This window comes from Pseudophryne corroboree, chromosome 6 (genome assembly GCF_028390025.1).
Source record: "Pseudophryne corroboree isolate aPseCor3 chromosome 6, aPseCor3.hap2, whole genome shotgun sequence".
Classification (NCBI taxonomy): Eukaryota; Metazoa; Chordata; class Amphibia; order Anura; family Myobatrachidae; genus Pseudophryne; species Pseudophryne corroboree.
The window spans coordinates 617,416,233-617,488,321 of record NC_086449.1 but is presented as its reverse complement, the minus strand read 5'-3'; positions in this window follow the sequence as shown (position 1 = coordinate 617,488,321).

Below are 72,089 nucleotides of genomic sequence, written 5' to 3'. Positions count from 1 at the left end.
ACCCCTGACATATATTTTTCTCCTTTTGAAATGTTTTCAGGAAGTGGCAGTTATTATTGACTGCCAAAGGGTGGACTGTCAAAGTCAGAAAAATATCTCTATGCACACTACCATATTTGCACCTCACACAGGTCCGTGCTGCGCGTGCGTACGCTCTCCCGTACGTGCGCATACTCACAGTCGCGGGCACCCGCAGGCGCATGGTATGCGTATTTACGGTAGAGTTTATGCGATCATAGCGTGCGACTCAATCATTACATATTTTCACTAATAATGTATTTTGTAGATCATGGTCCCTTTGATAGATTCTGAAAGTTTGGTTAATATAGAATGTTTATGAACAGAGGAATCCCTCTTTGTTTGATACGAAGGGTCAGATAGGGGTAATACAGTAGTGTTTAGTACCCATCGGAAGAATATTTAATTAGAAATATTCCGGTGTTGGTTTGAAGCAGATCAATCGCTCGTGCGAATAGTTATGGACATAAGAAGTTTATGAACATTTACTTTATTTGCACTTTATTACCCATGCGGCGGGAAACCCAGTTTCCCTCCCACCTGAGCAGTTGGAAATAATCACAGCCCACCTGTATGAATCAACCTATGACCTTTTGTTATAATGCGAAGCCGAATTCCTGTGTCCAATGAACAATGAGATTGTAGGGACCATTGAATTGTATTGTGTGTGGGGCATAAATAGCAGGCCGACCATATCCAACTTCACTCTCTTCAACGGTTCTCATTGCTGATAATCGGGAGCTGGATATCGAGGCGCATGCGATCGTTCCCCTTGTGCGTAAGTTCTCTCCGTAATCATATTGTCTTACTGTGAGCCATTTCTCTCTCTCCCTCTCTTCTCTTTCTCTCGTATTTTTCCCTTGATTAGACTTAATTGCATTGTATTGTATTTCCTGTGTAGTTATCTGGTTAGTTGGTTTATGTTATATTGTAGTGTATGCTTTGTACTGTGATTCTTTTTGCAAGTATAATAGTCATAATACATATAATAGGTTTCGGACCCTAAGCCCAGGTATCTGTGTATTCTTTATAGTGTTAAGTATTCCCTGAGCATCGGTGACGCTCAAGCAGCTTTGTAGTTAATCAGGTTACACAAGGTTGCACTTACACTTTGTCTCTACATTAAGGTTTGCTGTGTATTTCATTGCCAAAGGTATAGATATAAAGGTTTAACGTTGTGAGCGTCTGCATCGCTGGTGATCTCCTCGTGGTCCCGAGCGCTGCTACGCTATAGCGAATCATTACGATAAGTCAACAGCCAATAGTCTGCCTGCCTGCGATCACTTGGCCGTGAGTGAACGTGACGCCTGAGCGTCTCGATCACGGCTAAGCGATCGATACGCAACTTGCGTACCCTTACGGTACTTCTTACGTAGATAGCGTACCGTGTTCTTAGACCTCATAAAGGGTTATATACACGATAAATATTTAGCTTTATCATTACTGTTTAGTACATCGCCCCCTTAATTAGTACCTCAGTCAATTTGATTTAACCATCTGTGCTCAATTATGCCTATCCTTAAAACCTGTACTGTTAGGGTGCTTTGAGGCCTGAATTTGGAAACCACTGTCTTTGGGCCTAATTCAGAGTTGATCGCAGCAGCAAATTTATTAGCAGTTGAGCAAAACCATGTGCACTGCAGGGGGGGTTGGCAGATATAACATGTGCAGAGAGAGTTAGATTTGGGTGGGTTATTTTGTTTCTGTGCAGGGTAAATACTGGCTGATTTATTTTTACACTGTAATTTAGATTTCAGTTTGAAAACACCCCACCCAAATCTAAGGTGAGATAAATCTGTGAGATTTTGACTAGAGATGAGCGGGTTCGGTTCCTCGGAAACCGAACCCGCCCGAACTTCATGTTTTTTTACACGGGTCCGAGCGACTCGGATCTTCCCGCCTTGCTCGGTTAACCCGAGCGCGCCCGAACGTCATCATCACGCTGTCGGATTCTCGCGAGGCTCGGATTCTATCGCGAGACTCGGATTCTATATAAGGAGCCGCGCTTCGCCGCCATTTTCACACGTGCATTGAGAGTCATAGGGAGAGGACGTGGCTGGCGTCCTCTCCGTTTAGAGAAGAGAGAGACACAGTATTTTGGGGAGCATTATTAGGAGGAGTACTACTATACTGTATACTACTATACTACTTGCTGAAGTGATATTTATAGATTAGATAGTGTGACTGTAAGTGTATTATCTGACTTGTGGGGGAGACACTGACAGTGGGGAGCAGTTAGAGTCTGAGAGCAGGACTCAGGAGTACATATAACGTACAGTGCACACTTTTGCTGCCAGAGTCAGTGCCACACTGCCATTGTTGTGACCACACTGACCACCAGTATAATAATATATTTTGTGATTGTCTGCTTAGGCCTCGGAGTACTAGTTGCAAGTTGCAACGTGACCTGAAGTGACCACCAGTTTAATAATCAATCACCACCAGTTTAATATATATATATATATATCTATAATTGTATATAATATATATATATATATAATATTGTATACCACCTACCCGTGGTTTTTTTTTTTTTCATTCTTCTTTATACATACTACTATAGTAGCTTACTGTAGCAGTCTGCGGTGCTGTGCTGACCTGACAGTGTCCAGCAGGTCCGTCATCAGTCATTACATAATAAATATATATAGTACCTGTCCGGCTGCAGTACTAGTGATATTATATTGATTTCATCTCATTATCAATAATTTATCATCCAGTCTAGACTCTATATTAGCAGCAGACACAGTACGTTAGTCCACGGCTGTAGCTACCTCTGTGTCGGCACTCGGCAGTCCATCCATAATTGTATACCACCTACCCGTGGTTTTTTTCTTTTCTTTCTTCTTTGTACATACTACTATAGAGTATAGTAGCTTACTGTAGCAGTCTGCGGTGCTGCTGAGCTGACAGTGTCCAGCAGGTCCGTCATCAGTCATCATTACCTAATAAATATATTATCTACCTGTCCGGCTGCAGTACTAGTGATATTATATATACATACATATATATATTGATTTCATCTCATTATCAATCATCCAGTCTATATTAGCAGCAGACACAGTACGTTAGTCCACGGCTGTAGCTACCTCTGTGTCGGCACTCGGCAGTCCATCCATAATTGTATACCACCTACCCGTGGTTTTTTTTTTTCTTTCTTCTTTGTACATACTACTATAGTATAGTAGCTTACTGTAGCAGTCTGCGGTGCTGCTGAGCTGACAGTGTCCAGCAGGTTCGTCATCAGTCATCATTACCTAATAAATATATTATCTACCTGTCCGGCTGCAGTACTAGTGATATTATATATACATACATATATATATTGATTTCATCTCATTATCAATCATCCAGTCTATATTAGCAGCAGACACAGTACATTAGTCCACGGCTGTAGCTACCTCTGTGTCGGCACTCGGCAGTCCATCCATAATTGTATACCACCTACCCGTGGTTTTTTTTTTCTTTCTTCTTTGTACATACTACTATAGTATAGTAGCTTACTGTAGCAGTCTGCGGTGCTGCTGAGCTGACAGTGTCCAGCAGGTCCGTCATCAGTCATCATTACCTAATAAATATATTATCTACCTGTCCGGCTGCAGTACTAGTGATATTATATATACATACATATATATATATTGATTTCATCTCATTATCAATCATCCAGTCTATATTAGCAGCAGACACAGTACGTTAGTCCACGGCTGTAGCTACCTCTGTGTCGGCACTCGGCAGTCCATCCATAATTGTATACCACCTACCCGTGTTTTTTTTTTTTCTTTCTTCTTTGTACATACTACTATAGTATAGTAGCTTACTGTAGCAGTCTGCGGTGCTTCTGAGCTGACAGTGTCCAGCAGGTCCGTCATCAGGCATCATTACCTAATAAATATATTATCTACCTGTCCGGCTGCAGTACTAGTGATATTATATATACATACATATATATATATATTGATTTCATCTCATTATCATCCAGTCTATATTAGCAGCAGACACAGTACGGTAGTCCACGGCTGTAGCTACCTCTGTGTCGGCACTCAGCAGTCCATCCCTAATTGTATACCACCTACCCGTGGTTTTTTTTTTTCTTTCTTCTTTGTACATACTACTATAGTATAGTAGCTTACTGTAGCAGTCTGCGGTGCTGCTGAGCTGACAGTGTCCAGCAGGTCCGTCATCAGTCATCATTACCTAATAAATATATTATCTACCTGTCCGGCTGCAGTACTAGTGATATTATATAAACATACATATATATATTGATTTCATCTCATTATCAATCATCCAGTCTATATTAGCAGCAGACACAGTACGTTAGTCCACGGCTGTAGCTACCTCTGTGTCGGCACTCGGCAGTCCATCCATAATTGTATACCACCTACCCGTGGTTTTTTTTTTTTTCTTCTTTGTACATACTACTATAGTATAGTAGCTTACTGTAGCAGTCTGCGGTGCTGCTGAGCTGACAGTGTCCAGCAGGTCCGTCATCAGTCATCATTACCTAATAAATATATTATCTACCTCTCCGGCTGCAGTACTAGTGATATTATATATACATACATATATATATATTGATTTCATCTCATTATCAATCATCCAGTCTATATTAGCAGCAGACACAGTACGGTAGTCCACGGCTGTAGCTACCTCTGTGTCGGCACTCGGCAGTCCATCCATAAGTATACTAGTATCCATCCATCTCCATTGTTTACCTGAGGTGCCTTTTAGTTGTGCCTATTAAAATATGGAGAACAAAAATGTTGAGGTTCCAAAATTAGGGAAAGATCAAGATCCACTTCCACCTCGTGCTGAAGCTGCTGCCACTAGTCATGGCCGAGACGATGAAATGCCAGCAACGTCGTCTGCCAAGGCCGATGCCCAATGTCATAGTACAGAGCATGTCAAATCCAAAACACCAAATATCAGTAAAAAAAGGACTCCAAAACCTAAAATAAAATTGTCGGAGGAGAAGCGTAAACTTGCCAATATGCCATTTACCACACGGAGTGGCAAGGAACGGCTGAGGCCCTGGCCTATGTTCATGGCTAGTGGTTCAGCTTCACATGAGGATGGAAGCACTCAGCCTCTCGCTAGAAAACTGAAAAGACTCAAGCTGGCAAAAGCACCGCAAAGAACTGTGCGTTCTTCGAAATCCCAAATCCACAAGGAGAGTCCAATTGTGTCGGTTGCGATGCCTGACCTTCCCAACACTGGACGTGAAGAGCATGCGCCTTCCACCATTTGCACGCCCCCTGCAAGTGCTGGAAGGCGCACCCGCAGTCCAGTTCCTGATAGTCAGATTGAAGATGTCAGTGTTGAAGTACACCAGGATAAGGAGGATATGGGTGTTGCTGGCGCTGGGGAGGAAATTGACCAGGAGGATTCTGATGGTGAGGTGGTTTGTTTAAGTCAGGCACCCGGGGAGACACCTGTTGTCCGTGGGAGGAATAGGGCCATTGACATGCCTGGTCAAAATACAAAAAAAATCAGCTCTTCGGTGTGGAAGTATTTCACCAGAAATGCGGACAACATTTGTCAAGCCGTGTGTTGCCTTTGTCAAGCTGTAATAAGTAGGGGTAAGGACGTTAACCACCTCGGAACATCCTCCCTTATACGTCACCTGCAGCGCATTCATAATAAGTCAGTGACAAGTTCAAAAACTTTGGGTGACAGCGGAAGCAGTCCACTGACCAGTAAATCCCTTCCTCTTGTAACCAAGCTCACGCAAACCACCCCACCAACTCCCTCAGTGTCAATTTCCTCCTTACCCAGGAATGCCAATAGTCCTGCAGGCCATGTCACTGGCAATTCTGACGAGTCCTCTCCTGCCTGGGATTCCTCCGATGCATCCTTGAGTGTAATGCCTACTGCTGCTGGCGCTGCTGTTGTTGCTGCTGGGAGTCGATCGTCATCCCAGAGGGGAAGTCGTAAGCCCACTTGTACTACTTCCAGTAAGCAATTGACTGTCCAACAGTCTTTTGCGAGGAAGATGAAATATCACAGCAGTCATCCTGCTGCAAAGCGGATAACTGAGGCCTTGACAACTATGTTGGTGTTAGACGTGCGTCCGGTATCCGCCGTTAGTTCACAGGGAACTAGACAATTTATTGAGGCAGTGTGCCCCCGTTACCAAATACCATCTAGGTTCCACTTCTCTAGGCAGGCGATACCGAGAATGTACACGGACGTCAGAAAAAGACTCACCAGTGTCCTAAAAAATGCAGTTGTACCCAATGTCCACTTAACCACGGACATGTGGACAAGTGGAGCAGGGCAGGGTCAGGACTATATGACTGTGACAGCCCACTGGGTAGATGTATGGACTCCCGCCGCAAGAACAGCAGCGGCGGCACCAGTAGCAGCATCTCGCAAACGCCAACTCTTTCCTAGGCAGGCTACGCTTTGTATCACCGCTTTCCAGAATACGCACACAGCTGAAAACCTCTTACGGCAACTGAGGAAGATCATCGCGGAATGGCTTACCCCAATTGGACTCTCCTGTGGATTTGTGGCATCGGACAACGCCAGCATTATTGTGTGTGCATTAAATATGGGCAAATTCCAGCACGTCCCATGTTTTGCACATACCTTGAATTTGGTGGTGCAGAATTTTTAAAAAAACGACAGGGGCGTGCAAGAGATGCTGTCGGTGGCCAGAAGAATTGCGGGACACTTTCGGCGTACAGGCACCACGTACAGAAGACTGGAGCACCACCAAAAACTACTGAACCTGCCCTGCCATCATCTGAAGCAAGAAGTGGTAACGAGGTGGAATTCAACCCTCTATATGCTTCAGAGGTTGGAGGAGCAGCAAAAGGCCATTCAAGCCTATACAATTGAGCACGATATAGGAGGTGGAATGCACCTGTCTCAAGCGCAGTGGAGAATGATTTCAACGTTGTGCAAGGTTCTGATGCCCTTTGAACTTGCCACACGTGAAGTCAGTTCAGACACTGCCAGCCTGAGTCAGGTCATTCCCCTCATCAGGCTTTTGCAGAAGAAGCTGGAGACATTGAAGGAGGAGCTAACACGGAGCGATTCCGCTAGGCATGTGGGACTTGTGGATGGAGCCCTTAATTCGCTTAACAAGGATTCACGGGTGGTCAATCTGTTGAAATCAGAGCACTACATTTTGGCCACCGTGCTCGATCCTAGATTTAAAGCCTACCTTGGATCTCTCTTTCCGGCAGACACAAGTCTGCTGGGGTTGAAAGACCTGCTGGTGAGAAAATTGTCAAGTCAAGCGGAACGCGACCTGTCAACATCTCCTCTTTCACATTCTCCCGCAACTGGGGGTGCGAGGAAAAGGCTCAGAATTCCTGGCGGTGATGCAGGGCAGTCTGGAGCGACTGCTGATGCTGACATCTGGTCCGGACTGAAGGACCTGACAACGATTACGGACATGTCGTCTACTGTCACTGCATATGATTCTCTCACCATTGAAAGAATGGTGGAGGATTATATGAGTGACCGCATCCAAGTAGGCACGTCACACAGTCCGTACTTATACTGGCAGGAAAAAGAGGCAATTTGGAGGCCCTTGCACAAACTGGCTTTATTCTACCTAAGTTGCCCTCCCACAAGTGTGTACTCCGAAAGAGTGTTTAGTGCCGCCGCTCACCTTGTCAGCAATAGGCGTACGAGGTTACATCCAGAAAATGTGGAGAAGATGATGTTCATTAAAATGATTTATAATCAATTCCTCCGTGGAGACATTGACCAGCAGCAATTGCCTCCACAAAGTACACAGGGAGCTGAGATGGTGGATTCCAGTGGGGACGAATTGATAATCTGTGAGGAGGGGGATGTACACGGTGATATATCGGAGGATGATGATAAGGTGGACATCTTGCCTCTGTAGAGCCAGTTTGTGCAAGGAGAGATTGATTGCTTCTTTTTTGGTGGGGGTCCAAACCAACCCGTCATTTCAGTCACAGTCGTGTGGCAGACCCTGTCACTGAAATGATGGGTTGGTTAAAGTGTGCATGTCCTGTTTATACAACATAAGGGTGGGTGGGAGGGCCCAAGGACAATTCCATCTTGCACCTCTTTTTTCTTTAATTTTTCTTTGCGTCATGTGCTGTTTGTGGAATGATTTTTGGAAGGGCCATCCTGCGTGACACTGCAGTGCCACTCCTAGATGGGCCCGGTGTTTGTGTCGGCCACTAGGGTCGCTTATCTTACTCACACAGCTACCTCATTGCGCCTCTTTTTTTCTTTGCGTCATGTGCTGTTTGGGGAGGGTTTTTTGGAAGGGCCATCCTGCGTGACACTGCAGTGCCACTCCTAGATGGGCCCGGTGTTTGTGTCGGCCACTAGGGTCGCTTATCTTACTCACACAGCTACCTCATTGCGTCTCTTTTTTTCTTTGCGTCATGTGCTGTTTGGGGAGGGTTTTTTGGAAGAGCCATCCTGCGTGACACTGCAGTGCCACTCCTAGATGGGCCCGGTGTTTGTGTCGGCCACTAGGGTCGCTTATCTTACTCACACAGCTACCTCATTGCGCCTCTTTTTTTCTTTGCGTCATGTGCTGTTTGGGGAGGGTTTTTTGGAAGGGCCATCCTGCGTGACACTGCAGTTCCACTCCTAGATGGGCCCGGTGTTTGTGTCGGCCACTAGGGTCGCTTATCTTACTCACACAGCTACCTCATTGCGCCTCTTTTTTTCTTTGCGTCATGTGCTGTTTGGGGAGGGTTTTTTGGAAGGGCCATCCTGCGTGACACTGCAGTGCCACTCCTAGATGGGCCCGGTGTTTGTGTCGGCCACTAGGGTCGCTTATCTTACTCACACAGCTACCTCATTGCGCCTCTTTTTTTCTTTGCGTCATGTGCTGTTTGGGGAGGGTTTTTTGGAAGGGCCATCCTGCGTGACACTGCAGTGCCACTCCTAGATGGGCCCGGTGTTTGTGTCGGCCACTAGGGTCGCTTATCTTACTCACACAGATACCTCATTGCGCCTCTTTTTTTCTTTGCGTCATGTGCTGTTTGGGGAGGGTTTTTTGGAAGGGCCATCCTGCGTGACACTGCAGTGCCACTCCTAGATGGGCACGGTGTTTGTGTCGGCCACTAGGGTCGCTTATCTTACTCACACAGCTACCTCATTACGCCTCTTTTTTTCTTTGCATCATGTGCTGTTTGGGGAGGGTTTTTTGGAAGGGCCATCCTGCGTGACACTGCAGTGCCACTCCTAGATGGGCCCGGTGTTTGTGTCGGCCACTAGGGTCGCTTATCTTACTCACACAGCTACCTCATTGCGCCTCTTTTTTTCTTTGCGTCATGTGCTGTTTGGGGAGGGTTTTTTGGAAGGGCCATCCTGCGTGACACTGCAGTGCCACTCCTAGATGGGCCCGGTGTTTGTGTCGGCCACTAGGGTCGCTTATCTTACTCACACAGCTACCTCATTGCGCCTCTTTTTTTCTTTGCGTCATGTGCTGTTTGGGGAGGGTTTTTTGGAAGGGCCATCCTGCGTGACACTGCAGTGCCACTCCTAGATGGGCACGGTGTTTGTGTTGGCCACTAGGGTCGCTTATCTTACTCACACAGCTACCTCATTGCGCCTCTTTTTTTCTTTGCGTCATGTGCTGTTTGGGGAGGGTTTTTTGGAAGGGCCATCCTGCGTGACACTGCAGTGCCACTCCTAGATGGGCCCGGTGTTTGTGTCGGCCACTAGGGTCGCTTATCTTACTCACACAGCTACCTCATTGCGCCTCTTTTTTTCTTTGCGTCATGTGCTGTTTGGGGAGGGTTTTTTGGAAGGGCCATCCTGCGTAACACTGCAGTGCCACTCCTAGATGGGCCCGGTGTTTGTGTCGGCCACTAGGGTCGCTTATCTTACTCAAACAGCTACCTCATTGCGCCTCTTTTTTTCTTTGCGTCATGTGCTGTTTGGGGAGGGTTTTTTGGAAGGGCCATCCTGCGTGACACTGCAGTGCCACTCCTAGATGGGCCCGGTGTTTGTGTCGGCCACTAGGGTCGCTTATCTTACTCACACAGCTACCTCATTGCGCCTCTTTTTTTCTTTGCGTCATGTGCTGTTTGGGGAGGGTTTTTTGGAAGGGCCATCCTGCGTGACACTGCAGTGCCACTCCTAGATGGGCACGGTGTTTGTGTCGGCCACTAGGGTCGCTTATCTTACTCACACAGCTACCTCATTGCGCCTCTTTTTTTCTTTGCGTCATGTGCTGTTTGGGGAGGGTTTTTTGGAAGGGCCATCCTGCGTGACACTGCAGTGCCACTCCTAGATGGGCCCGGTGTTTGTGTCGGCCACTAGGGTCGCTTATCTTACTCACACAGCTACCTCATTGCGCCTCTTTTTTTCTTTGCGTCATGTGCTGTTTGGGGAGGTTTTTTTTGGAAGGGCCATCCTGCGTGACACTGCAGTGCCACTCCTAGATGGGCACGGTGTTTGTGTCGGCCACTAGGGTCGCTTATCTTACTCACACAGCTACCTCATTGCGCCTCTTTTTTTCTTTGCGTCATGTGCTGTTTGGAGAGGGTTTTTTGGAAGGGCCATCCTGCGTGACACTGCAGTGCCACTCCTAGATGGGCCCGGTGTTTGTGTCGGCCACTAGGGTCGCTTATCTTACTCACACAGCTACCTCATTGCGCCTCTTTTTTTCTTTGCGTCATGTGCTGTTTGGGGAGGGTTTTTTGGAAGGGCCATCCTGCGTGACACTGCAGTGCCACTCCTAGATGGGCACGGTGTTTGGTTTGCCCACTTGGGTCGCTTATCTTACTCACACAGCTACCTCATTGCGCCTCTTTTTTTCTTTGCGTCATGTGCTGTTTGGGGAGGGTTTTTTGGAAGGGCCATCCTGCGTGACACTGCAGTGCCACTCCTAGATGGGCCCGGTGTTTGTGTCGGCCACTAGGGTCGCTTATCTTACTCACACAGATACCTCATTGCGCCTCTTTTTTTCTTTGCGTCATGTGCTGTTTGGGGAGGGTTTTTTGGAAGGGCCATCCTGCGTGACACTGCAGTGCCACTCCTAGATGGGCACGGTGTTTGTGTCGGCCACTAGGGTCGCTTATCTTACTCACACAGCTACCTCATTACGCCTCTTTTTTTCTTTGCATCATGTGCTGTTTGGGGAGGGTTTTTTGGAAGGGCCATCCTGCGTGACACTGCAGTGCCACTCCTAGATGGGCCCGGTGTTTGTGTCGGCCACTAGGGTCGCTTATCTTACTCACACAGCTACCTCATTGCGCCTCTTTTTTTCTTTGCGTCATGTGCTGTTTGGGGAGGGTTTTTTGGAAGGGCCATCCTGCGTGACACTGCAGTGCCACTCCTAGATGGGCCCGGTGTTTGTGTCGGCCACTAGGGTCGCTTATCTTACTCACACAGCTACCTCATTGCGCCTCTTTTTTTCTTTGCATCATGTGCTGTTTGGGGAGGGTTTTTTGGAAGGGCCATCCTGCGTGACACTGCAGTGCCACTCCTAGATGGGCACGGTGTTTGTGTTGGCCACTAGGGTCGCTTATCTTACTCACACAGCTACCTCATTGCGCCTCTTTTTTTCTTTGCGTCATGTGCTGTTTGGGGAGGGTTTTTTGGAAGGGCCATCCTGCGTGACACTGCAGTGCCACTCCTAGATGGGCCCGGTGTTTGTGTCGGCCACTAGGGTCGCTTATCTTACTCACACAGCTACCTCATTGCGCCTCTTTTTTTCTTTGCGTCATGTGCTGTTTGGGGAGGGTTTTTTGGAAGGGCCATCCTGCGTAACACTGCAGTGCCACTCCTAGATGGGCCCGGTGTTTGTGTCGGCCACTAGGGTCGCTTATCTTACTCACACAGCTACCTCATTGCGCCTCTTTTTTTCTTTGCGTCATGTGCTGTTTGGGGAGGGTTTTTTGGAAGGGCCATCCTGCGTGACACTGCAGTGCCACTCCTAGATGGGCCCGGTGTTTGTGTCGGCCACTAGGGTCGCTTATCTTACTCACACAGCTACCTCATTGCGCCTCTTTTTTTCTTTGCGTCATGTGCTGTTTGGGGAGGGTTTTTTGGAAGGGCCATCCTGCGTGACACTGCAGTGCCACTCCTAGATGGGCACGGTGTTTGTGTCGGCCACTAGGGTCGCTTAGCTTAGTCATCCAGCGACCTAGGTGCAAATTTTAGGACTAAAAATAATATTGTGAGGTGTGAGGTATTCAGAATAGACTGAAAATGAGTGGAAATTATGGTTTTTGGGGTTAATAATACTTTGGGATCAAAATGACCCCCAAATTCTATGATTTAAGCTGTTTTTTAGTGTTTTTAAAAAAAAACACCCGAATCCAAAACACACCCCGAATCCGACAAAAAAAATTCGGTGAGGTTTTGCCAAAACGCGGTCGAACCCAAAACACGGCCGCGGAACCGAACCCAAAACCAAAACACAAAACCCGAAAAATTTCAAGTGCACATCTCTAATTTTGACTATATAGTCAAAATCTTATGAAAAGTTAGTGCATATCTCATGGTGTTAGGCAGCTTGCGATACAGATTCGATCCCGATGCGCACTCCCGTGGGGTCAGTATCGTAAGGCTAGATAGACTGTGCAGGCAAGTCAATCTTGACTATCTAGTGTACAATCTAGTACAAAGTATAGTCAAAATTGGCACTTAGTCAAAATCGTACATAGACAAAATCTCAAGCACAGATAGTCAAAATCTGTACAATCTGTGCTATCTGGGCTCTAGGGGAGTTCAAGAGAAATCACATAGTCAAAATCGATCCTAGCAAAGATCTCACCGTGTGTACACACCCTAACTCTCTCTGCACAAGTTACATCTGCCCCCCCCCCCCCCCCCACACACACACACACCCTGCACTGCACATGGTTTTGCCCAACTGCTAACAAATTTGCTGCTGCAATCAACTCTGAATTACCCCCTAGGTCCTTAGTGGTAAGGTAGGAGTCCTCATGCAGGTTCATTTCTTTCTCCCAGCATGTACTGCGATCCAATGGGTAATCTGCCTTCTCCTGCTGCTTGCTCCAGCTTTCCTCTTACTCATGGGCATGTGCACGGCTCACAGCTCAAGGGTCCTGCGGTGTTGGATTGGTATACTAATGATTGAGAAGACTTTTCCGGTACACAGGTGCACAGTTTCACTGATGCATTTCTGCAATAACAGCATTTTTATGTAAGGTGATTTAAAGGACTATATGTGACATTTGGTCCATGTACCCTGAAGTAGCAGAACCCTGCTACCAGCAACTGATGGAGAACAAAGCCAAAGACTGCAGCAAGGGTATAGCAATCCCACACTGCAGAACCCTTCAGCCATGAGCCGTGCACATATCTGGTATTAAGAGGACTGCAGTCTGGAACCTAGAATCAATTAGCAAACATAAAGAGATATCACTAATTTTACTCCATTTTTTTTCAATTGTCAGTCTAAATATATTCTTTATATGGGTGTGACAATAACTGAATATACTGATGTTTTACACTAAAAATACATTTATTAGATCAGAACTTCTCATACTTATTCCTCAGTGCATGCTTTTAATATCTCATTGCTGGAGCACAGGTGTCTTTCTCATGCTTGATTCTCAGCTACGTCTAGGGAGTAGATTTTTATATATATATATATATATATATATATATATATATATTAGGGATGTGCACTGGGTATTTTTCAGGTTTTGTGTTTTGGTTTCGGATTCGGTTCCACGGTCGTGTTTTGGTTTCGGACGCGTTTTTTTCAAAAACCCCTCAAAAACAGCTTAAATCATAGAATTTGGGGGTAATTGTGATCCTATTGTATTATTAACCTCAATAGCCATAATTTCCATTCATTTCCAGTCTATTCTGAACACCTCACACCTCAGAATATTATTTTTAGTCCTAAAATTTGCACCGAGGTCGCTGGATGACTAAGCTAAGCGACCTAAGTGGGCGGTACAAACACCTGGCCCATCTAGGAGTGGCACTGCAGTGTCAGACAGGATGGCACTTAAAAAAATAGTCCCCAAACAGCACATGATGCAGAGATAAAAAAAAAAGAGATGCAAGATGGAATTGTCCTTGGGCCCTCCTACCCACCATTATGTTGTATAAACAGGACATGCACACTTTAACAAACCCATCATTTCAGCGACAGGGTCTGTCACACGACTGTGGCTGAAATGACTGGTTGGTTTGGGCCCCACCAAAAAAGAAGCAATCAATCTCTCCTTGCACAAACTGGCTCTACAGAGGCAAGATTTCCACCTCCTCCTCATCGTCAGATTCCTCACCCCTTTCACTGTGTACATCCCCCTCCTCACAGAGTATTAATTCGTCCCCACCGGAATCCACCATCACAGGTCCCTGTGTACTTTCTGGAGGCAATTGCTGGTAAATGTTTCCACGGAGGAATTGATTCTAATTCATTTTGATGAACATCATCTTCTCCACACTTTCTGGAAGTAACCTCCTACGCCGATCGCTGACAAGGTTACCGGCTGCACTAAACACTCTTTCGGAGTACACACTGGAGGGGGGGGGGGCAACTTAGGTAAAATAAAGCCAGTTTGTGCAAGGGCCTCCAAATTGCCTCTTTTTCCTGCCAGTATACGTACTGTCTGACATGCCTACAGTGATGCTGTCACTCACATAATCCTCCACCATTCTTTCAATGGTGACAGAGTCATATGCAGTGACAGTAGACGACATGTCAGTAATCGTTGGCAGGTCCTTCAGTCCGGGCCAGATGTCAGCTATCGCTCCTGACTGCCCTGCATCACTGCCACCGGGTGGTTTTGGAAATGTTATCCTTTTCCTGGCAACTCCAGTGGCGGTAGAAAATGAAGGAAGAGCTGTTGGCGGGTCACGTTTCACTTGACTTGACAATTGTCTCACCAGCAGGTCTTTGAACATCTGCAGACTTGTGTCTGCCGGAAACAGAGATACAACGTAGGATTTAAACCTAGGATCGAGCACGGTGGCCAAAATGTAGTGCTCTGATTTCAACAGATTGACCACCCGTGAATCCTGGTTAAGCGAATGAAGGGCTCCATCCACAAGTCCCACATGACTAGCGGAATCGCTCCATTTTAGCTCCTCCTTCAATCTCTCCAGCTGCTTCTGCAAAAGCCTGATGAGGGGAATGACCTGACTCAGGCTGGCAGTGTCTGAACTGACTTCACGTGTGGCAAGTTCAAAGGGTTGCAGAACCTTGCACAACGTTGAAATCATTCTCCACTGCACTTGATTCAGGTGCATTCCCCCTCCTTTGCCTATATCGTAGGCAGATGTATAGGCTTGAATGGCCTTTTGCTGCTCCTCCATCCTCTGAAGCATATAGAGGGTTGATTTCCACCTCGTTACCACCTCTTACTTCAGCTGATGGTAGGGCATGTTCAGAAGTGTTTGCTGGTGCTCCAGTCTTCGGCACGCTGTGGCTGAATGCCTAAAGTGGCCGGAAATTCTTTGGGCCACCGACAGCATCTCTTGCACGCCCCTGTCATTTTAAAAAAAATTCTGCACCACCAAATTCATTGTATGTGCAAAACATGGGACGTGCTGGAATTTGCCCACATGTAATGCACGCACATTATTGGTGGCGTTGTCCGATGTCACAAATCCCCAGGAGAGTCCTATTGGGGTAAGCCATTCTGCGATGATGTTCCTCAGTTTCCGTAAGAGGTTGTCAGCTGTGTGCCTCTTATGGAAAGCGGTGATACAAAGCGTCGCCTGCCTAGGAACGAGTTGGCGTCTGCAAGATGCTGCTACTGGTGCTGCTGCTGCTGTTCTTGCTGCGGGAGGCAATACATCTACCCAGTGGGCTGTCACAGTCATATAGTCCTTATTCTTCCCTGCTCCACTTTTCCACATGTCCGTGGTTAAGTGGACAGTGGGTACAACTGTATTTTTTAGGACACTGGTGACTCTTTTTCTGACGTCTGTATACATTCTCTGTATCGCCTGCCTAGAGAAATGGAACCTAGATGGTATTTGGTACCGGGAACACACTACCTCAAGCAATTCTCTAAGTCCCTGTGAACTAACGGCGGATACCGGACGCACGTCTAACACCAACATAGTTGTCAAGGCCTGAGTTATCCGCTTTGCAACAGGATGACTGCTGTGATATTTCATCTTCCTCGCAAAGGACTGTTGGACAGTCAACTGCTTACTGGAAGTAGTACAAGTGGTCTTCCGACTTCCCCTCTGGGATGACGATCGACTCCCAGCAGCAACAACAGCAGCGCCAGCAGCAGTAGGCGTTACACTCAAGGATCCATCGGAGGAATCCCAGTTAGGAGAGGACTCGTCAGACTTGCCAGTGACATGGCCTGCAGGCAGTAGCGGATCTTGCCACGGGCAAGCAGGACTTTTGCCCGGGGCGCCGCCTTCAGGAGGGCGCTGGTGCCATCCGGAGGGCGCCGCACCGTGGCAAGATCCGCCACTGCTGCCCGCTGTGTCCCCCGTCCGCCTCCGCTGCCCGCTGCCGTCCCCGTCCGCCTCCTGTGAAGGGAACTAGACGCTATGCGTCTAGTTTCCCTTCGTGGAGAGTAACTTTGCTGAACGGTGCGTGATGACGTCATCGCGCACCGCACAGCAAAGGTCCTCTCCACGAAGGGAACTAGACGCATAGCGTCTAGTTTCCCTTCGTGGAGAGGACCTTTTGCTGTGCGGTGCGCGATGACGTCATCGCGCACCGCTCAGCATTCAAGCGGCGCTAGCAATGTACAGGGGGCGTAACTGACCACGCCCCCTGTATTAGGTCACGCCCCTTTTCCTGCCCGGGGCGCAGAGCGCCCTTGAACAAGCCCTGCCTGCAGGACTATTGGCGTTCCTGTCTAAGGAGGAAATTGACATTGAGGGAGTTGGTGGTGTGGTTTGCAGGAGCTTGGGTACAAGAGGAAGAAGGGATTTAGTTGTCAGTGGACTGATTCTGCTGTCACCCAAAGTTTTTGAACTTGTCAATGACTTCTGATAAATGCGCTCCAGGTGACGTATAAGGGAGGATGTTCCTAGGTGGTTAACATCCTTATTCCTACTTATTACAGCTTGACAAAGGCAACACACGGCTTGACACCAGTTGTCCGCATTTCTGTTTAAATAATTCCACACCGAAGAGGTGATTTTTTTTGTATTTTAATCAGGCATGTCAATGGCCTTATTCATCCCACGGACAACAGGTGTCTCCCCGGGTGCCTGACTTAAACAAACCACCTCTCCATCAGAATCCTCCTTGTCAATTTCCTCCTCAGCGCCAGCAACACCCATATCCTCATCCTGGTGTACTTCAACAGTGACATCTTCAATTTGACTATCAGGAACTGGACTGTGGGCATGCAAATGGCGGAAGGAGCCACCTCTTCCCGTCCAGTGTTGGGAAGGTCATGCATCGCAACCGACACAATTGGACTCTCCTTGGGGATTTGTGATTTAGAAGAACGCACAGTTCTTTGCTGTGCTTTTGCCAGCTTAACTCTTTTCATTTTTCTAGCGGGAGTATGAGTGCTTCCATCCTCAGGTGAAACTGAACCACTAGCCATGAACGTAGGCCAGGGCCTCAGCCGTTCCTTGCCACTCCGTGTCGTAAACGGCATATTGGCAAGTTTACGCTTCTCTTCAAACGCTATTAATTTAGATTTTTAAGTCATTTTACTGAACTTTCGTTTTTTTTTATTTTACATGCTCTCTACTATGACATTGGGCATCGGCCTTGGCAGACGACGTTGATGGCATGGAATCATCTCTGTCATGACTAGTGGCAGCAGCTTCAGCAGGTGGAAGTGGATCTTGACCTTTCCCTATTTTACCCTCCACATTTTTGTTCTCCATTTTTTAATGTGTGGAATTATATGCCAGTAATATATCTGGAATTAGACGGCAGTAATGTCTGGAATTAGATACCACTAGATAGATGCTGTGACGATCCGGGTTCTGAGACATCATTTTCTACCGGTCAGATGTCTCCTGAGGCTGGCTCAGCGAGCCAGAGCCGGGCTTTAACTATGGTTATGGTTATGGTTACTGCCTACAGCGCTGGTATCAGCGGCCTCCTCAGTAACTGTACTTACAGTGGTGCGGCGCTCTCAGCCCCGTCGCGGCCGTCATTGCCGCGCCTGTCTTCCTCTGCTGGATGCGCATCATCGGTGTGCCCCAGCCGCCACTTCCATCCCTGTGGCCGCTGTGTGCGTCTAAGCGTGTGGAGTCCGGCTGCTGCGGCCTCCGCCGCCATTGTTGTTTGTATTCATGCTACACAGTACTTAGTTCCCCTTCTGGTTCTGTTAATGGGTGCAGCCATCTTGGACTTTGACACATGATACCCATTATCCTATCCTCAGTGCTGCTGGAGCCATGTCATAATTGACAGACCAATCCCTGCTATGCAGCAGGTATGAATATCCTGTCCCAGCTCCCAGAAGATTGTCAGTGCTTCCATTGTCTATCCTGTGAATACAGTGTGCAGTTCACTGTGGACTTCTCCTGCAGTTCAGCCTGACTCCCTGGTGTTGTTCCAGCTCTCCAGTGTTTAAGCCCTGTGGTGCAGCCTGTCATCTTTGCTCCTGCACCCAGTGCTAACAAAAGGGTTAAGCTCCGACTTTCCAGTAGCCACTCTCCAGTTACCCTCTGTGTTCCTGCGAACCCCAGCTTCTTCTACAGTTCTCCTGTGAACCCCAGCTTCTTCTTCAGTTCTCCTGTGAACCCCAGCTTCTTCTTCAGTTCTCCTGCGAACCCCAGCTTCGCCTACAGTTTATCTACGAACACTAGCTTCATTTATAATTTACCTGAGCACCCCAGTATTATTTACAGTTCACCTGCTATTCTCAGCTTCACGTTATACCTCACCTGGGTTCCCAAGTGTTGTACTGAACTTTCACGCTCATTCCGGATTACTGGTCCTAACCAGCTGTATTATACTCACCTGTGACTTTTATTTGTTTCATTGCACCTTATATGACTTTTTATTTAATAAACACCCTCAAAGATATCCCTAGTTGTCGTGGCCTTCGGGGATTTACTGCTACTGTCTAATGCATGTCTAGGAGTCTACTCACTCCTCCTAAATTCCGGTACCTATCAGCCCCTATAACTGAGGCTACCAGTTACCTTCACCAGCCCTGAGTTGTGACAGATACCAGATACCACTGACTGGAATGATGATGACCTATGCACAGTGACAGGACACTACCACAGCACCCTACAACAGCAAGATGCAGCACAAGACACTGGACTTTTAGTCACCACAATGCAGCACTGATACTGAGCACAGATATTGAGCACTGTTCAGGATAATAGAACTGACACGGAGCAGCGAGAACAGCACTGGACTACTGTACTGTACTACTATATACTGGTCACCACAATGCAGCAATGATAATAATGAGCACATATAGTGAGCACTGTTCAGGATAATAGAACTGACACTGGGCAGCGAGAACAGCACTGGATTACTGTACTGTACAACTATACACTGGTCACCACAATGCAGCATGATAATAATGAGCACAGATATTGAACACTGTTCAGGATAATAGAACTGACATAGAGCAGCAAAATACAGCAATGGACTACTGTACTGTACTACTATATACTGGTCACCACAATACAGCAATTATAATAATGAGCACAGATACTGAGCACTATTCAGGATAATAGAACTGACACGGGGCAGCAAAATACAGCAATGGACTACTGTACTATACTACTATATACTTGTCAGTGGTCACCACAATGCAGCAATGAAAATAATGAGCACAGATATTGAGCACTGTTCAGGATAATAGAACTGACACTGGGCAGCGAAAACAGCACTGGACTACTGTACTGTACTACTATAAACTGGACACCACAATGCAGCAATGATAATAATGAGCACAGATATTGAGCACTGTTCAGGATAATAGAACTGACACTGAGCAGCGAGAACAGCACTGGACTACTGTACTGTACTACTATATACTGGTCACCACAATGCAGCAATGATAATAATGAGCACAGATATTGAGCACTGTTCAGGATAATAGAACTGATATGGAGCAGCAAAATACAGCAATGGACTACTGTAATGTACTACTATATACTGGTCATCACAATGCAGCAATGATAATAATGAGCACAGATATTGAGCACTGTTCAGGATAATAGAACTGACATGAAGCAGCAAAATACAGCACTGGACTACTGTACTGTACTACTATATACTGGTCCCCACAATGCAGCAATGATAATAATGAGCATAGATATTGAGCACTGTTCAGGATAATAGAACTGACACTGGGCGAGAACAGCACTGGACTACTGTACTACTATATACTGGTCACCACAATGCAGCAATGGTAATAATGAGCACAGATATTGAGCACTGTTCAGGATAATAGAACTGACACTGGGCAGCCAGAACAGCACTGGACTACTGTACTGTACTACTATATACTGGTCACCACAATGCAGCAATGATAATAATGAGCATAGATATTGAGCACTGTTCAGGATAATAGAACTGACACGGAGCAGCAAAATACAGCAATGGACTACTGTACTGTACTACTATATACTGGTCACCACAATGCAGCAATGATAATAATGAGCACAGATATTGAGCACTGTTCAGGATAATAGAACTGACACTGGGCAGCGAGAACAGCACTGGATTACTGCACTGAAACAGCCCTGGTGTGTGTGTTAAATGATCTTCTGATGGCAAGAGACAGAGGTGACTGTTCAATATTAATCCTTCTGGATCTCTCGGCAGCATTTGATACCGTGGACCATGGGCTTCTGATTGAGCGACTGATACATTTCTGTGGTATGGATGGCACAGTCCTAGGCTGGTTCAAATAATTTCTCACAGGCAGGTCACAGAGAGTATTGTCTGGATTATACTCATCACCACCAGTGCCATTGCCATGTGGTGTCCCACAAGGTTCTATACTATCCCCCATGCTTTTTGCAGTATACATGCTCCCATTGGGCGAAATAATCAGGCGCCATGGCCTGGTCTACCACTGCTATGCAGATGATACACAACTGTACTTGTCCTTTGCTCCGGGCACTAATAACCCAATAGCAACCCTAAATGGCTGTCTAGCTGAGCTACAGGAATGGATGAGGGCCAGTTGGCTGCGACTGAACCCGGATAAAACAGAGGTCCTTATGATACGACCGCAACATCAAAGGACAAGACTGCAGCATAGCCAACCAACTGGACTTACACTCGGGGATTCAGAATTACAGACAAGTGATCATGTGCGGAATCTTGGCGTTGTCCTGGATGGTGGCTTGACACTTAAACATCAGATATCAGCCACAATCAAATCCTCATTCTTTCACCTGAAGAACATAGCCACAATCAAGCACTTAATTCCCTCAGATGATATGCCAAAAGTCATACATGCATTTGTATCATCTCCATTAGACTACTGTAATGCCCTCTACCTTGGTCTCACAGCAAAAGAATTGCAATGCTTACAGCTGGTGCAAAACACAGCTGCCAGGCTGTTAACCAATCAGCCCCATTCTAGCCACATAACACCCATACTTTACTCTCTTCACTGGCTGCCTGTAAGATGGCGAATCATCTTCAAGATTGGATTACTGATTTTCAAAGCATTACATGACCAGGGCCCAAGGTACCTGAAGCAGCTTCTGACCCCATACTGCCCCACTCGATCACTGCGATCTGTAGATGAAAGACTTTTAGCAGTACCTAGAATCTCCCGTAACTCATCTGGGGGTCGAGCTTTTAGTCATGCGGCTCCGACTCTATGGAACTCACTGCCCCGCACAGTGCGAGAGGCCCCAACTATAGAATCGTTCAAAAGTAGACTCAAGACTTTCCTGTTTACTCAAGCATTTCCATAATGTCCCTTTTAGTATCTTCATGCTTCTGTATTTTATGAAAATGTACTTCATTATTTTCTGTGCTATATTATGCTATGTACTGTATCTGTTAAGTGCCTTGAGTCCTATTGGAGAAAGAGCACTAAATAAATAAAATTATTATTATAATTATTATTACTACTGTACTACTATAAATTGGTCACCACAATGCAGCAATAATAATAATGAGCACAGATATTGAGCACTGTTCAGGATAATAGAACTGACACGGAGCAGCAAAATACAGCAATGGACTACTGTACTGTAATACTATATACTGGTCACCACAATGCAGCAATGATAATAATGAGCACAGATATTGAGCACTGTTCAGGATAATAGAACTGACACTGGGCAGCGAGAACAGCACTGGACTACTGTACTGTACTACTATATACTGGTCACCACAATGCAGCAATGATAATAATGAGCATAGATATTGAGCACTGTTCAGGATAATAGAACTGACACTGGGCAGCGAGAACAGCACTGGACTACTGTACTGTACCACTATATACTGGTCACCACAATGCAGCAATGATAATAATGAGCACAGATATTGAGCACTGTTCAGGATACTAGAACTGACACTGGGCAGCGAGAACAGCACTGGACTACTGCACTACTATATACTGGTCACCACAATGCAGCAATGATAATGAGCACAGATATTGAGCACTGTTCAGGATAATATAACTGACACTGGGCAGCGAAAACAGCACTGTACTGTACTACTATATACTGGTCACCACAATGCAGCAATGATAACAGTGAGCACAGATATTGAGCACTGTTCAGGATAATAGAACTGACACGGAGCAGCAAATTACAGCAATGGATTACTGTACTGTACTTCTATATAGTATATACTGGTCACCACAATGCAGCACTGATACTGAGCACAGATATTGAGCTGATATTTAGCTGATATTGGGCTATTCAGGCAGAGAATGTAGCCACGTCCTCTCCGCTCAGTCTACAATGCATGAGTGAAAATGGCGGCGACGCACGGCTCTTTATATGGAATCCGAATCTCGCGAGAATCCGACAGTGAGATGATGACGTTTTCCCATGTTCAGGTTTTGTGAGTAAGGCAGGAAGAACTGAGGCTGCCTCGGACCCGTGTAAACCACGTGAAGTTTGGGGGGGTTCGGATCTTGACGAACCAAACCCGTTCATCTCTAATATATATATATATATATATATATATACACCCCAAACGAAATGGCGGCACTCCCAGACTTTCTTTAGTAGAAAAATCATTCTTTTTATAAAAACACTGATTTTTCTACTAAAGAAAGTCTGGGAGTGCCGCCATTTCGTTTGGAGTATTGGAGACTATCTCATGGAGGGCACCCCAAGCAAGTAAAGCAGGCGTTTTTTAGCGAGTGCCGGGTGATTTGGAAGATATATATATATGTATATATTATATATATAAAAGAGCAATGTGTCCGGCACTCCTATAATGTGGGTTACCTTCACCCGGTGCCCTCGCAAATAACAGGATGCAGGCAGGCGACGGCGCGGCACTCAGGGCTTAAGGAAGAAAACAACAGGCGACAACCAAGTCTGCAACAACGTTTCAATCTTAATAGATTTTCATTGTAACCTGAGGAAAATCTATTAAGATTGAAACATTGTTGCAGACTTGGTTGTCGCCTGTTGTTTTCTGCCTCACCTGCCATAGACTTTTTACTCCAGAGTTTTGGATATAAAACTGATTAGAATAATGCAAAGAAGATATTTCAAACTAATTCTTTGTATTTTTCATATACTTTATACAGTAAAAACTCTGGCACAAACGTTAGTATGACAGGAAAGGCTCTGCCTCACCTGCCTCACCCCACCGCATGTCACTGATATATATATATATATATATATATATATATATATTAGAGATGAGCGGGTTCGGTTCGTCAAGATCCGAACCCCCCCCCGAACTTCACGTGGTTTACACAGGTCCGCGCCGTCGCCTGCCTATATATATATATATATATATATATGTATATATGTGTATATATATATATATATATATATATATAAATAGTTTTAGATGACAGAGAAGCATCTCTGCTATTAAGAATTATAAACAAACTTTCTTTCGTTTTACGTTCGTTTAGAAGAGTTACATTTTTCCATATTGTTTTGTGTGTGATTATGTAACACACGTTACCCATCTATGTTTTGGTTACAGTTGTGTCTCCATGTGCTTTTACAAACAGAAGTACATTTCAGTAACTATAAGACAATGTAAACATACAATACAGTAGGAGAATAACTTTTTCAAATCCTGTGTGATAACGTCAGCACAGTCCTTGCAAGTTTCCTCCAGTGATGGACAAAGTACAGCAGCTGAACTTTTACTCACAACTCAGACACTCCAACTGCATTAAGCTAAGAGAAAATGACTTACACCTGCTATTAAGTGATACACAAGAATGGCAAGTTGCTCAAATCTAAGCAAACAACACAATCAGGCAGACATGATGGCATTTGTTTGCCGTTCTCTGTGTAAGTGCTCTGGAAATAGATCTGCAATCAGTGGAACAAACACTGGAATTTTATCCACAAACTGAACAAGAGGCGGAACATGCAGACTCATTCCTGAAGGTACCAAGTCATTCACAGGCAGATTTTAATCTTTTTATATTGCAGTTTAATGTACATGTATAGCATATAACTGTTTGTATGTAGATTTTTACTTTTCTTTCTATCGTGCCTGAGATCCCAATAATAGACATGAGTACGCTATAGGTACTCTAAGTGGAAAAATATTTACTGTTTATTAATCTTCCTTTCCAAGGTAGAGAAGCTTAGAGGGGGCACTTTAACAGCGGACCGGCCATTTGGACTCTGAAGGAAGGTAAGACCTTGTCATATATATATTTTTTTGGAACCCCAAAGTTGGCCACTTATTGTTCCAAGACGGTTCTCACTTCCATCAGAGCCGGACTCTCACGCTGATATTAGCCTGTTTTTTATGCTATGTACTTTTGAATAAATTTTACTTTTTACTACTTCTGGATTGAGGTCGTTGAAAGAAACCGCTATATGAGGACACTAACCGCTTCACATGTGAGTGTTAGGTACGCCTCCCTTACCACTTAAAGTTTGGCTATCCACTACTGACTGATAGAGAACCCCATACTTCATGAAAGATACCTTTATGGGCGTCCAGACACCTGCCTCTATGTAAGTCATGTGTGTTTATAGGAATTCTACGGTTCCATTATCAACATAGAAGGACACCTTTAATTTTAAAATTTGGTACGCCTATAAATAGCGACAAATATACCATATGTTCTTTCTTTGAATACGACTATACTACACATTGTGTATTTCTGTTTCATTTTCCATATATGGTTGAATACTCCATCATTGGGTATATTACCACCATGGCAACCCCTTTGGAATGATGCCCTTGAAAGAAACCGTTATATGAGGATATCGGCTGTTCCCTACGTGAGTGTTAGGTACGCCCCTCCCTCACGATAGCAGATACCACTTAGATACTGGCCTTTCAACTAATAATTGATAAAGAGCACGTTACATCTTGAAAAGATACCTTTATGGGCATGTCAACACCTGTCTTTGTGTAAGTCAGGTGTGTTTATACGAGTACACTGTGTTCATATTTTAGTTCAGAAAGATCACCAATTCTCTGACCATTGATATTGCCTAGTGAAGCCTACTAGCTCATATTGGAAATCTACCTTAGATCACTCATTTCTTCATTTTGTTTTATACGACGTTACTACACATTGTATACTTCTGTTTCATTTCCCATTTTTTGAACACGGTTGAGCTTTCCATCCAAAATTGGATGCAGAACATCCTTGACTTTTCATCTGGAAACGGTAAAGCTAAGTATTTGTCCAGTACTCTCATATTCACCATCACTGCTTGAGCGATAGCGCCATCTAGTCCACACCTCCACAACTCTTTCTGTTCCATTTTTTGGACTACTTGGGATAAGTCCACCGTTGGACTAAGAAGGCAGCAATCGGTCTACTAGAAGCGCCAGTAAGTATTTCACCTCCCTTTTTTACACCAAGGGAGTGTCCAGGGCTGCTTTACCTGCAGTGTAAATATTATTAGTGATACCAGACAGGAACTTTTGTGCCATATCATTGTCAGTCATCTTAGAGGAATAGAGGTCACAGTAGTAGTCTCTGATGACTCTCATGACACCATCTTTCCACTGTCTGGGAACGCCAGTCCCATCTCACAGCTCAGTCAGGGGCATGTGGCCAAAGTGGAATTTCCTGAAAAAGAAAGTTAAGGGGGTACACACTGAGAGATCCGTGCTTAAATTCTAAGCAATCTGACTATATTGCTTAGGAGTTAAGCATAGATCTCTCTATCCCATAGATCTCTCTATCCCATAGATCTCTCTATCCCACACCGATAGCGATGCGTGGCCCCGCACATCGCTATCACCAATGTTAGACTGGCCTGCATGCAAGCACAATCTAGCAGGTCACTCATTTCACCACTGGGTGAAATGAGCGCCCCCCAGCCGCCCACCTTGCTCAGCACACATCGCGCTGTGTGATGAGCAGGGGAAAGATGTGTGATGAGCGGTGTGTGCTAGATCGCTTAACACACATCTCCCCCCATGTGTACGGGGCTTTACATTTCTCACCCTTCTCAAGCTTCTCTACCTTGGAAAGGAAGATTATGCATCTGGATTCCTCCTCAAAGTGCCTTTTCAGGCTCCCTTTGGCCTCCTCCAGATCATCTCTCATCTCTCGGCCATACCGTTGAAGGTCGTGCAGGGACTACAGTTGCCTTTTCAGCCTTCTGAAGTTCCTCTTTCAGTTGCATGCCTGTTGTCTACCTTTGACTTGAAAGAAACTGTGAATCTTAACATTTTTACACCAGTCACTCATACAATCAAAATAACATTGTCATTTTTCCAGGCACACTTCAGCTCAACAAACACATGTTCCCTTTCCAGCAAAGCACTATTTAACTTCCAGGAGCCTGAGCCTGGATGAAAACCATTACCCTGGACCCGTGGAAAGAAAATGGCCCCGTGGTCAGAGAAGAAGCAGGGTACCATGGCATGCCTATTCTGCTTTATTGCTTTAGAGGTAAACACGAAACCAATTTGGAAATGCATGGAGCCACTATATATCTGTAAGTGAATGAGTCTCTGAATCTGTATACAAAGTGCTACAATGTAGCCATCACAACTTTTTTTCCAATACAAGTTCTATTCTGTATACAAACTCAAGCTTGGTACACACTTATACAATCCAGCTTTTCATTCAAGTGTTCGATCGACCCTACTCACAATCAAATGTCCCCAAACTACAGCCAATATGAGCGTACACACCTATACAATTAAATTTGCGATGTTCTATCTCCTCCCGTCCAAACTATCACAAGAAAATAATTGTACCGCTGAACACACTGTCCCGATTCTGGCTACAGTCATGTCAGATGTAAACAGAATAACCATAGGATTAGGGCGTGATTACAGAGTCCTAAACAAAGAGAAGAATTGAATCACACAGTGATGTGGAGAGAACACGTTTGTTCGATTCGTTGCAATCCCCATCATGAGCTTGCGGAAAAGAAAGGATTGTGCTTGTATTGTTGCTGCTATTGTGACAACTAGAGATGAGTGGGTCCGGTTCTCGGAGAACTGGACCCACCCAAACATTGAGATCTGAGCTGGGATTCGAGTCCGGCGTGAGACTGCCCGCCTTACTTGGATCCCAAAGCGAGGCTGAACGTCATCTTCCCGCTGTCGGATTCTCACGGGTTTTGGATTCTATATAAGTCCCTGGTGATCGGCGCCATCTTCACTCCGGCTGTGGAGAGTGAACTGGACAGACGTGACCATCTCAGTACTGAGTTGTCTGTCGTGGAGCGTGTGTGCTCTCTCTGTCTGCTTTATCTGAAAGGGGTGCTCTATCTGAAAGGGGTGATCTGTCCGTCCATCCAGGGGCTCCATCCCAGTGTAATTTTAAAATAAGAAATGCTAAAAACACAAAGTCTAAAATTATAAAAAATATTTTTTTTTGTTTGTGCTGTACCCCAGTGTACTATACATTTTTTATTTTATTTTCATAAGTGCTGTCATACTGCTGGTGAGACCGCAGTATATTATTTCCTACTCATACATGTATTGTGCGACACTCTAGGTGAAGCTAAACCGCAGTGTGTAATAATATATATTTTTGACTAATTTGTGCAACACTGTAACCGCCGATGTGTGATATAAAAAATAATACATATTTTTTACTCATTTTTGCGACACTGTAACAGCAGTGTGTGATTTAAAAAAATAATATATATATTTTGATTTAAATTAATATTTTGTGCTGTGTCATCCCAGTATACATCCAGGGACTGTAGCTGCTCCATCCATAAAGGGGTGTTCTGTCAGTCCACCCAAAATAAAATACTTTTTTTATATATAATTTGTGCTGTATCCTCCCAGTATACATCCAGGAGTGCTCCGTCCATTCAGGGGTACTGTGTCCATATATCCTATTCTTATGTTATAACTTTATTGTCCTTTTTTCAAAATTCTTCCTATTACCACATTGTGATAATTCAAATTAATATTATTAATAATAATTATAACTTAACTAAATTTAAAATTAAAATAATATAACTAACCTTCTGCATGACAAAGATAACTTTGAGGTACAGAATAAATAATTTTAACAGATGATTACATCATTTAAAAATATATTGTTAACTGGCACTTGTTTGCTGCCCTCCAGCTACTGTACCTCGGTGCAACCCTTTGGACTAAACTGGATAAAAACAATAGTGTGAGCTGTGAGGTGTTCAGAATAGACTGGAAATTAATGTTATTGAGGTTAATAATACTGTAGAATCAAAAACACCCCCAAAGTCTGTTATTTTAACTGTTTTTATTAGAGATGTGTGGTGGACACTTTTTGGGTTTTGGGTTTTGGATCTGTATCCCCACTAGTGTTTTGGATCTGGATTGGTTTTGCCAAAACCGCCCTTGCGGGTTTTGGTTTTGGATCTGGATGATTTTTGAAAGAACATAAAAACAGCTAAAATCACAGAATTTGAGGATAATTTTGATTCTATGGTATTATTAACCTCAATACCATTCATTTCCACTAATTTCTAGTCTATTCTGAACACCTCACACCTCACAATATTGTTTTTAGGAAAAAAGGTTGCACCGAGGTAGCTGTATGACTAAGCTAAGCAACACAAGTGGCGGCACAAATACCTGGCCCATCTAGGAGTGGCACTGAAGTGACAGACAGGATGGCAGTTTTAAAAAATAGGCCCCAAAGAGCACATAATGCGAAGGAAAAAAAAGAGGTGCACCAAAGTCGCTAGATGACTAAGCTAAGCAACACAAGTGGGCAGCACAAATACCTGACCCATCTAGGAGTGGCACTGCAGTGGCAGACAGGATGGCAGTTTTAAAAAATAGGCCCTAAAGAGCACGTAATGCAAAGGAAAAAAAGAGGTGCAAAATGGAATTGTCTTGGGCCCTAATGTTGTTTAAACAGGACATGCACAGTTCAATAAACCCATCATTTCAGTGACAGGTGGTCCCCCTTAGAAAAAACATGCCAAGTTCTCAGAATCATAGCTAGCTATAAATATACCACCTCCATATTTGATAACTTTTCACATTATGAGAAGAGGCAAGAGGAAGAGGACAGTGTCAAGAAGATGATTAAAAATTAGAGAGGCACATGCAATCAGGAACAACACAGAGGCTTTCATCTCTACTCCTATATTGGTGTGGAACAGAAAGGACTTCAATCAAGCAAATATTTAATTATTAATTACCACATTACTGGACAAACTGAAAAACTAGGGGTCAAAGCCTCCAAAATTGTACCCCCTTCTCCATTTTCAGGGATTAAGATAATCTCGGATTTATTGCTGGGATGCAAATAAACTGGTGTATACCACATGATCAAGATTGGATATTTTCCCCTCCACGGAGTCTGGAGACTTATTTTGTGAAAATCTTGTGGGTTTCTTTTTTTCCATTTTTTTAATTGCATTTTTATTTACATATTTTATGGCAGATGTCTTATTTTTGTTTTTCACAGCTCCCAGTTACACGCATGTGAGCATACCTGTGTGTCTTGTTTATTTTATTCATATTTTATTTTTAAATAAAGTAGCCCCTTAGATGTTTTAGCAGCCCCTCCTGAGCCCCCATAGCAGCCCCCGGATGGGGAAAGTTAAGTTCGGGTGGGTTTGGTAAAGTACTAAGCACGACTGTGCAGTAAATATATTTTGTTATTGAGCCCCTGCCCTAGTGGAGCTTACCACTCTACAGTCCAAAATCATTTCATACTATAAGTAGGACTGTGGAAGTAATCAATGCTAACCTCCGTGTCCACAGCATGCATCAGCCTGGTAAGCCAGACATCTTCCTGGCTGTAAGCCACCATGAGACTCCATACAGGGCCTTATTCAGTAACTCTTTGTGCCTCACAGGAGCTCCTGGCCCGTCTAGTGCTGCAGTGCAATGGAAAACTGATGCAATGCAAGATCACTGAAACTCTGTTCTTCTAACACCGTGAGGTCTTGTGATAACCTTATGCAGCCCTCAGGAAGAGAATATCCCTGTACAACAAATGCGCATCTACTAAATAAATAATCCCAAAATGTAGAACATCAATAATAAATCAAAATTAAGGTTGACTAATTGGAGCCATTTATTTTAGTGAATCTAACATGAAATAATTGAGAAGAAACTCTCTGTAATGCTCTGGCAGAAAGCATCACGTTTACCTCTCCGGCATTTGTGCTGGATTATGATTCAGTCTCTTCTGAGTCACACTGAATTTGGCCCCAAATGTGGTCTCTCCCCACTTTATTTAAAAACACTTTACATTTCTATTTCCACCTTTGCAGCTAGTGGGCCTAATTCTGAGTTGATCGCAGCATTAAGTTTGTTAGCAATTGGGCAAAACCATGTGCACTGCAGGGGGGGCAGATATAACATTTGCAGAGAGAGTTAGATTTGGGTGCGTTATTTTGTTTCTGTGCAGGGTAAATACTGGCTGCTTTATTTTTACACAGCAATTTAGATTTCAGTTTGAATACACCCCACCCAAATCTAACTCTATCTGCATGTTTTATATTTGTCCCCCCTGCAGTGCACATGGTTTTGCCCAATTGCTAACAAACTTGCTGCTGCGATCAACTCAGAATTAGGCCCAGTTTTCACAAATCTTTTTGTGATGTTAAAACTTGTTTCATATCTGCTCTAGGCTTTCATTTAAACCTAGGATCAAGTACAGCAGCACCCCTGGACTTATACAGTATAGGCAGCACCCCTGGAGAATTACACAGCACAGCAGACAGGCAACAGCAACCCTGGACTTAAACAGCAGTGAGGCAGCATCCCTGGATTGATAGGGCAGAGGTGCATTCCCCTATATAGTGCAGCATCCCTGAAATGATGTGGCAGACAAAGAAAAGACGTGCAAGATGGAATTGTCCTTGGGCCCTCGCACCCACCCTTATGTTGTATAAACAGGACCTGCACACTTTAACAAACCAATAATTTCAGCGACAGGGTCTGCCTGAAATGATTGGTTTGTTTGGGCCCCAACCAAAAAAGCTATTAATCTCTCCTTGCACAAACTGGCTCTACAGTGGCAAGATGTCGTCCTCATCCTCAGATCCCCCCCCCCCCTTCCTTCAGTGTTTACATCCTCATCCTCACAAATAAATAATATCCAAACAGACAAAACCATATCATTTAGGTGTCCGTGGACTGCTTACGCTATTACCCAAAGTTTCTGAACTTGACAATGGCCCTCATTCCGAGTTGTTCGCTCGCAAGCTGCTTTTAGCAGCTTTGCACACGCTAAGCCGCCGCCTACTGGGAGTGAATCTTAGCTTATCAAAATTGCGAACGAAAGATTAGCAAAATTGCGAATAGACTCTTCTTAGCAGTTTCTGAGTAGCTCCACACTTACTCGGCAATTGCGATCAGTTCAGTCAGTTTCGTTCCTGGTTTGACGTCACAAACACACCCAGCGTTCGCCCAGACACTCCTCCGTTTTTCCAGCCACTCCCGCGTTTTTCCCAGAAACTGTAGCGTTTTTTCGCACACACCCATAAAACTGCCAGTTTCCACCCAGAAACACCCACTTCCTGTCAATCACATTACGATCACCAGAACGGAGAAAAAACCTCGTAATGCCGTGAGTAAAATACCTAACTGTATAGCAAATTTACTTGGCGCAGTCGCACTGCGGACATGCGCATGCGCATTAGCGACTAATCGCTCCATTGCGAGAAAAATATAACGAGCGAACAACTCGGAATGACCCCAATGACTTATGATGAATGCGCTGCAGGTAACGTAAAAGGGAGGATGTTTCATGGTGGTTAATGTCCTTACGCATACTTATTATGGATTGACAAAGGCAACAGATGACTTGACACCTGTTGTCCGGATGTGGTGTTTTGGGCACATATTTGATTGGGAGAATACACACATGCTGTAAAGTGCAGAATGAATGGGCCAGGCCCCACTATTATTCACCTACAGCGTGTGTGTTTTCTCTGCCAAAAATCTGCCCTCATAACACCATATAGCCTTTACCGCACCATATTTATTGGGAATTATAAGATGCCTCCAAATTTTCAAACTGGGGCATGTCCTCCTCTGCCTCCAGCATAGCAGAGTATATGGTAGAGGACCGGATGGGAGGGGGAGTAAGCTGTGGTTGGGTGGGCGGAATAGGCTGGGGTTGGGTGGGTGGAATAGGATGGGGTTTGTTGGGAGGAGCAGTGATAGGACAGCGGTCAAACAGTACAACATTATTATGGAGATTTGCGATTTTCGGGCCTTGTTCAGCATCTTTAAATTTAGACGCTGAATCTGCGCCGCTTGACCCGGGGGCAGGTTGCGCATGGTAGAGGCCAAGAATTCCCCAAATTTTGTGTAGTGGTTGGGGGGCTGGGCAAGTCTTGCCTTGATCTTTTCAAAAATAAGGTCTTCGCTCTCCTGGCAAGTGTGTTTTTTTTTTTTTGTCTTCTCTTCCAGGGGCACGGCGTAGGAGCTGGTGCTGCAGAGTAATCGGGGGTAGCTGGTGCTTCAGAAGTCGGATCTTGGGTCTGTGATTCCACTGTATCCAGGAGACTGAGGTCTGGGGTGGTGGGAATCTCCACACTTCCACTCTGTAGTAGAAAAAAAATACACTGTTTAAATACATGTTTTAATTTTTTATTTCTATTTTCTTATAGCTCCCTGCAAGTACATCTGAATTGCAAGCCGTGGCAGAGGAGTTTGCCACCACCTGGCAATTCCCTATTGGTGGGAGCGATAGATGGCAAACATGTCCGCATCAACCCTCCTGCAAACAGCGGATCCCTTTATTTTAATTATAAAGGGTATTTCAGCATCGTGCTGATGGCAGTAGTGAATGCCAACTATGAATTCATCTTCATTGACATTGGCAAAAACGGACGTGCATCATACGGTGGGTCGCTGAAGAATACCACCTTCTACGAGCGGCTCACCACAAAGATCCTGAACTTGTCACTTAGGGAGCAAACCAAGCACGGCCTCAATTTTGTTTTTGTGGCTGATGAGGCATTCACACTCCACAAGAACAGTATGAAGCCGTACCCCCAAAGGCACCTGACAAGGGAGAATCTACAATAATAGGCTATCCCGGGCACGACGAATTGTAGAGAACATTTTTGGCATCCTGTCTAGCCGCTTCCGCATATTCCTAATGACTATCAATTTGCAGGTGGAGAAGATAGATTGGGTGGTGACTGCGTGCTGTGTCCTGCATAACTATTTGCGCAGCAAAACAACCCACTGCCCAAAGCAGCGCCAGGAGAACCAGACCCAGAACACCCAGAGGAGACTTCATCATTTCCCTCTGTGGATCCACCTCCACTCCATTCTAGGGCGAGTCTATGAGCAAAACAGGTCAGAAACGAGTACCTGGCCTATTTTAATGGGGTGGGTGCAGTCGATTGGCAGGAGTACCACATTTAATTATACTGTGTTAGACTGATTATGGAGCTTGCAAAAACTTAAAAACATATAAAAAAAAAATACTTACAGATACAGACAAAGATAGTTCACCCTCTTTAGGCTCTGGTGTGTCAGTCTGAGGGAGGGAGGTGAAACCCGTCCGGGTAGCCTTCTGGTCCAGGACAAACTCCAGCATGGGGTAGTACCAGAGCGAGGTCTTGTAAACCTGGGAGGAACCTGCTCCAGATCTTTTGGACGGTTCCATTTGTTTTGTGTTCTTTGAGGAACACCGTACGCAGGTTCTGTATCTTTTTCTTTACCCAGTCCTTGTCAGCACCACACAAAGGGCCTACTGTACTCCACTAGCTCCTCCAAGGCCACATTTATCCGAATGCCCCTTGGCTTTGATCTTCCACAGACATTTATGGCCACGGTACATTTCGAGTAGGCTGGTGATGAAGTCTATATCTTGATCCAGAGGCCTCCCTCTTCACCTGGTCGGCAATTTGGGCACAATACACCTCGGAGATACAGCTTGCCTTAGTTCCGCCACGATCCTTCGCCGCCTTCAATACGGATCACTTCACTACACTTGCACTGAATTTCAAATGGCAGGAGGATTGGTACCCTATGTCCGCACCCGTGCAGCGCACCCAAAATGGCTACAACACAGATCCATACCGCCGCATACGCTGAGGTGCTTTTGAAAGCAAGCTCTTAGCGGCGGGAACTATCCATACACTCATTTACATTGAGCTGCATACCATCGGATAACAACTGTCGGGACATCAGGAGCCTTCACCCCGTGAGTACAAAACACCTGAGGATGCTCAGACCCTGGGCTAAGATCATCCTGCTCAAAGTACATTAACTTGAATGCAATAGATACATATTAACTGTGGGCAATTAAACTGGCAACAAAACTCCCAGTGGCGTGAAACATTGTATCCGGTAAATTATGTCTATCAATTCATAACCCATTCAAATAACCTCACTACACAGACTAAAAATGGAACTCTAATCAGTTCATCAACTCCACCAAGTTTTACTTACCGAATAATGCCGGCCTTATTAGTGATTTAAAAGGATTAATCACATAGATTCAGTTTTTAATTTCCTTTTTTCTGTATTTGTTGTTTTATTGATATTAATATATGCACTATTGTATGCCTTATCTACATATTTCTCTTTTTTTAATTAAATGATTAATTATTTTAAATCATCGGCTTTTGGATATATTTTTTGTGAGATTTGACCCCATGAGCGCCACTATTTTTTAACCTTTGTTCGAATTTAATTTAATTACGGATAAAAACAGTCCCTTTATAGAGGCGAACGTGCGCTCACAATCTATAAATGAAGGTTTGATTTTTTTATCAACTTAAGGTATAGATTGAAAAAGCAGGCGCTTCAAAAGTTGTTTTGTTGCTGTCTTAAGATATGAGGGTGGCAAATAAGTAAGATAACATGCTTCTCACGTGTGTAATGTTCTCTATTTCATTCTGATTTCCCACCAGGCCAGAGCAGGCAGTCCACTGCTTCCCCTCAGAGCCATTAGACTGAAATGGGTTTGGTGCACTGCGATCTGGCCAGCCAAGCACATCCAACGCAGACAGTGCAACAAACCTAAAGCTGTTTCTGTGACATGACCGCATCACCGTGACATGAACGTATCACCATACACCCATACAGAGGCATCACTAGGGTTGGTGTCACCCGGTGGGGAAACTCATGGCGTCACTCCCCCCCCCCCCCCATTGAGCTCCTCCCGTATCACACCATGCCCAATCTATGATAATCTTTTACTAAATATAATTGCTTCTGATCATTATTTGAACTAAAAAATTGGGGTGATTCTCCAGAAAGTGAACATAGAGTTACACGCTTTAAAAAAAGATACTTGCTTAAGGGAAGAAGTAGTGAAGGAGAGATTGCGCAAAATAAAGATTAATAAATCACCTGAACCGGACGGAATTCATCCGAGGGTTCTTATGGAGCTTAGGTCACAATTAGCAAGATCCCTGTGCTTGATTTTTAATAGTTCAATTAGATCTGGCATGGTACCGAAGGATTGATGTATAGCAGATGTAGTGCCATTATGTAAAAAGGGATCCAAAAATCATCTGGGTAACTACAGGCCTATTAGTTTGACATCTATAGTGGGAAAAATATTGAAAGGAATTCTAAGGGACAGTATACAGGAGTATCTGCAGACCACTAAGATTATTAGCAAGAACCAGCATGGGTTTGTGAGGGACAAATCATGTCAAACTAACTTAGTTAACGTCTACGAGGAAGTGAGCGACAATCTTGACCAAGGAAAAGCAGTGGATGTGGTCTACTTAGATTTTGCAAAAGCCTTCGATACAGTGCCTCACAGGAGACTGATCATCAAATTAAAAGAGCTTGGCCTAGGAAAAACTATTTGTACATGGATAAGCAACTGGCTGGAAAACAGGGTACAGTGAGTAGTGGTCAAGGGGAAGTCCTCAAGCTGGACACCGGTTTTCAGCGGAATACCACAGGGGTCCGTGCTCAGGCCACTACTGTCCAATATATTTATCAATGACCTAGAAATAGGCCTGGAAAGCACAGTGTCAATCTTTGCAGATGATACTAAACTGTGTAGGGTAATTAATTCAGAAAAAGATGTGGAGTCTCTGCAGAATGACTTATATAAACTTGAAATATAGGCATCCCCAAAACGTAGGATGTAATAAAGGACGATTTTATTTTCATGAAAAAGTCTGGTGAGTGCCGCATATATATATATATATATATATATATATATATAAAACATAACAGATTCGGCGGCACTACCGGTTTGAAAAGTGAAAAATCTTTAGTGATTCATCGACGTTTCGGGGGTCTCACCCTATCATCACCCCGTCATCAGGTGAGACCCCCTGAAACGTTGATGAATCACTAAAGATTTTTCACTTTTCAAACTGGTAGTGCTGCCTCATCTGTTATGTCATGCATATGGGATTTGTATATCTCTAGGATGGCACACCAGTAAGTTATACCCGTGGGACTGCGCTTCCCTCAGTGAGTGCCGGGTTTGGATACTGTTATATATATATATATATATATATATATATCCAATAGAAAAAGGCACTCTGGAGACTTATGCAAGCAAACAATCTGTATTAGACCAGTTACATCATCTAACGTTTTCGGGGTCACAGCCTGTAGATTAAACAAACAAGATACTCACCTGCAGCCATGCAGACAATCAGGAACCCTCATCTCTACTGTACACATAGCAGCACTTCCAGTTTTGCTGTTCTGATTGCCATGGGAACAGCAGCACTTGCGTTACACTGGCTGAGCTTCCGCGTTCCACAGTATTGTCAGGTGTACATACATCGGAGGAGGTCCATATTGCCTGCAGGGCAGCTGGAGTATGTAAACGGTAAACCACAGATTAAAGTATAAACATTAATGTAAAAAAAGAAACACATAAAAGTATTATTAGAAACCCAAATAGCAAAATACAAACATTTAAGCAAATCAAATACATCACAGTAATATGTCAAAAACAGGACAATTAAAGCATGTTCCATTGAGACCATTTGAAAAGATAGTTCAAAGTCTCAATCCATTTTGACTCTTTTTATTAGTAGAGCTTTAGTTCTACCACCCCCGCTGATAGAATGTGGGACGTGATCAATAATAAAGTGTCTCAGTTATGACAAAGAATGACCCAATTCCTTAAAATGTTTTGCTACAGGTTGATTGATTTTGTGACCCAATAATGTTAAAAGTATAGCAGAGCTATGGGCCGTCATCCTCTCACTAAATTTGCAAGTGGTTTGACCCACGTAATAGAGGCCACAGGGGCATATCACAAGGTAAACTACAAAAGATGAAGTACACAAGAGGACATAGCGAATATCATATGTTTTGTTTACATGGGGGCGTTTAAAGGATTTGCACGCAATTATGTGATTACAAGTCGTACATCGGTTACATTTATAGCAGCCAGGCGGTTTGATGTACACATTTCCGGGAGGGGAATTATCCCAACCTGTGATATCTGTGTGTACCAATCTGTCACTAAGATTGTGACCTCTCCTGATTGGTACTACTGGTCTTAATTCTTTAAAGCATGGAAGATCTGGGTCCGATTAAAGAATGGGTCATAGTGCCTGTTTGGCATGTCTAATAATAGGAGTAGCAATTGTAAAGTCTAATGCCCATGGAATAATTTTCTCATTCTGTCTAATGGACAGTCATAATAATTCCCCTCTGAATTTAAGAAGAATTCCCTGCTTCTATTTCAGAAGAGTTTTCAAGCCATAACCCCTGGACACAAATTTTCAATCAGAGCATCAAGTTGCTCTCACACTTCATTATGATCACCGGTGATGCAGGGACACCGCATCATCTGTGATCTAGTTAGACCTTTCTATAAGGCCACTGGGTGATGACTAGATGCTGTAAGAAATGTATTTCTATCTGTTAATTTATGATGCACTACTGTGTCAAAGCAACCATCTTTAAGATACATTTTTACAGCCAAATAAACAGCTTCAACAGTACTATGTACATATGTGAATTTTATGGGAGAATCCAAGTTATTGATTTTCTCCATAAGGTCCACAAACCTCTCAACACCTTGAGACCATAGCATAAAAATGTCATCTATATATCTGGTGTACAAGAGTAAATAGTGGTTGACATTTGGATTATTAAGGAACATCCTATACTCCTGTGCAAACATAAAAATATTGGCATATGAAGGGGCCACGGATGAACTTATGGCATACCCTCATAGCTCAAGATAGAATTGTCAGTCAAAGAGGTAATAATTCCTACTTAACGTCAATTCTAATAGCTGGAGGAACAGGTCATGACTGAATACAGAACAAGGTAAAAAGTTTTCAAGGTATAGATGTGTATAGACTGGACACATCTAGACAACACATGAGTGTATTGGGAGGAACCTCTTTGAATTTCAACAATTTATTAAGAAAAGAGGTAGTGAAATAGTAAATTATGGGCTGAAATAATAGGGAGGCCTAGGCGCCTAGTGTTGTTTTTATGTAATTTTGAGACTGTGTATAAAATGGGGACTACCGGATACTGGGGATGCGGTCAAGATCCCGTTGGACGGAATCCCGGCGGTCAAAATACCGACACCGAGATCCTGACTGGCACAATCCCGACATATTCTCCCTCTGTAGGTGTCCACGACACCCATAAAGGGAGAATAAATGAGTGTGCCCGCAGCATGGCGAGCATAGCGAGCCCACAAGGGGCTGCATTGCGCTCGCCCCCCTGTCGGGATTGTATCAGTTGGTATCCCAGTGTCAGTATTCTGACCGCCTGGATCCCGTCTGGCGGGATTGCGTACTGATCCCGGATACTGTACCATAAGGGCTTCACAATTTTTTTTTTGAGATCATATTTTTTTCCATTGCTGATTATAGATCTCGATTAAGTTCTAGTTGATAATCAACAGTAGGGGCCCTAGTTAGTGTCATATATACATCAGGATCCACCAATTGTGAAATAATCGCTGCACTATAAATTTCTGTATTTTGGATGACAATCGCCCAGTCCTTATCTGCAGGGTGAATGACAATGTTTTTATATGACGATAAGTCATCGTACTCTACTATTGTGCACTGAAGCCTGTTATTTTGCAAAACAGAGTGCCGACTGCTTCTGGAATATATATATATATATATATATATATATATATATATATATATATATATACACGTTTCTGGTCCCGACGGAATTCACCCAAGGGTTCTCATGGAGCTACAATCCAAATTAGCAAGACCCATATATCTGATTTGCATTGACTCACTTACTTCAGGCATGGATCCCAAAGACTGGCGTATAGCGGAATTAGTGCCAATATTTATAAAGGGAAGTAATTCTGAATCTGGTAATTATAGACCTTTAAGTCTTACATCTATAGTGGGGAAAGTACTGGAGGGTATTCTAAGGGATAGAATACAGGAGTTCCTTGAAACCAATAAGGTTATTAATAGGAACCAACATGGATTTGTGAAGGATAGATCACGTCAAACTAACTTAATAGGCTTTTATGAAACAGTTAGTGCGAACCTAGATCAGGGTACGGAGGTTGATGTAATCTTTTTAGACTTTGCTAAAGCTTTCAATACAGTACCGCACATGAGACTTATCTATAAATTAAGAGAACTTGGGCTAGGGAGCACAATATACACTTGGGTTAGAAATTGGTTGGATAAAAGGGAGCAGCGAGTGGTGGTAAATGGAACTTTTTCAAAATGGACTGAAGAACTAAGTGGTGTGCCACAGGGGTCTGTACTTGGACCACTACTGTTCAACATCTTCATAAATGATCTAGAGGTGGGACTAGAGAGCAAGGTGTCCATTTTTGCAGACAATACCAAACTGTGTAAGGTTATAAACTCACAGCGGGATGCTGAGTCTCTTCAGAGCAATTTATTTAAACTGGAAGCATGGGCAGCAAAGTGGAGAATGAGGTTAAGTATAGACAAATGTAAGTTAATGCACTTTGGAAGCAAGCACAAACATACCACTTACACACTAAATGGGGAAAAACTAGGGGATTCTATATTGGAAAAAGATCTAGGTGTTCACATAGATAACAAACTTAACAGTAATACCCAAAGTAGGATTGCAGCAAAAAAAAAGCAAACAAGGTATTATCATTCATAAAACGGGGAATTGATGCAAGGGACGAGAGTGTTATACTCCCATTATATAAATCACTAGTGAGACCACATCTCAAATACTGTGCACAATTATGGGAACCATACTATAAAAAGGATATCCTGGAACTAGAAAAGGTTCAGAGACGGGCAAACAAATTGATTAAAGAGATGGAGACGCTAAAATACGAGGAAAGGCTAGTTAGGCTAGGCATGTTTACACTGGAAAAACGTACCTTTAGAGGGGACATGATTAACATTTACAAATATATAAGGGGACAATACACAGATATAGCAAGGGATTTGTTTTTGGTAAGATCAACACAAAGGACACACGGACACCCGCTTAGGTTAGAGGAGAGAAGATTTTGCAGCCTGAGACGGAAAGGTTTCTTCACAGTAAGGACAACATGTATTTGGAATTCCCTGTCTGAGAGTGTAGTAATGGCAGACTTGATCGTTACTTTTAAGTAACATGGGTACTTGAAATAAGGGCTCGCAGGCAGATATTACGGTTACAACACAGCACCTTTACTGGTAGCAGATGCTGTGCAGAGTATATTCAGCCTTGGGCCTGGTCACACAGGTACAAACAGAAAAATAAAAACAAACATAAAAAGTCCTAGCACTTCTTGTGCTCCATCATCAGTCCTCTGTAGTGGCTTGCAGCCACACATATGTCATGCTCTCTGGCACGGCCAATGCCATAGTCTATGGCACTGCAAACTGATCCCTGCTCATTGGCCTCTAATAGGCACTGTGGGTGTTTGGGAGTTTTAATTCTTCCCCTGCATCTGACTTCCTGCTGTCTCTTGATGAGCTGGAAAACCCGGACCTCTGTGTCTCCAGTTGCAGCTGTGCAGAATGTGCAGGTGTTGCTTTCTTCTCCCTAAGAGGGAGCTGATCCCACCAGAATGTGTGGGCAATTGTAGTGAGACGTGAGACACAATCCCTCTCACTACAATATAAATATACGCATCACCGCACTATACTATGTGATATCAGCATGCATCATGTAGCCTTGCTGTGTAATGTAGGTGCACTGGCGTCTCTATAATGGGTGAAGTGTGCGCGGTGCACACGGGCCCCTGAGTCCAGAGGGAGCCCCCGCCGCACACGCTGCACCCATTTTCTAAATACTCATCCCTCCGGAGTCCCGCAGCGACGTCCACGGCGATATTAAAAGTGTATAGCTCTGCTGTGTAATGTAGCTGTGATGTTGGTGTGTAGCCCTACTGTGTAATGTAGCTGTGATGTCAGTGTACAGCTCTGCTGTGTAATGTAGCTGTGATGTCAGTGTATAGCTCTTCTGTGTAATGTAGCTGTGATGTCAGTGTATAGCTCTGCTGTGTAATGTTGCTGTGATGTCAGTGTATAGCTCTGCTGTGTAATGTAGCTGTGATGTCAGTGTATAGCTCTGCTGTGTAATGTAGCTGTGATGTTGGTGTGCAGCCCTACTGTGTAATGTAGCTGTGTTGTTGGTGTGCAGCCCTACTGTGTAATGTAGCTGTGATGTTGGTGTGCAGCCCTACTGTGTAATGTAGCTGTGATGTCAGTGTATAGCTCTGCTGTGTAATGTAGCTGTGATGTTGGTGTGCAGCCCTACTGTGTAATGTAGCTGTGTTGTTGGTGTGCAGCCCTACTGTGTAATGTAGCTGTGATGTTGGTGTGCAGCCCTACTGTGTAATGTAGCTGTGATGTCAGTGTATAGCTCTGCTGTGTAATGTAGCTGTGTTGTTGGTGTGCAGCCCTACTGTGTAATGTAGCTGTGATGTCAGTGTATAGCTCTGCTGTGTAATGTAGCTGTGATGTTGGTGTGCAGCCCTACTGTGTAATGTAGCTGTGATGTCAGTGTCTAGCTCCGCTGTGTAATGTAGCTGTGATGTTGGTGTGCAGCCCTACTGTGTAATGTAGCTGTGATGTCAGTGTATAGCTCTGCTGTGTAATGTAGCTGTGATGTTGGTGTGCAGCCCTACTGTGTAATGTAGCTGTGATGTCAGTGTACAGCTCTGCTGTGTAATGTAGCTGTGATGTCAGTGTATAGCTCTTCTGTGTAATGTAGCTGTGATGTCAGTGTATAGCTCTGCTGTGTAATGTTGCTGTGATGTCAGTGTATAGCTCTGCTGTGTAATGTAGCTGTGATGTCAGTGTATAGCTCTGCTGTGTAATGTAGCTGTGATGTTGGTGTGCAGCCCTACTGTGTAATGTAGCTGTGTTGTTGGTGTGCAGCCCTACTGTGTAATGTAGCTGTGATGTTGGTGTGCAGCCCTACTGTGTAATGTAGCTGTGTTGTTGGTGTGCAGCCCTACTGTGTAATGTAGCTGTGATGTTGGTGTGCAGCCCTACTGTGTAATGTAGCTGTGATGTCAGTGTATAGCTCTGCTGTGTAATGTAGCTGTGATGTTGGTGTGCAGCCCTACTGTGTAATGTAGCTGTGTTGTTGGTGTGCAGCCCTACTGTGTAATGTAGCTGTGATGTTGGTGTGCAGCCCTACTGTGTAATGTAGCTGTGATGTCAGTGTATAGCTCTGCTGTGTAATGTAGCTGTGTTGTTGGTGTGCAGCCCTACTGTGTAATGTAGCTGTGATGTCAGTGTATAGCTCTGCTGTGTAATGTAGCTGTGATGTTGGTGTGCAGCCCTACTGTGTAATGTAGCTGTGATGTCAGTGTATAGCTCCGCTGTGTAATGTAGCTGTGATGTTGGTGTGCAGCCCTACTGTGTAATGTAGCTGTGATGTTGGTGTGCAGCCCTACTGTGTAATGTAGCTGTGATGTCAGTGTATAGCTCTGCTGTGTAATGTAGCTGTGATGTTGGTGTGCAGCCCTACTGTGTAATGTAGCTGTGATGTCAGTGTACAGCTCTGCTGTGTAATGTAGCTGTGATGTCAGTGTATAGCTCCGCTGTGTAATGTAGCTGTGTTGTTGGTGTGCAGCCCTACTGTGTAATGTAGCTGTGATGTCAGTGTATAGCTCCGCTGTGTAATGTAGCTGTGATGTTGGTGTGCAGCCCTACTGTGTAATGTAGCTGTGATGTTGGTGTGCAGCCCTACTGTGTAATGTAGCTGTTGTTATGATTCCCGTACTCCAGACCAGAGGAGATCTTATGGCAGAGGTTTGAGTACTGGAAAGATATACTGGTTGTGGGAGCAGGAGAGCCTAGTAACCCCTGGCGCCCTAACTCCGTTGTCTCGCCCGTGTTATCAGAAATCCCCTGCGAGACTATGGTTGCTTGAGCCCATGGCAGCCGCGTTCGAAGGGCGGATTATGTCTGCCCAACCCCGATGCCCCCTCAGGTCTTAATGGGAGACAAAGGGAAATCCGAGACAGGGTGATAACAAGGGGCCCTCTGACTAAGCAACCAGGCCAGGGGTTACAAGCTAACTAACTAAACCAAAAAGTATGTGCGGACTAGCCGCCAGGGAAAAGGACAACCAAAGATCCACTGATCCGTAACTCCTATCCAGCACCGCTGGATACCAGAGTGGATCAGGGGGAGCGGAATCCTCCGCAAAAGCTCCAGAACACAAAGATACAAAATAATAAACAGTAAGCGGTCAAGCCGCAACACACGGCGACGCCGCGACTCACGAACACCACAGGATGTTAAAGGTGCTCGGTCAGACTCCAGGAACAGATGACAATTTCCGAGTACAGGATCACTGAGGACAGGAACAACCGGATAGAGCAGGACTGGAAACTCTCTGTAACCAACACAGGCAAACAGGAAGCTATCACCGGCGTCTGTGAGAAGTCCAAAGGGTGCTTATAACTGTGAGCTCCCCAATCAGGAGCCAGACTGGGTAATCACAAGTAATGCCGTGCAGCTTGCATGCTGCACGGCCAGCACACCATTATACAATTAGAAAAGACCCAGCAACGGGGAACGCGGCCCGAACGTGGCGTCCCCGTTGCTAGGGTCTGAGCGGCTCCGTGCGCCCGGCGTCTAGCGTTGCCAGGGAGCCGGCGGCTGTACGCGCACGGCGTCCCTGGTTGCTAGGCGCCGGGCCGCACCGACGAGCGGACCCCGGCGCCTAACAGTACCCCCCCCTTGAGGAGGGGTCAAGGAACCCCTAAAGCCCGGTTTCCGAGGAAATTCTCAAAAAAATGCCCTCTTGAGCCTCGGGGCATGGAGATCCTTATCCAGGACCCAAGACCTTTCTTCTGGACCATAACCTCTCCAATGCACCAAAAAATAAAGCCGACCCCGGGACAACTTGGAATCGAGAACCTTCTCCACCAAGAACTCCTGCTGACCCTGTACAACTATTGGTGATCTCCCCTGAGATATCTTACGAGGAAATCTACTGGACGAAACATATGGTTTCAGCAATGAGCAATGGAAAGTATTTCCGATCCGTAAAGTTTTTGGTAAACGTAACCGGAAGGCAACTGGATTGACTTTTTTGATAATGTGAAATGGTCCAATAAATTTAGGACCCAATCTGGCTGAGGTTTGTCGAAGTTTAATGTTGCGAGTCGACAACCACACCCTATCTCCTACTTTAAAAGTGCACGGCCGCCGGAGCCTGTCAGAAAATCTCTTTTCCTGAAATGCCGCTTTTCTGAGAGCCAGGTGCACTTTTCTCCAAATGAGCCTAAGATGAGAGGTCAAGGTCAGTGAGGAGACAGAGGAATGTTGAAAAAAGGAATTAGCTCTGGGGTGAAAACCAAAAACTGCAAAAAATGGAGACACATTGGTGGAGGAATGACAGGCATTATTGTAAGCGAACTCCGCCAATGGAAGAAACTCAGACCAGTCATTTTGGAGTTTGGCCGAGTACAACCGCAAATATTGTTTTAGTGATTGATTAACTCGCTCAGTCTGCCCGTTGGATTGGGGATGGTAGTCTGACGTTAAAGATAATTTCATCTTCAATGAGACACAAAAAGATTTCCAAAACTGTGCAATGAATTGTGGACCCCGATCGGAAACAATATCAGTGGGTAACCCATGGAGTCTGAAAACATGGCGGAGGAACAAGACTGCCAATCCCTGGGCAGATGGCAATCGGGGAAGAGCAATGAAATGGGCCATTTTACTAAAACGGTCCACTACCACCCATATGACTCGGCATCCGGCTGACAGAGGGAGGTCCACCACAAAATCCATGGAGATATGAGACCATGGCCTAAGAGGAACATTCAAGGGCATAAGCTGACTGATAGGCAAAGAACGGGGAATTTTATGCTGTGCACAGACCTGACACGAAAAAACAAACTCCTTAATGTCTTTGGAAAGACCAGGCCACCATACTGAGCGGGAGACTAATTCCAAAGTCTTAGCGATTCCCGGATGCCCGGCAACTTTGCTATCATGAAACTCCGTCAAAACAGTTGCTCTCAAAAACTCAGGGACAAAAAGACGACCAGCAGGAGTATTTCCAGGAGCCTGATGTTGAAGCAGCTTTAACTGGGTAAATAAATCCTGTGTGAGGCCTGCCCGAATGACTGAAGACGGAAGTATGGGAGTAACAGGACTGTTGTCTTGAACTGGAAGAAAACTGCGTGACAGGGCATCTGCCTTGGTATTCTTGGAACCTGGCCTGAAGGTGATAATGAATTTGAAACGAGTAAAAAATAAAGCCCAACGAGCCTGCCGGGCATTCAGTCGTTTAGCTGATTCAATGTATTGAAGATTTTTGTGATCAGTCAAAACTGAAATGATATGAGTCGCTCCCTCAAGCCAATGCCTCCACTCCTCGAAAGCCCATTTAATAGCCAGCAATTCCCGGTTACCAACATCGTAGTTGGATTCAGCAGAAGAGAATTTTCTGGACATAAAGGCACAAGGGTGTAATTCAAGGGAATCCGGATCCTTCTGAGATAGGATAGCCCCTACTCCAACCTCTGAGGCATCAACCTCAACAATGAAAGGCAATTCTGGGTTGGGGTGTCTGAGGACAGGGGCTGAGACAAAGGCTTGTTTCAAGGCCTGAAAAGATAGCTCGGCTTCACGTGACCAATTGGTAGGATCCGCTCCCTTCTTAGTCAGTGCCACAATGGGAGCAACTAGGTCAGAGAAAGAGTGAATAAATCTTCTATAGTAGTTCGCAAACCCTAAAAAGCGCTGAATTGCTTTTAAGTTGGTGGGTTGCGCCCAACTAAGGATGGCTTGGAGCTTCTTTGGTTCCATACGGAATCCCCGAGGGGAAATAATGTATCCTAAAAAGGATACCTCCGTGACATGAAATTCACACTTCTCCAGCTTGGCATATAGGTGATTTTCACGTAATTTTTTTAGAACCTGACGCACCTGGGTAACATGTTGTTCTACAGAGTCAGAATAAATCAAAATATCGTCTAAGTAGACTACAACGAATTTTCCAAGAAATTCACGGAGCACATCGTTAATGAGATCCTGGAAAACTGCCGGAGCGTTAGACAGGCCGAATGGCATAACCAGATACTCATAGTGGCCTGACTGAGTACTGAATGCCGTTTTCCACTCATCCCCTGACTTGATTCTGATGAGGTTATATGCTCCTCTCAGGTCAATCTTAGAAAAAATCACAGCCGAACGTAGCTGATCAAAGAGGACAGAGATCAGTGGCAGAGGGTAAGTATTTTTTACTGAGATTTTATTCAAGGCTCTAAAGTCAATGCAGGGTCTGAGTGAACCATCCTTCTTCTCTACGAAGAAGAAGCCTGCACTTAAAGGGGATTTAGATGGCCTGATAAATCCTTTCCCTAGGCTTTCTTTAACATACTCATTCATGGCCACAGTTTCAGGTCCGGACAATGCATATAACCTTCCCTTAGGCAAAGTGGCACCAGGAATTAGCTCAATAGCACAATCATAAGGCCTATGGGGAGGCAGAATATCCGCATTGCCCTTGGAAAAAACATCAACAAAATCCTGGTATTCCACAGGAATGGGTGCGGGAATGGCAGCAGCTATTCTGATGGGAAGCGTAATACATTCCTTATTACAGATGGTACCCCATTGTGAGATCTCCCCCGACTGCCAATCAATGATGGGATTATGAAAGGCCAGCCAAGGGTGACCCAGAACCACTGGAACTGCTGGGCAATGGGTGAGGAAAAACTCAATTTTTTCAGAATGCAGAGCTCCTACCGAGAGTAGAACAGGAGGTGTACAGAGAGAAATAACCCCATTGGACAAGGGACTCCCATCTAAACCATGCATGGTGATACACCTACCCAAGGCTAACTGAGGAATACCTAAGGTCTTGGCCCATGTCAAATCCATAAAGTTCCCTGCAGCTCCACTGTCCACAAAAACAGAGACCGAGGAACAGAGGCTGCCAAAGGAAACTTTAGCTGGGACTAACAGTGAATTATTTGAGGAGATAAGCTGCAGAACAAAGTGAACCCCCTCACAATTCACTTGGTCGAGACGTTTCCCGACTTGTTCGGACAACTACGGGCAAAATGTCCCTTACCTCCACAGTATAAACAAAGACCAGAACTTTGCCTTCTGGTTCTTTCTTCAGGAGACAGTTTGGAGAGACCTATCTGCATAGGCTCCTCTATGTCCACAGGGATGGAAAAAACACAAGGAGTTGACCCGACAGATGCTCCTTTTTCAGCCCTCCGCTCTCTGAGCCGACGATCAATCTTAATAGAGAGCTCCATGAGTTTATCGAGAGTCTCAGGAGCGGGATACTGAAGGAGACTGTCTTTTATAGACTCAGATAAGCCGAGGCGAAACTGACTGCGCAGGGCTGGGTCATTCCATCCACAGTCGTTCGACCAACGGCGAAACTCCGTACAATAAATCTCTGCGGGATTCCTACCCTGTCTGAGAGCACGCAACTGACTCTCGGCGGATGCCTCTCTATCAGGGTCGTCATACAATAGCCCTAAAGACTTTAGAAAGGCGTCTACAGAAAATAAAGCCGGATCGTCTGTCTTTAAACCAAAAGCCCAGGTCTGAGGATCCCCCTGAAGCAGAGAAATAATAATTCCAACCCGCTGAGCCTCCGTACCTGAGGAGACTGGTCTCAAACGAAAATAAAGTTTACAAGACTCTTTAAAATTAAAAAACTGTTTTCTATCCCCAGAAAAACGGTCAGGCAGATGCATTTTTGGTTCAGGAATGACCCTCGGGGAAGTCCGTAACAGATCTTCCTGTGACCTCACCCGAAGGGACAGATCCTGAACCATCTGAGTAAGCTCTTGAATCTGGCTAACTAGAAGCTGGCCAGGATTTGGCCCGACACCGGTGGGATTCATGAGGCCGACAAATCTCCCAACTGAACAAGGGAAAAAATTAACTCCTGTTTAATTTTAAATTTAGTCTGGCCGGTGATAATGTTATGATTCCCGTACTCCAGACCAGAGGAGATCTTATGGCAGAGGTTTGAGTACTGGAAAGATATACTGGTTGTGGGAGCAGGAGAGCCTAGTAACCCCTGGCGCCCTAACTCCGTTGTCTCGCCCGTGTTATCAGAAATCCCCTGCGAGACTATGGTTGCTTGAGCCCATGGCAGCCGCGTTCGAAGGGCGGATTATGTCTGCCCAACCCCGATGCCCCCTCAGGTCTTAATGGGAGACAAAGGGAAATCCAAGACAGGGTGATAACAAGGGGCCCTCTGACTAAGCAACCAGGCCAGGGGTTACAAGCTAACTAACTAAACCAAAAAGTATGTGCGGACTAGCCGCCAGGGAAAAGGACAACCAAAGATCCACTGATCCGTAACTCCTATCCAGCACCGCTGGATACCAGAGTGGATCAGGGGGAGCGGAATCCTCCGCAAAAGCTCCAGAACACAAAGATACAAAATAATAAACAGTAAGCGGTCAAGCCGCAACACACGGCTACGCCGCGACTCACGAACACCACAGGATGTTAAAGGTGCTCGGTCAGACTCCAGGAACAGATGACAATTTCCGAGTACAGGATCACTGAGGACAGGAACAACCGGATAGAGCAGGACTGGAAACTCTCTGTAACCAACACAGGCAAACAGGAAGCTATCACCGGCGTCTGTGAGAAGTCCAAAGGGTGCTTATAACTGTGAGCTCCCCAATCAGGAGCCAGACTGGGTAATCACAAGTAATGCCGTGCAGCTTGCATGCTGCACGGCCAGCACACCATTATACAATTAGAAAAGACCCAGCAACGGGGAACGCGGCCCGAACGTGGCGTCCCCGTTGCTAGGGTCTGAGCGGCTCCGTGCGCCCGGCGTCTAGCGTTGCCAGGGAGCCGGCGGCTGTACGCGCACGGCGTCCCTGGTTGCTAGGCGCCGGGCCGCACCGACGAGCGGACCCCGGCGCCTAACAGCTGTGATGTCAGTGTATAGCTCTGCTGTGTAATGTAGCTGTGTTGTTGGTGTGCAGCCCTACTGTGGAATGTAGCTGTGATGTTGGTGTGCAGCCCTACTGTGTAATGTAGCTGTGATGTCAGTGTATAGCTCTGCTGTGTAATGTAGCTGTGATGTTGGTGTGCAGCCCTACTGTGTAATGTAGCTGTGTTGTTGGTGTGCAGCCCTACTGTGTAATGTAGCTGTGATGTCAGTGTATAGCTCTGCTGTGTAATGTAGCTGTGTTGTTGGTGTGCAGCCCTACTGTGTAATGTAGCTGTGATGTCAGTGTATAGCTCTGCTGTGTAATGTAGCTGTGATGTTGGTGTGCAGCCCTACTGTGTAATGTAGCTGTGATGTCAGTGTATAGCTCCGCTGTGTAATGTAGCTGTGATGTTGGTGTGCAGCCCTACTGTGTAATGTAGCTGTGATGTTGGTGTGCAGCCCTACTGTGTAATGTAGCTGTGATGTCAGTGTATAGCTCTGCTGTGTAATGTAGCTGTGTTGTTGGTGTGCAGCCCTACTGTGTAATGTAGCTGTGATGTCAGTGTATAGCTCTGCTGTGTAATGTAGCTGTGATGTCAGTGTATAGCTCTGCTGTGTAATGTAGCTGTGATGTTGGTGTGCAGACCTACTGTGTAATGTAGCTGTGATGTCAGTGTATAGCTCTGCTGTGTAATGTAGCTGTGTTGTTGGTGTGCAGCCCTACTGTGTAATGTAGCTGTGATGTCAGTGTATAGCTCTGCTGTGTAATGTAGCTGTGATGTTGGTGTGCAGCCCTACTGTGTAATGTAGCTGTGATGTCAGTGTATAGCTCTGCTGTGTAATGTAGCTGTGTTGTTGGTGTGCAGCCCTACTGTGTAATGTAGCTGTGATGTTGGTGTGCAGCCCTACTGTGTAATGTAGCTGTGATGTCAGTGTATAGCTCTGCTGTGTAATGTAGCTGTGTTGTTGGTGTGCAGCCCTACTGTGTAATGTAGCTGTGATGTCAGTGTATAGCTCTGCTGTGTAATGTAGCTGTGATGTTGGTGTGCAGCCCTACTGTGTAATGTAGCTGTGATGTCAGTGTATAGCTCTGCTGTGTAATGTAGCTGTGATGTTGGTGTGCAGCCCTACTGTGTAATGTAGCTGTGATGTCAGTGTATAGCTCTGCTGTGTAATGTAGCTGTGATGTTGGTGTGCAGCCCTACTGTGTAATGTAGCTGTGATGTCAGTGTATAGCTCTGCTGTGTAATGTAGCTGTGATGTTGGTGTGCAGCCCTACTGTGTAATGTAGCTGTGATGTCAGTGTATAGCTCTGCTGTGTAATGTAGCTGTGATGTTGGTGTGCAGCCCTACTGTGTAATGTAGCTGTGATGTCAGTGTATAGCTCTGCTGTGTAATGTAGCTGTGATGTTGGTGTGCAGCCCTACTGTGTAATGTAGCTGTGATGTCAGTGTATAGCTCTGCTGTGTAATGTAGCTGTGATGTTGGTGTGCAGCCCTACTGTGTAATGTAGCTGTGATGTCAGTGTATAGCTCTGCTGTGTAATGTAGCTGTGATGTTGGTGTGCAGCCCTACTGTGTAATGTAGCTGTGATGTCAGTGTATAGCTCTGCTGTGTAATGTAGCTGTGATGTTGGTGTGCAGCCCTACTGTGTAATGTAGCTGTGATGTCAGTGTATAGCTCTGCTGTGTAATGTAGCTGTGATGTTGGTGTGCAGCCCTACTGTGTAATGTAGCTGTGATGTCAGTGTATAGCTCTGCTGTGTAATGTAGCTGTGATGTCAGTGGTGTATAGCTCTGCTGTGTAATGTGGCTGTGATGTCAGTATATATCACTGCGGACCGGCACTCTCCCTCCATGTTGATATTGCTCCAATGCCCTCTGGAAGCCTCTCGATAAACAACCAGTATGACACAAACAGTGGCACGCGGAATCTTAAGTCAATTAAAGTATATTCACTACATTTCTTGGAAGCAGGAAAAATGGGCAAATGTAAGGATCTGAACGACTTTGACAATGGCCAAATTGTGTGATTGCTATCTGACGTGTGGGGAGCGAAGGCTAGCCAGTCTGTGGTTATGCCATTTCACCACAATCACCGCATCCTCTGTCCAGCCTCCATTCTCTGACTTACCTCTCTCCTACCTCATTCCCAGAGATATGACACTCTACTCTTAAATTGTTATGTTTGTGTGTATAAATATATCTATATTTTATATAGAAAGATAAATATTAGAATTACACGTAACCAGGACGCATCCAGTTAGTGTGGAAGACTTTAGGCCCCCCTGTCTTAAGTGAAACTAGCTCCCCAAAGCCTTAATACAGCTCTGACGGAGTATACATCTGATATAATTGTATGCTGATCGAGATGATGCAGCTATTCTCAAGCTTGCAATGTGGCTGTAGACGAAGAAGCTTTGCATGTAACCCTGAATCAGTCCAACTATCTGAAAAGACCTAATATTTTTCGTACTAGTTTTTAATTAATTTTTACATAAACAAAGGCCCTTTAATAATTTTTTAAACAACATCAATATTTTTTTAAACTCCAATCTTACGGCAACATCTGCTTTAGTCAGCAGTTAATGCTTGCAGCACACTATTCTTGATAATGACAGAATGAGGAACAAATGCTTTGGAAAAAGCATTATGACTCTTATCTGTTTTCCAGTTGCCTTTCACTGCACATCACCATCAAACAGCTCGATAAGAGGGGACTGGTACAGTATCTGCAACACTTTATGGCACGAGAACTCTCATGAAATCTATCACTTTCTGAATCTCACACCCTATTACATAATCCCTCCCATAGTGTAGACAACATAAAAATATGCATAAAACAATTGCAAGGTTAAAGTAGAGAATCCAGAACAAATGATGACTTGGGAGTTTTAATTTATTTCGGAGGAGGGAAGATTAAAAGGCAAAGAAGAAAGACTGGGGAGTGAGGAAAGAAACGTGTGGCGTAGTGGGAGGGCGGAATGGAGAACAGGTGGAGAAGGAAAATCTATGGAATTGCAGTGAATCAAATAACAGGGGAAGTTTTTAAGAGGAATAAGACAGGAAACATCATGCTGAGCTGCCATGGTCCCCTGACTTAAAGAACGACTTTGCTGAATTATTACTAGTTGCATCATATATTCCCTATTTACCATAATCGATGGACCACAGCTGTAATAAAGAGGGAATAGGGAGATTTTCAGTTGGCCTCCCTGTCATTCTCCCTTGTCATTATTGATTACAATAATATAAAGAAGATACTTATGACACATAGGGGTAAATTTACTAAGATTCGTAATTTCCGAAAAAAGGTCAAAGTTCAATCACGAATGACATCGACAGTGTAAAACTGCAACTTTTTGAATTGATTACGATGGATTTACTAAGCTGTCGTATTCGGGTTTTTCTTTTCTTCCGATGTCGATGTCATTCGTGGTTTTTTACCTATTTTTACGGCAGTGATTAGCAAAACACTGCCGACTTTTTTTACAATCAATCTCGGCCGGATCTGTGTGATCCGTGCTGGGGTTTTTTTTTTTTTAATTAAACACTGTAAAATAATAAAAAAAAATGCGTGGGGTCCCCCCTCCTAAGCATAACCAGCCTCGGGCTCTTTGAGCCGATCCTGGTTGCAAAAATATGGGGGGAAAAATGACAGGGGTTCCCCCATATTTAAGCAACCAGCATCGGGCTCTGCGCCTGGTCCTGGTCCCAAAAATACGGGGGACAAAAAGAGTAGGGGTCCCCCGTATTTTTAAAACCAGCACCGGGCTCCACTAGCTGGACAGATAATGCCACAGCCGGGGGTCACTTTTATATAGTGCCCTGCGGCCGTGGCATCAAAAATCCAACTAGTCACCCCTGGCCGGGGTACCCTGGGGGAGTGGGAACCCCTTCAATCAAGGGGTCCCCCCCCCAGCCACCCAAGGGCCAGGGGTGAAGCCCGAGGCTGTCCCCCCCCATCCAATGGGCTGCGGATGGGGAGGCTGATAGCCTTTGTTGTAAAAGAAAAGATATTGTTTTTAGTAGCAGTACTACAAGGCCCAGCAAGCCTCCCCCGCATGCTGGTACTTGGAGAACCACAAGTACCAGCATGCGACGGAAAAACGGGCCCGCTGGTACCTGTAGTACTACTACTAAAAAAATACCCAAAAAAAGACAAGACACACACACAGTGATAGTAAAGATTTATTACATACATCCACACAAACATACATACATACTTACCTTATGTTCACACGCAGGTCGGTCCTCTTCTCCAGTAGAATCCAAGGGGTACCTGTTGAAGAAATTATACTCACGAGATCCAGGGGTCCAGGCTCCTCGGGAAATCCATGGGTAATCCACGTACTTGCATAAAATAAGAAAACGGAAAGCCGAGCCACGAACTGAAAGGGGACCCATGTTTTCACATGGGACTCCTTTCCACGAATGCCAGAAACCCACTCTGACTGATGTCTAAGTGGGTTTCTTCAGCCAATCAGGGAGTGCCACGTTGTAGCACTCTCCTGATCGGCTGTGTGCTCTTGTCCTCACTGACAGGCAGCACACGGCAGTGTTACAATGTAGCGCCTATGTGCTACATTGTAACCAATGATGGGAACTTTCTGCCCTGCGGTTGACCTAAAGTGACGTCACCGCTGAGCTGAAAGTTCCCATCATTGGTTACAATGTAGCGCATAGGCGCTACATTGTAACACTGCCGTGTGCTGCCTGTCAGTGAGGACAGGACCACACAGCTGATCAGGAGAGTGCTACAACGTGGCGCTCCCTGATTGGCTGAAGAAACCCACTTAGCCAGAAGGCAAAGTGGGTTTCTTGCATTCGGGGAAAGGTGACCCATGTGCAAACATGGGTCCCCTTTCAGTTCGTGGTCGGGACACCGTTTTTTTATTTTTGGCAAGTACGTGGATTAACCCTGGATTTGCCGAGGAGCCTGGACCCCTGGATCTCGTGAGTATAATTTATTCAACAGGTACCCTTGGATTCTACTGGACAAGAGGACCGACCTGCGTGGGGCCATAGGTAAGTATGTATGTATGTGTGTATGTAAGTAATAAAATTATACTTTCACGGTGTGTGTGTCTTGTCTTTTTTTGGGTATTTTTTTAGTGGTAGTACTACAGGTACCAGCGGGCCCGTTTTTCCGCCGCATGCTGGTACTTGTGGTTCTCCAAGTACCAGCATGCGGGGGAGGCTTGCTGGGACTTGTAGTACTGCTACTAAAAACAATGGCCCTCATTCCGAGTTGTTCGCTCGGTATTTTTCATCGCATCGCAGTGAAAATCCGCTTAGTACGCATGCGCAAAGTTCGCACTGCGACTGCGCCAAGTAACTTTACTATGAAGAAAGTATTTTTACTCACGGCTTTTTCTTCGCTCCGGCGAACGTAATGTGATTGACAGGAAATGGGTGTGGTGAGAAAAGGAGTGAGGGAGTGTGATCAAAGGCGCCTAATAATTTAGGAGGAAAGTTTAGAAGTGATATACATAATAAAATATTAAATGAATAAACAAAGTTGCAATTATACTTAGGGGTTCTTTTAGATGCTCTCAATCAGTTATCCGTCTGTGGTATAAATCCTCAGAGAGTCCTCAATTGATATGTAGAAACAAAAAAATTTGAGAAAAAACAATGTGTAGTACAATTAATGAGTAAATGTCTTATAAAAATGGTGTCCAGAAAATGAGGCCCTGGTGAATGAGGGACTTGATAGTAGGAAGGATAGAATCTCGCCACCAAATTTTCCTAGAGTTCAAGACGTACCGAAACTCACATAGTGTATAGAAGGAGCAAACATATAACGGTATCTTTATTCGATCAAGTAATTTTAGGTACAGCGTACCTCACTCACATGTCCAGTAGATGTTCTCCACATATAAAGGTATCTTTCAAGGTCTTTAGAAAAAGTGGTCTAACGATGTAGATTTAAAATAAAAAGTTTTTATTTGACATGAGTCAAAATTAAAATTACAATTGATTACACTTGGACCTTATTCATCAGGTAAGAAATAGGGGTATAGGGAGATGTGATTGAAAACACTCCAATACAAGAGGGTAGTCCGGAATCCCCTCTGTAAAGCAAATACCTCCAGAAAATACCTTTAGAGGGTCAAAAACTAATTTAAAAGTGTAAAATCCACTCTCAGCATGCACCAACGCCGTTTCAACCGTGTCGGTTAGTTTTCTGGAGGTATTTGCTTTACAGAGGGGATTCCGGACTACCCTCTTGTATTGGAGTGTTTTCAATCACATCTCCCTATACCCCTATTTCTTACCTGATGAATAAGGTCCAAGTGTAATCAATTGTAATTTTAATTTTGACTCATGTCAAATAAAAACTTTTTATTTTAAATCTACATCGTTAGACCACTTTTTCTAAAGACCTTGAAAGATACCTTTATATGTGGAGAACATCTACTGGACATGTGAGTGAGGTACGCTGTACCTAAAATTACTTGATCGAATAAAGATACCGTTATATGTTTGCTCCTACTATACACTATGTGAGTTTCGGTACGTCTTGAACTCTAGGAAAATTTGGTGGCGAGATTCTATCCTTCCTACTATCAAGTCCCTCATTCACCAGGGCCTCATTTTCTGGACACCATTTTTATAAGACATTTACTCATTAATTGTACTACACATTGTTTTTTCTCAAATTTTTTTGTTTCTACATATCAATTGAGGACTCTCTGAGGATTTATACCACAGACGGATAACTGATTGAGAGCATCTAAAAGAACCCCTAAGTATAATTGCAACTTTGTTTATTCATTTAATATTTTATTATGTATATCACTTCTAAACTTTCCTCCTAAATTATTAGGCGCCTTTGATCACACTCCCTCACTCCTTTTCTCATTGTATCTCTACCTGTGTTGTGGGCAGGTTTAGGGGTGTGATTGGGCTGACTGGTCCCGTTGCGCCAGAGTTCACTTTTCCTCTTTATCAGGAAATGGGTGTTACTGGGCGGAAACACGGCGTTTCAGGGGCGTGTGGCTGAAAACGCTACCGTTTCCGGAAAAAACGCAGGAGTGGCCGGAGAAACGGTGGGAGTGCCTGGGCGAACGCTGGGTGTGTTTGTGACGTCAACCAGGAACGACAAGCACTGAAATGATCGCACAGGCAGAGTAAGTCTGGAGCTACTCTGAAACTGCTAAGTAGTTAGTAATCGCAATATTGCGAATACATCGGTCGCAATTTTAAGAAGCTAAGATTCACTCCCAGTAGGCGGCGGCTTAGCGTGTGTAACTCTGCTAAATTCGCCTTGCGACCGATCAACTCGGAATGAGGGCCAATATCTTTTATTTTACAACAAAGGCTATCAGCCCTCCCATCCGCAGCCCATTGGATGGGGGGGGACAGCCTCGGGCTTCACCCCTGGCCCTTGGGTGGCTGGGGGGGGGGACCCCTTGATTGAAGGGGTCCCCACTCCCCCAGGGTACCCACCAGGGGTGACTAGTTGGATTTTTGATGCCACGGCCGCAGGGCGCAGTATAAAAGTGACCCCCGGCTGTGGCATTATCTGTCCAGCTAGTGGAGCCCGGTGCTGGTTTTAAAAATACGGGGGACCCCTACTCTTTTTGTCCCCCGTATTTTTGGGACCAGGACCAGGCGCAGAGCCCGATGCTGGTTGCTTAAATATGGGGGAACCCCTGTCATTTTTTTCCCCATATTTCTGCAACCAGGATCGGCTCAAAGAGCCCGAGGCTGGTTATGCTTAGGAGGGGGGACCCCACGCAATTTTTTTAGCAAAAATAAGCACTTTCACACCCCTTCCCACTGATATACATGCACGGATCTCATGGATCCCTGCATGCATCTCAAATCACGGATAAAAAAAGCAGGTCTGTTTTTTTTTAGGACTTTTTTACGAGTTGTAATTTTTCACGGCAGTGTTTTGTGTTTTTTTGCTTTGCACTTCTTAGTAAATGACCGAGATTCATACTTAAACAGCCGCGTTTTGACCGATGGTGTATTCATTCGTAATTTTTTACCTGAACTAGCAAAAAATTACGAATGCCCTCATCACTGCCGTGATTAGTGTTTAGTAAATGACCGAGATTTACCGAGATGACACTTTGATGAAAAAACGGCATCTCGGTCAAAATCGGGAGCTTAGTAAATATACCCCATATTCTGTGTCATGAGTATATGCTGTATATTATTGTAATCATTTTTACATGATAAAATAAGTTCAAATTTGTTTTAGAGGCACCGAGAGTGGTGCCTCCTGCGGATAATGACGAAGGGCCGTAAGCGGGGGGGGGGGGGGGGGGGGAGGAGGGGGCAAGGATGTGGCTGTAAAAGCCCATTAAAAGAAGCACGATAAGCGGCACTAGTATAAGTGTCTCAGTGACAGTGACAGGGGCGTGCTTTCAGCCCATATGAAAGCACGCCCGTGTTACTGATGCAAAGATGATTGGGCACCAGATTTTGAGCTCACCCTGGGGTCCAGCCTACTTTCGCTGTCCACTCATCACCCCCAGCTCACCCGCCACTCACTGCTCATCACCCCCCCGCGCTGACCGCCGCTCATCACCCCCAGCTCACCGCCGCTCACTGCTCATCACACCCCCGCTCACCGCCGCTCATCACCCCCAGCTGACCGCTGCACACTGCTCATCACCCCCCCGCGCCGCTCATCACCCCCAGCTCGTCGCCGCTCACTGTTCATCACCCCCCTGCCGCTCATCACCCACTGCTCATCGCCGCTCACTGCTCATCACCGGTCACCCCCCCCCCACTCACTGCCATTCATCATCCCCAGCTCACCGCCGCTCACTGCACATCACCGCCGCGCTGCTCATTACCGCGAGCTCACCACCGCTCACTGCTCATCACCCCCTCGCTCACCGCCGCTCATCACCCCCAGCTCACCGCCGGTCACTGCTCATCACCCTCCCGCGCTCACCGCCGCTCATCACCCCCAGCTCACCGCCGCTCACTGTTCATCACCCCGCCCGCTCACTGCCGCTCATCACCCCCAGATCACCGCCGCTCACTGTTCATCACCCCCCCGCCGCTCATCACCCCCAGTCACAGCCGCTCACTGTTCATCACGCCCCACACTTATCACCCCCAGCTCGCCGCCGCTCACTGCTCACCACCGGTCACCCTCCCCACTCACCGCCGCTCATCACCCCCAGCTCACTGCCACTCACTGCTCATCAACCCCCCCCCCCCCCCCTCACTGCCACCCACCATCCACCTGCCAGCTGAGCTGAGATGGGCTGTCAGTGAGAGGGAACGCAGGAAATGTTGCAGAGGCTTGGCCGCAGGATCTGGAAATGTGTGAGACCACAGCCGCTATTGACAGACACTGGTGACTGGTGAGTAGCTTGTAAACTCCCCCTACCCCCATCCCATCGGCAGCACCCCCCATACTGCTATTTTGCCTTCTCTCCCCTCAGCTCCATCCCTCCCCCCAAGCGGCTCTTCCATAGTGTAACGTGTATAAGCGTCTCTATTGTGGTGTATCGTGTATAAGCGTCTCTCCTGTGGTGTATCGTGTATAAGCTTCTCTTCCAAAGTGTATAGTGTATAAGCGTCTCTCCTGTGGTGTAACGTATATAAGCATCTCTCCTATGGTGTATTGTGTATAAGCGTCTCTTTTGTGGTGTAACGTGTATAAGCATCTCTCCTGTGGTGTAACGTGTATAAGCGTCTCTCCTGTGGTGTATTGTGTATAAGCGTCTCTTCTAAGGTGTATCGTGTATAAGCGTCTCTTCTGTGGTGTATCGTGTATAAGCGTCTCTCCTGTGGTGTAACGTGTATAAGCGTCTCTTCTGTGGTGTATCGTGTATGAGCGTCTCTATTGTGGTGTATCGTTTATAAGCGTCTCTTCTGTAGGGAGATGTGTACAAGCATCTCTTCTGTGGTGTAACATGTATAAACGACTCTCCTGTGGTGTAACGTGTATAAGCGTCTCTCCTGTGGTGTAACGTGTATAAGCATCTCTCCTGTGGTATATCGTGTATAAGCATCTCTTCTGTGGTGTATCATGTATGAGCTTCTCTATTGTGGTGTATCGTGTATAAGCGTCTCTTCTGTAGGGAGATGTGTATAAGCGTCTCTTCTGTGGTGTATCATGTATAAGCGTCTCTTCTGTGGTGTATCGTGTATAAGCGGCTCTTCTGTGGTGTGACATGTATAAGCGTCTCTCCTGTGGTGTATCGTGTATAAGCTTCTCTTCTGTAGTGTATAGTGTATGAGCGTCTCTCCTGTGGTGTAACGTGTATAAGCGTCTCTCCTGTGGTGTAACGTGTATAAGCGTCTCTCCTGTGGTATATCGTGTATAAGCGTCTCTTCTGTGGTGTATCGTGTATGAGCGTCTCTATTGTGGTGTATCGTGTATAAGCGTCTCTTCTGTAGGGAGATGTGTATAAGCATCTCTTCTGGTGTGTAACATGTATAAGCGTCTCTCCTGTGGTGTAACGTGTATAAGTGACTTTCCTGTGGTGTAACGTGTATAAGTGTCTCTCCTGTGGTGTAACGTGTATAAGCATCTCTCCTGTGGTATATCGTGTATAAGCGTCTCTTCTGTGGTGTATCATGTATGAGCTTCTCTATTGTGGTGTATCGTGTATAAGCGTCTCTTCTGTAGGGAGATGTGTATAAGCGTCTCTTCTGTGGTGTATCATGTATTAGCGTCTCTTCTGTGGTGTATCGTGTATAAGCGGCTCTTCTGTGGTGTGACATGTATAAGCGTCTCTACTGTGGTGTATAAGCCTCTCTTCCATGGTGTAACGTGTATAAGCGTCTCTCTTGTGGTGTATCGTGTATAAGCATCTCTTCTGTGGTGTATCTTGCATAAGCGTCTCTCCTGTGGTATATCGTGTATAAGCGTCTCTTCTGTGGTGTATCGTGTATGAGCGTCTCTATTGTGGTGTATCGTGTATAAGCGTCTCTTCTGTAGGGAGATGTGTATAAGCATCTCTTCTGGTGTGTAACATGTATAAGCGTCTCTCCTGTGGTGTAACGTGTATAAGTGACTTTCCTGTGGTGTAACGTGTATAAGCGTCTCTCCTGTGGTGTAACGTGTATAAGCGTCTCTCCTGTGGTGTAACGTGTATAAGCATCTCTCCTGTGGTATATCGTGTATAAGCGTCTCTTCTGTGGTGTATCATGTATGAGCTTCTCTATTGTGCTGTATCGTGTATAAGCGTCTCTTCTGTAGGGAGATGTGTATAAGCGTCTCTTCTGTGGTGTAACGTGTATAAGCGTCTCTACTGTGGTGTAACGTGTATAAGCGTCTCTTCTGTGTTGTAGCGTGTATAAGCGTCTCTTCTGTGGTGTAACGTGTATAAGCGGCTCTTCTGTGGTGTATCGTGTATAAGCAGCTCTTCTGTGGTGTGACATGTATAAGCGTCTCTACTGTGGTGTATAAGCCTCTCTTCCATGGTGTAACGTGTATAAGCGTCTCTCCTGTGGTGTAATGTGTAGAAGCGTCTCTCCTATGGTGTATCGTGTATAAGCGTCTCTTTTGTGGTGTAACATGTATAAGCGTCTCTCCTGTGGTGTAATGTGTATAAGCGTCTCTCCTGTGGTGTAACGTGTATAAGCGTCTCTCTTGTGGTGTATCGTGTATAAGCATCTCTTCTGTGGTGTATCGTGTATAAGCGTCTCTCCTGTGGTGTAACGTGTATAAGCGTCTCTCCTGCGGTGTGACGTGTATAAGCGTCTCTCCTGTGATGTAACGTGTATAAGCGTCTCTCCTGTGGTGTAACATGTATAAGCGTCTCTCCTGTGGTAGATCGTGTATAAGAGTCTATTCTGTGGTGTATCGTGTATGAGCATCTCTATTGTGGTGTATCGTGTATAAGCGTCTCTTCAGTAGGGAGATGTGTATAAGCGTCTCTTCTGTGGTGAATCATGTATAAGCGTCTCTTCTGTGGTGTATCGTGTATAAGCGTCTCTTCAGTAGGGAGATGTGTATAAGCGTCTCTTCTGTGGTGAATCATGTATAAGCGTCTCTTCTGTGGTGTATCGTGTATAAGCGGCTCTTCTGTGGTGTGACATGTATAAGCGTCTCTACTGTGGTGTGATGTGTATAAGCCTCTCTTCCATGGTGTAACGTGTATAAGCGTCTCTACTGTGGTGTAACGTGTATAAGCGTCTCTTCTGTGTTGTAGCGTGTATAAGCGTCTCTTCTGTGGTGTAACGTGTATAAGCGGCTCTTCTGTGGTGTATCGTGTATAAGCGGCTCTTTTGTGGTGTACCGCTCTTGATTGGCTGCCGGTCCGCGGCAGATTTGAAATAGTAGCGACGCGGTCATAGTAGCCGCAGTGCCGCTGACCAAAGCCTCCTCCTCCTTGCACCGCCGCTGCCCTCTGCTGCGCCACCTCCACCCTCAGTTCTTCTCTGCACCTCTGCCTGCTCCGCAGCATGCCGACCACAGCCTCCTCATCCACTGCACCGCAGACCACAGCATCCTCAGCACCGCCACTGCTAAAGAGATAATCTTACCCTGCTGCCTTTCTTTCTCCCTAGTCCCTACTGTATTCCCTCGCTGTCACTCTCCTTGTCCCTATGTCCCTTCTGTCACTTTGCCTGTCGCTCTTTTTCACTCTCCCTGTCCCTATGTCCCTGCTGTCACTTTCCCTGTCCCTCTCTCTGTCACTCTCCCTGTCCCTATGTCCCTACTGTCACTTTCCCTGTCCCTTTCTCTGTCACTTCCCCTTTCCCTATGTCCATTCTGTCACTTTACCTGTTGCTCTCTGGCACTCTCCCTGTCCCTATGTCCCTGCTGTCACTTTCCCTGTCCCTCTCTCTGTCACTCTCCCTTTCCCTATGTCCCTGCTGTCAGTTTCCCTATCCCTCTCTCTGTCACTGCTGTCACTTTCCCTTTCCCTCTCTATGTCACTCTCCCTGTCCCTATGTCCCTGCTGTCACTTTCCCTGTCCCTCTCTATGTCACTCTCCCTGTCCCTTTGTCCCTACTGTCACTTTCACTGTCCCTCTCTATGTCACTTTCCCTGTCCCTTTGTCCCTGCTGTCACTTTCCCTGTCCCTCTCTATGTCACTCTCCCTGTCCCTTTGTCCCTACTGTCACTTTCACTGTCCCTCTCTATGTCACTTTCCCTGTCCCTTTGTCTATGCTGTCACTTTCCCTGTCCCTATGTCTCTGCTGTCACTTTCCCTGTCCCTCTTTTACTCTCCCTGTCTCTATATCCCTGCTGTCACTCTCCCTGAATTTTTTCTCATTCCATGTGGCATAATGTGAATTTCGGCTCATTCCATGTGCTATAATGTGAATTTCGGCTCATACCGAGTGCTATAATGTGAATTTCGGCTCATTCCATGTGCTATAATGTGAATTTCGGCTCACACAGTGTGCTATAATGTGAATTTTGGCTCATTCTGTGTGCTATAATGTGAATTTGGTCTCATTCTGTGTGCTATAATGTGAATTTCGGCTCATACCGCGTGCTATAATGTGAATTTCCACATATACTATGTGGTATAAAGTGAAATGGGCACCAGTACTAGACAGTATAAGGGGTCCTACTATTGTGGTGTATAAGGGGTATATAGTGTGGTAAACTACACTGAAGGACACGCACCCTTATACGGAGCGATTGCGCCTTCGGCGCTCACATAATTGCACCCTTCACTTTTCCATACATGCACTTCAAAATTTCCACTTCGACCACTGTGAGGGATGGTATCAGAATCCTGGCTCTTGAGATGATGATGGTCAGAATACTGACAGCGTCATCCCGATGTGCAGGATCCAGACAACTGTTAGGTTATTACCCTAACCCTAATCTCCAACCCCCCCAAACCCTCCCTGCCTGCAGCCTGTTCCTAAACTGCGCCAGGTAGAGCCCATTCCTACACTGGTACTGCTGGCCAGAAATTATTCTGCATGTCTTCAGCTTCCACCACAAGCAGCAGCTCTCCCAGCAGTAGCGCAGCTGTTGGGAGACCTGCTGCCGCTGGCGAAGAATGGAGGTGAGCAGAGTCTGTCCCCATGCTGCTCAAAAGGAGGTTCCAGAATCTGCCCCCTACTGCTGTAGTGCAGGTAGAAGGAGACACGAGCACAGCAGGCACAGCCAGGGGCGGTGATGACAGGATATAGTGCTATGGATTGTATGAGGAAGGGGGCCCAAAGTTGGTGTGTTGCTTAGGGCCCCATGAGGTCTAAACTCGCCTCTGGCAGCGGCCATAGCGTCGGCTTTAGTGGGCATGCCTCACCAGCCACTGACCTCACTGCAAGCCACTGCTAGAGTAATGTGTGTGAGAAGCTTGGATTGATGTTTAGTTGTGGTGAGGGGGACGGGTCAGGGGCAACAGATAGCATTTGGAACATAGAAGAAGGTTTATTGAAATAATTGAAAGTATGAGGTCTCTTAAGGCAAACCCGTATCTGAATAGTTTCAGGCAGGCCCACCAGATGCAAGAGAAGGTGCCAGAGGCTGGACATCCTCTCCAGCATCTGTCTGAGGTTATTGGAATCCTTTATACTTTACATTTTCACATAGTGTTAATTTTCCAGCAATTAGGAAGTTCATGGTATCCAGTGCAGGCAATCTGCTTTGTGATTGTTTAACAGGTACATGTTTATATGTTTATAAATATCAGCTTATACCTTGAGTATGTCATTCAGTAACATGCTAAATATACAGTGAGGTCTACAAGACTGATGGTAGAGCTGTATTTTTATGGAGATCACCCATTTCACAATGGTTTGTACTGTAAGTGCAATGCTGGATGCCCCAAGCCCCCTCACTCAAGAGTCCCATGTCCACAGGGATGAATCATGGTGCACTACCAACCCCCTACTTCATGCCCCAGGGGCATCTTGCCAGCCTGATAGTCCACATTTTTCTTTGCAAACCCAGCATCCGTATCAATGACAGTGGGGGAGGAGGGGGGGGGGGGAACAACAACTCCCAGCAGCCTTTTGCCACAGAGAGCCATAAGTTATGTTACACCTGCGTAGAAAATAAATGTGTGTGTTGACAAGACGCACAAGGCAAAGGAATGTAAGAGAGAGGCGGGAAACAATATGAGTGAGGCGTGCCACATTTGATCTGGGTGTGCATCCAGGCAAGTCCATGTTCAGTGGAGCACGGCTAGCACCATTCATCAATCACCACTGTCGTCATCATGCCCTCCCACATCATGTCTCCACCAATCACCTCCCATATCATCACATCCCCAATCATTCCCTTCAGCTCTGTTAATTTACTTAGAACAAGGGAGATGTTGCGTAGTGAGTCCTGAGCACCAGAACGTGACGCTGAAATAAGGTGTGTTGTGGAAATAGCCCCTAGCACCCTACCTCCGTTGTTTTACCCGTGTGGTCAGTTCACGCCTGAGTGACTATGGTTTCTTGGGCCCACGGCAGCCGCGTTTGAAGGGCGGATTATGTCTGCCCAACTCCGATGCCCCCAGGTCTTAGCGTGAGACAAGGCATGAACCGAGACAGGATAATAACAAGGGGACCTCTGACTAAAACAACAGAAAGCTAGGGGCTACTAACTACCCTAAAACTAAACATATGTGCTGCACGCCGCCAAAGGAAAAGAACAACCAAGGAAATGCTGTCCACTCGCCGACACAATACTGTTGTGTACCGGAGGTGACAGCATAAGCAGAACCCTCTGCAAAACACCAGTAACAAAATATAACCAAAGAATACTGCGGCCTAGGCCGACGGACGCGGCAAAGCCGCTACTCACAGAACCGGTACAAACACTGGCAAACGGACAGGAACCCCCAATGTAGCCGACACAGACTCTCAGAACCGGAGGACAGGCAGAATCCCAAACGACAGACCGGTGGACACCAAGAAGCCAGAAACTCGACTAGGCACAGACAAAGCCACAGGACTTCTGGACAGGAACACTTCACGGCAGGACACAGGAACCGACACAGTAATCGACACAGGAACCAACACTGGAAGCAGCTAGACAGACACTGCTAGACAGGAGCTCAGGAACTGGCAGGGACTAGCTCAGAACGCAAGAACTCTGGAACCCAGGAAATATCACCAGCATCTGTGAATTGCACTGAGCCAGAATATAACAGAGTGTCTTAATTAATTATGTCGTGCAGCTGCCCTGCTGCACAACTGAGAGGTGCAATCAACAGACAGGTGAGGCTGAACACATGGGAACATAGTAACATAGTATCTGAGGTTGAAAAAAGACAATTGTCCATCGAGTTCAACCTATTTGTGGTCTCCTATGCATGATGATTTGACTAAAATTTCTGACTGATGCTGCTGTCAGCCATTACATTTTATCCCTATTTATAGTAACTATAATGCATGACTATGCACCATACCCCTGGATATCCTTATCCATTAGGAATTTATCTAACCCATTCTTAAAGGTGTTGACAGATTCCGCCATTACAACTCCCTCGGGCAGGGAATTCCAAACATGTATTGTCCTTACCGTGAAAAAGCCTTTACGCCGTATTGTGCGGAATCTCCTCTCCTCTAACCTGAGCGAGTGTCCACGAGTCCTCTGTGTTGATCTAACCAAAAACAGGTCCCGCGCAAGCTCTGTGTATTATCCCCTTATATATTTGTAGATGTTGATCATATCCCCTCTTAGTCTCCGCTTTTCCAATGTAAACATGCCTAGTCTTTCAAGCCTTTCCTTGTATTCCATCGTCTCCATGCCCTTAATTAGTTTGGTCGCCCTCCTCTGTACCGTTTCAAGCTCCAGGATATCCTTTTTGTAGTACGGTGCCCAGAATTGTACACAGTATTCAAGGTGTGGCCTCACTAGTGATTTATATAACGGGAGTGTAATACTCTCGTCCCTAGCATCAATACCCCGTTTTATGCATGCTAATATCTTATTAGCCTTCTTTGCTGCAGTCCTACTTTGGGTACTACTGCTTAGCTTGCTATCTATGAGGACACCCAAGTCCTTTTCCAGTACAGAATCCCCTAATTTTACCCCATTTAGTAGGTAGGTGTAATTTATGTTCTTGTTACCACAGTGCATTACCTTACACTTGTCTGTGTTGAAGCGCATTCTCCATTTGGCTGCCCATGCTTCTAATTTAACTAAGTCGTTCTGAAGAGACTCGGCATCCTCCTCTGTATTTATAGCCTTACACAATTTGGTATCATCTGCAAAAATTGACACCAAACAAGCTGCAATTACACAGACTCACCACCGGCAGCAAACAAGAGTATTCTTAAACCAGAGCAATGGGAAAACCTGTCCTGCAAGACAACTATAAACATAAAATAGGAATGAACCACTACCTGTGGTTCATAACAGTACCCTTTCCTTAAGGGTGAGCTCCGAACACCCCATGACACCCACGTGGAACATGAACAGAAGTATAACATAAAATACATAACCAAAATGCAAAACAGGAATGAGCCACAGCCGTGGCTCATAACATTACCCCCCCCCCCCCTTGAGGAGGGGTCAAAGGACCCCATAATTCAGACTTTTCAAAACAAGGGATACAAAAAAAAACCTGACACACTGGTCTAACAGAAACAAGCTGTGACAACAGCTTGTAACGGTGCCCCCCCCCCCCCCCCTTGACGGTGGCCACTGGACGCAAGACAAGGAAAGAGAAAGAAAAAAAAAATCTTTTTTTTTTTTAACAAGGCAAGAGTCAATAATCATTTCTTTTTCTTCTTCTTCTTCTTTTTACAAAGTTCTTGAGGTCTGACCAAGGTAATTCCCCAAACATTGTCTGAACTGATGGTACCTCCCAGCAAGGCTGGGTTCAAATCAGAGATTGGTTTCTTAACCTTGGGAGCTGAACTTTCAGGCAAAGTACTACTATTAGAAGAAGAGAGAAAAGCACATCCTGCAGTCAAAACAACGGGCTGAGACTCTTTTGCCGAATTTACAGAATACGGTGAACTCTCAGCAGATAAGACGGGTGACCTAGAGGAACCTGAACCAATTTCTTTGGAACCATATCTCTTAATAACTGCATCACTGAATGCCGGGGGATCCTGAAGAATGGGATCTTCAGCTTTCATTAGGCTGGTTGCCCACTCAAAAGGCTCTCCTCTAAAGGAATATATCAGATAGAGCACAAGGTTCTCTGAAGTGATGCCCAGAAATGGTCTAAACAACAAAATGGTGTAATAGTGTTTGTAAAGCGCCAGAAATTGGACTAAGTCCCCATCAAAGATTATAGATGTTGAGATATCAACAGAGTCAGGATCTGCTTCCTTCCCATCTGACTGACTAGAGTGCTTTGCTAGGATCTGGTCACTATTGACCTTACTCGAGGCTAAGACTTTCTGAACCCCACCTGGGGCAGTGACTTTCTGAACCCCACCTGGGGCAGTGACCCTCGGAACCTCACCTGGGGCAGTGGCCCTCGGAACCCCACCTGGGGTAGTGACTTTCTGAACCCCACCCGGGGCAGTGACTTTCTGAACCCCACCCGGGGCAGTGACTTTCTGAACCCCACCCGGGACAGTGGCCTCCAGGAACCCCGCTGGGGCAGTGGCCTCCGGGAACCCCGCTGGGGCAGTGGCCTCCGGGAACCCCGCTGGGGCCAGAACCTCGGATTCTTTTACTGGGACCTGGCCGTCGGCCTCCCTAACTGGGACCGGGCCGTCGGCCTCCCTCACTGGGACCGAGCCGTCGGCCTCCCTCACTGGGACCGAGCCGTCGGCCTCCCTCTCTGAGTCGATAATTATCGAAACTTCTCCCGGGACTATGACTTCCGGGACTTTTGCTGAAGCTATAACCTTCAGAACCTCCACTAACGTTATGCCTCTTGAGTCCTTTCCTGGGGAAGCGACTTCTAGACCCTTCTTTGGGGCTTTGTCTCTCGAGACCCCACTTGGGGATATTACTTCAAAGATCCCTTCTGGGGTTTTGCTTCTCGAGTTCCCTTCTAGAACTATGGTTTTAGACACCTTCTCTGGAGTTGCGCTTTTCAAGTCTCTACCTGGTGTAACAGCTTCTGAGACCCCTTCTGGTATTGACACCTGAGCTATAATATTCGATGTCCCTCTATAACCTAGAGCATTGGGTACCGCTCCAGGACTCTGGGCATCGGGTACCGCTCCAGGACTCTGGGCATCGGGTACCGCTCCAGGACTCTGGGCATCGGGTACCGCTCCAGGACTCTGGGCATCGGGTACCGCTCCAGGACTCTGGGCATCGGGTACCGCTCCAGGACTCTGGGCACCGGGTACCGCTCCAGGACCCTGGGCACCGGGCACCGCTCCAGGACCCTGGGCACCGGGCACCGCTCCAGGACCCTGGGCACCGGGCACCGCTCCAGGACCCTGGGCATCGGGCACCACTCCAGGACCCTGGGCATCGGGCACCACTCCAGGACCCTGGGCATCGGGCACCACTCCAGGACCCTGGGCATCGGGCACCACTCCAGGGGCTTGCAACTCTGCTTCAACAGGAAAATCAAGAGAGGAGAGAAACATTCTCCTTTGGTTCCTGAATCTATAATGGGGCTCCCTAGCCCAAGGACCCCAATTATAGGACAGAGTGCTTTTTAGTGTGGGTTGTGTGACAAGTACCTCTGCCACAGTAGAGACAGGAGTAGATCTTGTATCCTGACTAAACTTGGCCAGAGGGCAGGACTTGTCGCCACACTTTGGCTTGCGCAACTCACAGGTCTGCAGATAGTGGCCTAAACCCCCACAATATAGGCATAAATCTAAGTTTCTGCGACGCAGACGCTCCTCTTCTGAGAGCCTGGGCCGCAGAAAACGTTTAAACCTTTTCTCTTTAATTAAACCTGAGGATTCACTTGTCACCATACTGTGAGCAAGAGTCTCTTTATAGGATGAACTCTCAACAACTTCTGGCAAAATAAGCAAAATTTTGGTCAGAAGGTTTTGCAGTTGCTTTAAGGATTGCTGCAAAACTTCCAGCCGCTCAGGTTTCAAAGCACTAAAAGCAGAGTTCAGGGCTGAGAGAGATGCTTGCAGGGCTTGCATAGTAGGCATAGGAGGATTTCAAACTAGACAAGACAAGACACGATTCTAGACACGATTCTAAGACAAGATTCTAGACAAGATTCTTAGACAATATTCTTAGACAAGATTCTAGACATGATTCCAGACATGATTCCAGACATGATTCTAAGACAAGATTCTAAGACAAGATTCTAGACAAGATTCTGGACAAGACAAGACTGGACTGGATTGGATTTTTAAACTAGACAAGACAAGACTGGGCTGGATTTTTAAACACCGGACTGGATTCTGCACACTGAATTCTAGACAGGACTGGATTCTAGACAAGACACTGGACTGGGCCCAAAAAGAAAAAGCTTTATTTCTTTTTTGTTGTATGGCTGGTGATAATGTTAGGTTCCTGGTGCTCAGAACAAGGGAGATGTTGCGTAGTGAGTCCTGAGCACCAGAACGTGACGCTGAAATAAGGTGTGGTGTGGAAATAGCCCCTAGCACCCTACCTCCGTTGTTTTACCCGTGTGGTCAGTTCACGCCTGAGTGACTATGGTTTCTTGGGCCCACGGCAGTCGCGTTTGAAGGGCGGATTATGTCTGTCCAACTCCGATGCCCCCAGGTCTTAGCGTGAGACAAGGCGTGAACCGAGACAGGATAATAACAAGGGGACCTCTGACTAAAACAACAGGAAGCTAGGGGCTACTAACTACCCTAAAACTAAATATATGTGCGGCATGCCGCCAAAGGAAAAGAACAACCAAGGAAATGCTGTCCACTCGCCGACACAATACTGTTGTGTACCGGCGGTGACAGCATAAGCGGAACCCTCTGCAAAACACCAGTAACAAAATATAACCAAAGAATACTGCGGCCTAGGCCGACGGACGCGGCAAAGCCGCTACTCACGGAACCGGTACAAACACTGGCAAACGGACAGGAACCCCCAATGTAGCCGACACAGACTCTCAGAACCGGAGGACAGGCAGAATCCCAAACGACAGACCGGTGGACACCAAGAAGCCAGAAACTCGACTAGGCACAGACAAAGCCACAGGACTTCTGGACAGGAACACTTCACGGCAGGACACAGGAACCGACACAGGAATCGACATAGGAACCAACACTGGAAGCAGCTAGACAGACACTGCTAGACAGGAGCTCAGGAACTGGCAGGGACTAGCTCAGAACGCAAGAACTCTGGAACCCAGGAAATATCACCAGCGTCTGTGAATTGCACTGAGCCAGAATATAACAGAGAGTCTTAATTAATTATGTCGTGCAGCTGCCCTGCTGCACAACTGAGAGGTGCAATCAACAGACAGGTGAGGCTGAACACATGGGAAAAAGCTGCAATTACACAGACTCATTACCGGCAGCAAACAAGAGTATTCTTAAACCAGAGCAACAGGAAAACCTGGCCTGCAAGACAACTATAAACATAAAATAGGAATGAACCACTACCTGTGGTTCATAACATTTATATAGTATTGTACAACTCACTGCACTGCTTCACCATCATCTCCTCCGGGGGTGGAGAAAAGTAGGGCACAAAGAGAGACGGCACTGCTGCTACATATTGTGAGTCACTAAGTGAGTCAATGACACCGATGACTAGTGATGTGCACCGGAAATTTTTCGGGTTTTGTGTTTTGGTTTTGGATTCGGTTCCGCGGCCGTGTTTTGGATTCGGACGCGTTTTGGCAAAACCTCCCTGAAAAGTTTTTGTCGGATTCGGGTGTGTTTTGGATTCGGGTGTTTTTTTTACAAAAAACCCTCAAAAACAGCTTAAATCATAGAATTTGGGGGTCATTTCGATCCCATAGTATTATTAACCTCAATAACCATAATTTCCACTCATTTTCAGTCTATTCTGAACACCTCACACCTCACAATGTTATTTTAGTCCTAAAATTTGCACCGAGGTCACTGGATGACTAAGCTAAGCGAACCAAGTGGCCAACACAAACACCTGGCCCATCTAGGAGTGGCACTGCAGTGTCAGACAGGATGGCACTTCAAAAAAATAGTCCCCAAACAGCACATGATGCAAAGTAAAAAAGAGGTGCACCAAGGTCACTGGTGGGCTAAGCTAAGCGACCCAAGTGGCCGACACAAACACCTGGCCCATCTAGGAGTGGCACTGCAGTGTCAGACAGGATGGCAGATTTAAAAAATAGTCCCCAAACAGCACATGATGCAAAGAAAAAAAGAGGCGCACCAAGGTCGCTGGATGGCTAAGCTAAGCGACCCAAGTGGCCGACACAAACACCTGGCCCATCTAGGAGTGGCACTGCAGTGTCAGACCGGATGGCACTTAAAAAAAATAGTCCCCAAACAGCACATGATGCAAAGAAAAAAAGAGGCGCAATGAGGTAGCTGTGTGACTAAGCTAAGCGACCCAAGAGGCCGACACAAACACCTGGCCCATCTAGGAGTGGCACTGCAGTGTCAGACAGGAT